Source organism: Notechis scutatus, chromosome 1 (genome assembly GCF_049901735.1).
Source record: "Notechis scutatus isolate UNSWTSFEM ecotype Mainland chromosome 1, rNotScu1.2, whole genome shotgun sequence".
NCBI classification, from domain to species: Eukaryota; Metazoa; Chordata; class Lepidosauria; order Squamata; family Elapidae; genus Notechis; species Notechis scutatus.
Genome location: NC_142009.1, coordinates 101,317,468 through 101,389,556, shown reverse-complemented (window position 1 = coordinate 101,389,556; position 72,089 = coordinate 101,317,468). Strand labels below are relative to the sequence as shown.

Sequence of the window (72,089 nt, the reverse complement as noted above, 5' to 3'; positions counted from 1 at the left end):
TACAATCAGATCAATTGGGGGAGCAGTGAAAGGTTGAGATCCTTCCTTCCTTCCTTCCTTCCTTCCTTCCTTCCTTCCTTCCTTCCTTCCTTCCTTCCTTCCTTCCTTCCTTCTTCCTTCCTTCTTCCCTCCCTCACTTCCTCCCTCCCTTTTCTCCAGTGAATGCAACAGATGGGAGGCAGTCAGGTATGAGGGTCATACAAAAGGTCTATCTGTAAAAAACATATGTCCCCAGACTCCCATTTGGTGCTACTTTCCTAGCACAGGTGGAAGGAATAAAAAAGCAGGGACTCTTAGTTGTTGTTTTTTTGTTTGTTTTTTTTTGGGGGGGGAGGTGTCCCTTCAAAAAGTTCCATAACCACAGCAAGGATATCTTCAAACAGATTCTAAATGATATATTTAGAATGTTCGTGTAATACAGCTGTTGTATGAACATGTGCATGTAATGTAATGCAAATGCTCATGTAATAGAGCTGTTAATTAATATTCACATAGGGATTCATAAAATCTTGCGCAGCCTGCCTGTGCAAATAGCAATAAGCAGTTGAGCAAAATCTTTTTGGACATCAGATTTTATCATTGGTGGTGGCAAAAACAGGGACAAGAGTCCAAGCAGGGAAATCCACCAATAAAGTGATATGCTCAAAATGGTATGGAAAGAAAACCTGACCATTATCATGGTCAAAGTGGAAGAAAAAGTTAAAATCACTTTGTTTCCAGACATTTGATGCTCAGAAGCTAAGCAGATGTAGGGTAAAATGCAAAAAAATCTGAAATCTACAAAATCTGAACTGATATTCTTGTTTTTTTAAATGTGATGCCCACCAGTTATGACCAGGGAAAATAAACCCTATCCTTCACCCCATTCACATTCAGGCATCTTGTGATTTGAGAAACAGTTTGGTGTCAATCATAGTTATGGCTTCATTGATTGGCTAGTTTAATAGAAGGAACTTCTCTTCCAAAGGCACTGCTTCTTTGACCCGCCTTTCACTACTAATGTAATTGCGGTAGGGTGGAATTTTATAGACTGTTGAACTTCCAGGAGCTCTTTCAATGTTATCCTCATAACAACCTTTCAATTTTATCTCATAACAACGTTGTGACACAAATGGGTCAGAGAAATATTAGCATCACAGTCCCAAAATTGATATGTTATTGGGCATCCTCTAGGAAACAGTACTCCCCTGCCACCACATACAATATATAAAAACCCTCCAATTCCCAACTTTCATTTAAATACAGTAGCTCTTTCTGGATCATGTGACTAGGATAAAGTGGGACCTAAGAAGAAAGTAATTGATGATCTCTCCCATAGAAATGCATTTAAAAGTCTATTTGTTTTGTTTTTGGAAGTTTGTTTAAAAAATCCACATCTGATCCATTAAGGCAGTGATCCCCAACCTTTTTTATGCCGCGGCCCGGTACTGGCATCAGCTGGGTGCCGCGGCCCGGTACCAGCACCAGGTGGGCGCTGCCATCTTTTTGATGAAAAAGTGCTTCCGGTGACCTCACCGAAGCACTTTTTCATCAAAAGATGGCGGCGCCAGCGCTCTGGTGAGCTTTTCCGGGTAGAAATGGCCTTCTACCCGGAAAAGCTCACCGAGCGCTGGCGCCGCCATCTTTTTTCATGAAAAAGTGCTTCCAGTGAGCTTTGTACCGGAAAAGCTCACCGGAAGCACTTTTCAAAAATGGCGGCGGCCAGCAACCAGCGGCCCGGTAGGAGTTGTTCCGCGGACCGGTACCGGTCCCCGGACCGGTGGTTGGGGACCCCTGCATTAAGGCACCAGGCTAAAAAAAAAGAGACGGTCATCTCTAGTCCTTTCTTAGGCATGAAAGCTAGCTGTGTGACCTAAATCCAGCCACTTTCTCTCAGTTCAACTCACCTCACAAGATTGTCATTGTGAGGAAAAGAAGAGGAGGAAAATGTGTTTGATATGTTCACCAACTTGAGCTATTTGTAAAAATAATAAAGGTGTGACACAAATAAACAAATACATAGATAAAAAATCGGGTTCATTTGATCCCTCTCTTGTCCAGATCTGCTCTATTTTTAAAACGAACCTTTCTTTTTCTAGATTTTAAAAATTTCATCTTTATTATAGTCCTTTATAATACTTCTATGGCCTTATATTCCTTCCTCTTCCTATTTTCTCCATAACAACAATCCTGTGAGGTAGATTGCACTGAGAGTCAGTGACTAATCCAAAATCACCCAACTGGCTTTCATGCCTAAAACAGGACTAGAACTCACAGTCTACTAGTTTCTCTCTCATACTAAATTTACTAAATTTGGTCTTCAGGTGATTATCTTACTGACAGATAAACAGACAGAGGCAAACAGGCCCTTCACATCATTTCTTTCCAACACGCTATTGAATTGGAAAGAAGCAACTCAGACATGTCAAACAAATATATGCTACCAGGAAAATTGCTGTGATCATCTCAGAAGGACAGTGATGCTATAGTTCTCCTCCCATTCCTACCTCCTCAGGAATATTAGAAATCGGTGTAAATTTCATCATGCTATTTTTTTGCTTGTTTGTTTCCTGGATTTTAGCCAAAAGTGGAAAGGAAGTGCCTAGATTTACTCACTGAAAATTGGAAAATAGACTTATTATACATTTTTTTTCCAAAATCAATTCTACAGTATCTATTTTGGCAGACGTGCCATCAAAGATACTAGAAATGATACATTTTACTATCAAATTGGTTTTAAATTGCATCCAGATGCAAAATTTGCAACCCCAGGACAAACATATAATCTCAATAACCTTGATGTAGGCTAACATTTTAGTAAAAAATGTTACTATGTTAGCTACAACACAGAAGTAAACCGAGGAATCTAAGTGGTTGCCCAAGTATGCTCATTTCTTTGCTTTCCTTGCAAAATACAAACTCCAGAGACTCTATCACCACTCTCTTTGGCATGCTTACAATGTGGACTGTTTCTAACCTGAAGCAAGAGATGCAATTCACCAAAAAAAGTTTTGTTTTGTATATGTAGAAAGGCCAATTTTAATTCCCTAGACTAGAAAAGATTCTGTCTGAAATCTCAAGAGTTTCTGCAAGTCAACATAGGCAATAGTTGTGCAACAAACACGGATCTAATCTTTTACCCAGCAGCATCCCAATATTAAGATTCAGAACTATTCAACAGCATTGAATACTACTTTGGAATTAGAAGAAGAGAATTATAGAGCTGGGTTTTGCCAGGGGAGGGGAAATAATGAAAGAAGCTTTATTCTGTCACAATGAAACCTCCACCTCCTTCGTGTATGTATTATTGTCTCAAACATATCTATGAAAGGAGTGGACCTTGAACAAATAGCCCCCAACTTATGACAATTGAGCCCCAAATCTCTGTTGCTAAGTGAGACAGATGTTAAGTGAATTTTGCCCCACTTTACGATCTTTCTTGCCACAGTTATTAAGTGAATCACTGAAGCCGTTAAGTTGGTAACCCAGTTGTTAAGTGAATCTGGTTTCCCCATTGACTGTGCTTGTCAGCAGGTCACAAAAGGTGATCGCATGACCCCCGGGACACTGCAACTGTCATAAATATGAGCCAGTTGCCAGGGGTCTGAGTTTTGATCACAGGATCATACATGGGGATGCTGCCATGGTCATAAGTGTGAAAAACAGCCATAAGTCACTTTTTTACAGTGTTGTTGTAACTCTGAACGGTCACTAAATGAGCTGTTGGAAGTAGAGGACTACCCGTATTGTAATGGTGTGGTGTTGCTTTTGGCGATTTTGAGAAAAGGATCCTTTTGGAACCTACTCTACAATTTAAATTCCAACCTCTTATAGTGGTTTCACGTAGACATTAAACACAATAAGAATTATAGTAGAATCCTGTGGAATTCCATCAGGATTTGCTTGCTTTGACACTGGGTATTGGATGCTTTCATTAAATTATTTCAGTGTTAGATTTTTTTAATAAACTGTGTTTTTTTTTATTTACTTGTATTAGCAGTTTTGTTACTGTTGTAACCATACACTACTTAGAGCTAGGAGACTGATGTAGTATCTGAATCTTATAAATAAATGTAAATAAGCAAATTAAACAATAACCTTGCTGTCACTCAGTATCACTTTCTAATCCTTCTGCAAAACGATGTTTCCAAGACTTACCCATGCGAGATACCCAAGAAGGAGGATAAAAAGCCACCAAGAGAATGAACACGGCAACAAATTCCCTATGTGCATTCAGAAAACTATCTGGATCCATCAGGGACTAGTTTTGGACCATATTAACTAGTCCTCCACTCCTCCAGAAGTTTCAAAGAGATGCCAAGTTAAAACTGACCGAAGAGTGGTCCATTCCTTATAATGGAGCTAGAAAACACTTTTTAAAAAAGTTCTTTTCACAGGCTAGTTGAAGAAGAATGACTGTTGTACAATGGCTTGAATAGTACACTAATAATATCTTCAATTACCCCAGAAGTAGCAGCAAACACCCAGAACTGGCAGACAATGAGATAGAACATCAGGGAGTTGACATGGGTTCCTATGGGTCCAGCTATACCACCTCACTATCTTCTATTCTAAGCTGATCACAGAGTATCTCAGTAGATAGAGCTAGGAGAGGTTGACTTCCTGTCCTCTATCAGACAAGTCTATAATACCCGCCAGATCAATATTTTCAACTAAACAAAAAAGCAAGTAGAACCATTTAATCTCTCACAAACCAATTACTGTCATCTAATTGGCAAAGAATTCAAGGAAATTTAAAGGACGGATTTCATAATATCATTAACTTATATAATTCGCTGTCACAACATGGCCAATGGCAATAGCTTTAATAGTTATAATTCAGCATCTTTTAATATAGGGACTAGTCATATTTATGGAATTCAAGTTAGAAATTGCTAATTGCTAATTTGATAATGTAAGCTGGCAATTTATGACACATCAACTAAATTGTATGGATTTTGGAGAAAATTTTATAAATATAATTAAGATAATACATTATAAGCAAACAACTAAAGTAATTATAAATGGGAACTACACAGAAAATTTCAATATAAAGAAAGGAACAAGACAAGTCCGCTATTGCCCTTACTATTTATATTTATTTTGGAAGTCTAGAAACAGGAATATTAAACAAGATCCAGAAATTAAAGGAATGGAGATAAAAGAGGAAATATACAACTTACAAGCATTTGCAGATGATTTTGTATTTATTGTCGAAGAACCATTGGAGACAATCCCTAAGCTGTTAAAAAAAGATAGAGGAGTTTGGAGAGGTAGCAGAATTAAAAATAAATAGAGATAAAAATAAAGTTATAGTCAAAAACCTTACACAAAAAGAAAAAGAACAATTGGCAGAAAAAGTGGACTTGCAAATAGTTAAGAAAGTTAAATATTTGGGAATATATCTAACAGCAAGATGTGCAATGATAAAAGAAGACAACTATATAAAATTATTCAAGCAAATAAAATTACATTTGGAAAAATGGAAAAATCTCCAGCTATCAACTTTGGGAAGGATTGCTACTGTAAAAGTGAATATCCTACCAAAATTGATTTTCCTGTTCCAAACAGCACCTATAAAAATTGAAAAGAAATTCTTTGATGACTTGAATAAACTGATCTTAAAATTTATCTGGCAAGGAAAAAAAGTGAGAATTAAACTGAAAATGCTACAAGAATCTAAAGAGAATGGAGGATTTGTATTATCAGATTGGCTTTTATATTACCAACATGTATGATAACATGTCTAAAAGAATGGATAACCCTCAGGCATAAGAGACTATTATATTTAGAAGGACATGGACTTACAACTGGGATGGTATGCGAAGAATCAAATTCACAGATACTTTCAAAATCGCTATATAAGAAACTCACTATTATCTGTATGGGGGAAAAATAAGAACTAAGATTTATTCGAAAATCCCAAAATGGCTCTCAATGATGAAAGCCTTTACATACCCAAATCTGGTGAAATTTGAAGAAATTGTGACATATAAAGATATTTTGGACACTGAAGGGAAATTAAAATCTAAGCAAGAGCTTGAAGACCAAGGCATTATATTATCATGGTGGCCTCAATTGCAAATACAATCTAGATACAATAAAATAAAAAACATGAAAAAGTATGGCTTTTATAAAGGACAAATAATCTTTGATCATATATTGTTAAACTCTGATGAAAAATTAATTAATTAAGAAAATATATAATTTTTTTTACTAAAATGGAAAATGGAAGACAAGCAAGTAAAAGAAACAATGACACACTGGGTAAAAAAAACTTTGGTTATAATATAGAATTAGAGAAATGGCAAAACTTATGGGAAAGGAACTATAAATTGACAATGGCAACTTCTTATAAAGAAAATCTATATAAAATGTTTTATAGATCGCATTTATCACCTGCTAGATTAGCTAAAATGTTTAAAAATATGTCTAACTAATGTTGGAAATGTAACCAGAAAGGGGCACATGTGGTGGACTTGTGTTAAAGCAAAAAAAAAAAATGGGCAAAAATACATAAGTTGTTAGAAAAGATGATAGGAAAACATGTAGATCTTAAATCTGAACTGTTTTTATCAAGTAGAATATCAGAAAAATTTGATAAACAAAGTATATATTTAATATTGCATGTCTTAACAGCAGTGAGGATTATATTTGCATAACATTGGAAAAATGAAGAAACACCGCGAGACAACGAGATAATTAGAAAGATACTAGTCTGTGCAGAAATGGATAGACTTACGCTGGAGATTAAACAAAAAGAAGACACAGAATATTATCAAACATGGACTTTATTTTACCAGTGGTTAGAAAAAAAGAGGTGGAGATTAAGACTGTAACCTGTAGTTTAAGCAATTAAACAACATGATGTTTATTAAGCACTAACAAAATGTAAACCATAGAAAATCAATACAATCCTTAAAAGGTTAGAAATTGCTACTAATTATGGTTAGGAATAGGATTATATACTCTCTGAATTTGACTTGGAATCGCTGAGTTTTGGCTCCTTATAGTTAAGCTCTGCTTTAATGGTGTGATCTCTGGGACAAACAGTCATAAAAAAGGCAAAGATAAAGGCAGTTTCTGGGGGGGGGGGGGTTCCTCTTTTTTCTCACCATAATGGAGTGGAAGGAAGGATACAGCTAGCTAGAGCATACAGCTTAAAAACAAAGATTACCTTTCTTTACTTTCCCTGGGATCCATCATATGAATCCTTGTCATTTTTCTTTTTTCTCCATCGAACTATTTCTTCTTCAAATGTATCATGTTCTTCTTCCTTAAGCCACTTCTGATTGGATGAAATCTCCCAATTTTCTCACTGTCCCTTCTCGGATTCCTGATTCCTCATCAGAAAGGACAGTCAAATTAGAAACAGGTTTAGTTATTTATTTGATTTGTCAATCGCTTACAAGATAATAGGTATAAGTATACCTATATGAGTAAGAATACAGGAAATAGGTAGGAATAAATGGGGGCAATAGGATAGGGACGGGAGGCACGATTGTGCACTTATGTATGTCTCTTAGGAATGGGGTGAGGTCAATAGTGGATAGTTTGAGGTTAAAGGAGTGGGGGTTAGAGGATGTAACAACGGATGCATTCCAGGCATTGACCATTCTGTTACTGAAATTGTACTTTCTGCAATCAAGTTTGGAGCGATTTACATTGAGTTTGTATCTGTTGTGTGCTTTTGTATTGTTGCAGTTGAAGCTGAAGTAGTCACTGACTGGTAGGACATTGTAGCAGATAATTTTGTGTAATACGGTTAAGTCCAACCATAGGCAGCATAGTTCAAGGTTGTCCAAGCCCAAAATTTCAAGCCTGGTGATATAGGGTATTCTGTTACAAGCAGAGGAGTGTAGTACCCTTCTCGTGAAATACTTCTGGACTCTCTCAATTGTATTAATGTCTGATATACAGTGCGGATTCCAGACTGATGAGCTGTATTCGAGTATTGGACTAGCAAAGGTTTTGTATGCCCTAGTTAGCAATTCAATATTTCTGGAGGAGAAGCTTCGTAACATTAGATTTACAATTCTTAATGCCTTTTTGGCAATGATGTTACAGTGAGTTCTGAAGCTTAGGTCATTTGATATGAGTATTCTAAGGTCCTTGACAGAGTGAGGATCGTCAACGAGGTCACTTCTGCCTAGCTTGTATTTGGTGTACTGACTTTTGTTTTTACCAATGTGTAGGACAGAGCAGGTTGCACCCATCCAAAAGACTATGCCATTTGGGATGGGAAGCCTATGAGCTAAATGGGGAGAAAAAGATTCTGAAAGCATGTGCGTCTCCAAAGACCCCAGAGGATGCACCAGGGGTGATTGTGAGGTGTTTTTTCATTCCCCCATTTCTCAGAGCATTTTAACAAATGCATTCATTAGCACCACAAATAATCAAAGTTGGACTGGAGAAGTTGGCCAGCTCAGGGGTGTAGGAATTGGTTAATTGTATCAGTTTATTGGAATAAACACCATTAATTAATAATGTAAACCAGGGGTCTCCAACCTTGGGCCCTTGAAGCCTGGCGGACTTCGACTCCCAGAATTCCCCAGCCAGCAAAGCTGGCTGGGGAATTCTGGGAGTCAAAGTCCGCCAGGCTTCAAGGGCCCAAGGTTGGAGACCCCTGATGTAAACCTTCCATTTACATCCTCCAGATAGGCAGAATGTGGGTGCTTTACCTGCCTGTGTCCTATTCCACCACAACTAGTGAAAAAAATGATAGGGGTTGAATTTTAACATACTTTTATTTTTTTTAATTAAAAAAATACTTTATTAAAGTTCAAGATATTAAAACGTTTACACAAAGCAAAATGTTAAAAAGATTTACAAAAGTTTCGGTAATTGAAATTATATCAACATCTTTCAATATCATTTTCTTGGCAGTACACTAAATACCATATGGATGCATAGAATTTGACAGTTTTTTTAGCATATTAACTCTATTAATTTACAGTTCTTAATTAATATTAATAAACAAAGATATATCATCTTTATAGGTCACTAATTCAGGTAAAAAGGGGAAAAAAGAATATCATATTGACACTTAATATATGTATATATATCTAAAACAAACATCAGGGGCATTTATAGACTATGTGCTGTAGTTTAATATTCTGTAGGTATGGGGGGAGGAAGGGTACACATTTTTATCATTCATTATTGCGTATTTCTATATATTTCTACAGTATATCTAGGTCCTAATCTGGATGTCTTTCTAAATCTCGCTTTTTTCCCTTAGCAGTTCCTCAATTTCTACAACTTCTCCCTCATGAACTTTAATATACTTTTAATGGCCTGGGGCTGTCTATTCAAAAGACAACAACCCTGGGATCTGTGTGCGTATGTATACTGTATGTGTATGTATACATGTATAAAGTACCAAAAAGCAACTTTCCGTTGATTCTATATGCCAGTGGAGATGTACCTGTTATATGCTTGTAGAAAGACATTGTCTATCAATGAGTTTTTATACTATGGGATAAATTACATAGTTGTACAGACACGAGTGAACTGTAAAATGTTACTTGAAACAAAGCAGTGCTTTCTGCATTGCCAGCCAAGTGTAGATAATAATCCTAGTTGCGAAGAGAAGTGGTAGACTGAAATGATATGGTCCAAGACAAGACTATAAAATATGGTCATTTCTTCCCCTTCCCCCACCACAGGGGGAAAAAATGGATATTAGGCTGTCAGCAAGTCAGAAAATGTCAGCCTGAGGTAATAAAAGATGGTTCCAAAAATCTCTTCCGCATGACCCAGGTCAGAGATGCTTCAGCAAACACAGCTCAAAGACATGACTGGATGATGTCATGTTCAACTTACTCAAGTCATGTTCAACTTACTTGACTTACTGTCAAGAGGACAGCCTGAACCGCCTTTCCTGCTATAATTGTTGAGAGGGGTTTTCCAGCTTTTTCCATTCAGTCCTGAAGCACATCATCATAAGGATAAGGGTGGGGCCAGCAAAGCTTCCACTTGGGGCCCGTGTGGTCACCCATTTCCTTTTTCCTGGCCACTCATTGCAGGGACCCTTTCCTTTTGCCAGTAGGAGGGTGAGGGCTTCCCACTGTGCCAGAAAGAAGGAAAGAAAGAAAGAAAGAAAGAAAGAAAGAAAGAAAGAAAGAAAGAAAGAAAGAAAGAAAGGAAGGAAGGAAGGAAGGAAGGAAGGAAGGAGGAAGGAAGGAAGGAAGGAAGGAAGGAAGGAAAGAAAGAAGGAAGGAAGGAAGGAAGGAAGGAAGGAAGGAAGGAGGAGGAAGGAAGGAAGGAAGAAGGAAGGAAGAAAGAAAGAAAGAAAGAAAGAAAGAAAGAAAGAAAGAAAGAAAGAAAGAAAGAAAGAAAGAAAGAAAGAAAGAAAGAAAGAAAGAAAGGAAAGGAAAGGAAAGGAAAGGAAAGGAAAGGAAAGGAAAGAAAAGAAAGAATTTCTCTCCTCACTTCATGGGTAGAAGTAAAAGCAGGGAGAGATGGAGAGGAAGTAGGGTTTGTTTTTTTTTGGTGCCAGCTGTTCTAAAGAGACACATTTGTCCCATGCTGTGATAGCTGAATCCCTGCTTTCCCCACTTCTCTTCTTATGGGGTCACTTTCCCTGTCGAGATTTGCCTCTCCTCCACCTCATACATCTTCTTCCTGTGGTTTTGGCATTGCAGCACATACGCTGCATAGGCATTGACACGTATCTGGCGGCCTTTCTTTTTAGGTGCCTCTCCTCAGTAAATGGTCAAGACCCTCTTCCCTTCCTCTCCTTTGCCCCAAAGCAAGTGCACAAGGGGAGAGAAGGGTTCCTCCCGTGCCAGTTCACTGATCCTATTGGAAATGAGGAAGGTCAAGAGGAGGGAGAATGGGGTCTCTTTCCTCTGCCCTACTCCTGCCACAGGTGGCAAGCAGCACGGTAAGAAGCGGGGAATGGCCAGGACCACAAAGAACGGTCCCTTTGGGGCCCGTTTTCCCAATGCAAGAAGTGATCATTCCCTGGGTTCAGAGATCCAATAACAAAATACCCTGAAGAGCTATTGCTGCCAGTGATGGCACAAAAAGCAGCGTCTTCTCCATCCCATTCCCCCATCCCCTCTTATGCGCACAGTTGGCTTTGTTCCTGGAGCAGATTGGGGTTGAAAGTGCTTGTTTTAAGCCCGAGACATATTTTTCTTCCCTCTCTGACCTTTGGAGGCAAGCAGGCTCAAAAGAAGCCTCAGACACACCTTTGGCTTGAAAGCCATCCACCACATTCGCCAGATAGATGGGAAACTACCTCACACACCCCACCCCCAACCGCTGAGATTCTGTACGTGTTCAGAAGCACTCTTGTCAGGGTTTGTCCTGCCGTCCTCCACTCTTCTACGGTTCCGGTTACAGTCCCAAGGGGACCTGAAAGAAGACCTCCAGAGAGTGTGGTGTGTGTGTAGGGGGGGACGGGACTGGGAGTTTACTCTAACAAACTTGAGGCGGAGCAGTCCAGGCTGAGCTCTTGACAATCAGTGGGCAGGGCTTGTTGTTGTGCCCGGCCCGACTGAGGCTTGTGGCGCAGTGATCTCGACCCGCGGTTGACTCTCTAGCCACCAACCTGCTCCTCCTCCTCCTCCTCCTTCTCCTCGTCACCTAGGACTGGAGCCCGAGCGCGTTTTAAAAACTGCCCGTCTCCGTCCGTCGAGGCAACTCTCCAGCCACCTGTCCGTCCATCATCGCGCACCTTTGCCCCGGACCTTTCCCAGCGCTTCCCTCTGCTTGGCTCCCGAGCGATCCTCCCCATCACCCGATCCCAACTCTTCTGCAAACCTCCCTCCCCCGCGACCCGGTCCCTTTCTCCGACGCCCCATGGACAGGGAAGGCTCCGAGTCCTGAAGAGGCGATGGCCAAGGACCCGACCAGGGTCGATGGCGCCTTTGCGCACAGCCAATCCTTGGAGGACTCCTATGACGAGCTGCTCTCCAGAGGTTTGCTTCAGGTTTCGCCCTCTGGAGAACCGCTGTCCGAGGTCGATTCGCTGCGCGGCAGACTGCAACGCCCCCACGGGGAGCTGGGGTTCCGAGCGGGGATCAAGGCAGGTGAGGGCCACTTTCGAACAGGCTCGGAGTTGGGCGGAGAAGCAACTGGGCTCCTCGGTTGCTTTCAACCTGGTTAATGTCTGTGCTACCTTCGGTCAGAGGGGAACCTGCTTCACCTGGCTAGAGCTAGAGATGTCTGTGTTCAGCCGCGTCTTCTGATAGAAGTTGGGATATATTTGGGCACTTTCCCTCTTTCCCTTCCCTGATTCCTGTAAATAGGAAATTGCCATCTTGGTGGGCCTTTTCTTCATCCATCTTCGTGGGGGCAGAAAATTCTATGGTGTAAATGCAGTCTTGCTTCCAAGGTATTGAGGGACAAAAAATTTTTATCTACCAGGATGCTGCCTTTGGACAGTATAGTAATAAAAGGTGACACTTGTACAATTAAAGTGAATTAAGCCTGCCTCATTCATTGGCTGGGGAGGAGAGGAACATCATAGGGACCAAGTAGAAAAAGGATACTTCCAGGGCATGTTTCTGCTATGGTCAGATGCAAGATGGGAAAAGCTTGTTATAGATTATCAGTCAAATCTTGAAGGAGGATGCCAGGTTGAGCCCTGGACAGCCATAGGGAGGGGAAGGGGCTCCAGTAGAAACACATTATTGGCTTCCCCTGTCATTTATTTATTGGAAAGGTGACCTGGAAACAATTTCAGTGGAAAGAGACACAACGTGGCCTTAGTGAAAACACCCATTTTCACTGAGATGAAGAGGGATTGGAACAGATTCAAAGATGGAAATGTCATTATTCTGTACCCAGTGGATATATGTTTATGGAATATTTGAAGCAAAAGTTCTGCCTTCAGTTATTCGGAATTCTTCATTTTCCTCAAAACAAGTTATATCACTCTGCCTCTCATCGCTGATCCTAAGAAGCAGGGACTTATTTCCATATTTATATCTATATATCATCTACATCTCTGTCTCTCTGTCTCTCTGTCTCTGTCTCTCTCTGTCTCTCTCTCTCTCTCTCTCTCTCTCTCTCTGTCTCTCTCTCCCTGTCTCTCTCTCCCTGTCTCTCTCTCTCTATCTATCTATCTATCTATCTATCTATCTATCTATCTATCTATCTATCTATCTATCTATCTATCTATCTATCTATCTATCTATCTATCTATCTATCTATCTATCATCTTCTGTGTATCCATATATCTTTCCATATATCTCCAAGTGTGGAAATATCTAAGTCTCTTTGATCTTCCAGAGGCCTCTTGTATTTATCTACCTGTTGCTTTACCTACCTGCAGACATATGGTGCCATGTTTTCTGATGCTGGAGTTTGTAATTTTCCAAGTGACACAGAATTCTTCATTCATCTAAATATCTAAAGTCTCAAAGCCAACAGGCAACAAACTGTTGGATTTGGGTTTTGGTGTATGGAATTCTGTTGATGAGGGAGCAGCATATGAACTCATTTTACAATGGGTTCATATAGTCAAAATGTTAGTGTTCCTTGAAGGGACTTCACTGCTTATACATGTCATTTTTGTTTACTTTCCTTCTCAATCTGCATATCCCTTACACTGTACTGGCAAAAGAGTCCTGTACTAAATCAGATTTGCTCAGTAAAATATTTTTAATAGTGTAAAAGCCATAGCATTTTTCCTGAGTTTTACGTTTGGATGACAAAAACAGAGTTAAAAATACCCCCAAATTATCAGACATATGGAGTCTGCAAATTATGATATTATTATTGTACAGTAGGCAAATGGACAAAAAAGTATTTTTCCTACCTCCTTCATTTTCATTTGCATCATCAGAGAAATTTACAAATAAATTAAACATTTTCAGTGATTAATCTTGCAGCTGTTGCCCAGATATATAATCCAATACTCAACAATTCATTTGAATATATTTAATTTTATCTACATGGCATTACTTAAACTAATCTACAACACAGAGAGATAGATAAATACATACATTCTCTTTTTAAATGTTTTGGCGCACAGAAATTCATTTCAGAAGTGAACCTATTTCTTCAGAAGATGAGGATGGAGAGACTCAAGAAAACAAGATAAAATCTCTGAGCAAATATTTGCCTCCAAAGAAAACAATCACTCAGATTATGAAGGACAAAAAGAAGCAGACACAACTCACTTTGCAATGGTAGGTTAAATAACCAAGGAAGCTTTAATGTATGGGCAATTATTTTCTATTACACAGTATGTGCTAGTTAGCTTTTTCTGTATTGTCATGGGAAAAAGGAAATCTTGTCTTCTGATAAACGTTATAATGATCTCAAAATGAGGTTGCATGCAAATGTCATGCAATGTCATTGGCCCCCGTCCCCTGTGGGTGATCAAGGATGAAAGTCAACCGCCAATAATTCTAGACAAGTGAAACTCTATCAATGTAACATTTATAAAAACAAATATAAGAAAATACATTGTTCGTATTGTAACTCAACCATCTAATGTAAATACCTGTTTTTGTAAATATTTTGCTACAGTTTCACTTAACTGGATTGTATATTTTACGGAAAATGGTTATAAATGTATTGATTTACCTGAGTTTTTCTGTTCATCTGTTTGGTTTAAACAATATTCCTTTTGGGCCTTAAATGGGATGGGATGGGATAGAATTGAATCAAATAGAATAGAATAGAATAGAATAGAATAGAATAGAATAGAATAGAATAGAATAGAATAGAATAGAATAGATGAAAATAAAAATTGCAAAATTCTGTAAGAGTGGTCCAAAAAGTTATATGTAATGTTTTGTCTACAATTGCTTATGGCCTTTAATAAAATCCTAGGCAATTATATTGTAATCATCCATTTTTAACATTGTACCTTGGCTAAGTTCAAAAAAGGCTAAATAGAATCAGGTTTAGCTGGTTGACATTTGGATGGAAGGCTGCCACAAAACCCTAGGGCTGTAGACTTGATTGGGAAGTGGGAAAAATATTGCAGAAAGCAATGATAAACCTCTTTCATTATAGGATTGGGGAAAGTACCTTGTACCAGCCATTGAATCATCAGGATTGCCTTTTTTTTCTGCCAGTGAACACTTGTGACTAAAGTATAAGATTGGAATAGAAGATATCCAGGTTCAAGTTATCACTCAATCCTGTAGGTCACTTGGTGACTCCAGGTCTGTCCTATTGCTGTTGTCATGATGGGAAGGGAGCTCCCAGTTTACTTGGGCTTACAGAAGAAAGGCAGGATATAAATATAACATAACAGTAGTAATCCCTGATAATGAAGTACTTAACAAGGATATATATTTAGGAAATATATACAAACATTCTGTAAAAGTTGATCTAATAGATAGTATATATAACATAGTAAACCAAACTGAGCCCAATTCTAATCTTTCTACCTGCCTCTTTCTAGTTGCCGCCCATTTGCAGGAATTAGCAATTAAGATGTTGACTCATAAATTCTTAGCACTTATCAAAGCCAATTGGAAAAATTAATTGCCAGCCACAGCTGAATGCTAATATGGTTGTTCTAATGCTAATATATCTATTTAGTTACATGATTGTAGCTTTAATTCATCTGAAGCTCATGTTTAATAACAATAAAAAACTACCGTATATCAAGTATCCACTTTATGTCCACCAAATAATTACTTTTATAGATGTACTGAAATTCCAGTCTATTTTTTTCTCCAAGTTTTAACTCTGATCCTGATATTCAGCCCAAAACAATATCCTGTGGATTTATTACATCATTTTCCTACTGCCATCCTGGGAACAGCAAGTGACAATGTCAAAGAAACATTTCTGTATGCATGTATAATGTTACCAATCCCAATCAAAGTAAAGGATGAATTATTTCACGCAACATGACCAAGCAACAGCTTTTCTTTATTTCAATTAATTATATATATATTAGTAAGTCAACATTACCATTTGCAATGGGACCTGCAAAGAATTTCAAAAGACCACATCTTTACTTACTAGAGAATAGGTTTTTGGGGGCTTTTTATGGTTTTAATTGTGATATTGTTCACTGCTCAGTCAATTAGAATGAGATAGGTAGCTATAGAAATTTAAAGAATGAATGGAATGGAATGGACAAATGGGTACTGGGGGAAAATTAAAATATTTTATACTTTGAAGGCAAAAAGCTCTCTAAAATATTATAAGCTTGGTAGTAACAGTGAAAAAATATGGCAAAACTATAGGAATCATTTTTAAAATCCTTGGCTTGCTTCTCATCTATAGGTTAGAAGAAAATTACATTGTCTGTGAAGGAGTTTGTTTGCCCCGATGTATCCTTTATACACACTATCTGGACTTCTGTAGAAAGGAGAAACTTGAGCCTGCTTGTGCTGCAACATTTGGGAAGGTAATTAACCCACTTGATCTTCTTGCGTTATTTAATATTATATTAGAAGAACATTTCCACTACCTTCCCTTAATTTATATAATCAACATCTCTGACTTGTTCTGCAAAACCAGGAGGGTTGAGAAAACCTGCAACTGATGCATCTTAAGAGTAGTTTAAATCCTGCTGCTGGGGGGGATATTTGTGGCTCTTTTTATTTTCTAATCTGGAAGTAAGAGATTTGCAGGTCACTCTAAGGCAGTGTTTCTCAACCTTAGCAACTTGAAAATGACTTCAGCTCCCAGATTTCTCCAGGCACATCTTCAAATCGCTACCCTTGAGAAACACTGCTTTACGGAATGTAGGATATTGGAAAGAAAACCATTAGCTTGGCAAAGTTGAAAGTAATGCAACTTTTGTGAGGAAAGAGTGCTGACTGTAGATATTCTCCTCCCACACCCCCCAACACCTACTCTGCCTAAAAGCCGAAATCATTTAATCAACATGAGAGGTGGCCTTTCCAAATTAAATCCAAATTACTAGGAGCTGGTGAAACTAAATACCAAGACAGCTTCAGAGATCAGTCTTTTTAAAACATCCACAATCGCTTCCAATTGCCTTAAAAAACCGAAACACATTAGTTTAATGAAATTTGGGGTTCACATCCCTCTATGATATTAAATGACTCAGAACCAAGAGAATACAGTTGATTATAAACATTAAAAAAAAAAACCTCTCTTCTAGCTTTGAAAATAGCAGGATTATCTTTTTTCTCTTCGTTGCCTGTCTCTGTATTTGCTTTACTGTTGATTGCTGGGTTATGATATCTGTTGAGGTGGAGACTATTGTTTCATCTTCAAATGCTCCCTGTGCAAGTACATTTCAAAGCCAGGCTTTACACTGTATCAGGTTAGATAAACCAAGGTGGGAGGCTTGATCATAATCGCATTTCCATTTAATGTCAGAGTTGCTTCTCTCAATTAGCTATTAAATTGATTTGCCAAATGAACAGTCCCACCCACAAAGTTACTAATTGAAATGCAATTGTTTTATAGATGGGGTATGAATGTGTATATGAAAATGTGTGAAGGGCTTGTCTTCAGAAGTTGCGGGTGCTCCATCATTTCAGGCTTTTAAGAAGAGACTTGACAGCCACTTGTCTGGAATGGTATAGGGTCTCCTTTAAGGTCCCTTCCAACTCTGGTAGTTTCATCAATTATACTAAAAGAGCTATAAGCCTCACTTGTATCAGTTGGGCAAACTTATTTAACCCCTTGTTCTTCGTGTAATAGAAAAAAAAAGAGAGCATTTGGAAAACTGAGCGGTACATTTTTAGGTGTGTAGATTTTGCATTCGAATGACATAATAGCGACAATTGCTAGTTCAGGCAAGAAATATCTATAGGGGGGAAAAAATCCCTGAAATCTCACTGAAAATCTCTGTGATAACAATAGCACATGTTTCATGTAGACTGATAGTCATTCCTTTTGCAGTTTTATCAAAGGACATTTCCACCCAAATCAAACTGTATTCCAAGATTCTTTGGGTGGAGCTACAGAGCTTGTATATGAAACTATAATATAGATGTGTTCTCTTATTAAATTTTTCATCAATTGAATTCTGATCCACATGACTGGTCACTATCCTTCACCTCTACAATAGCATTGTACTGTAGAATGAAAGGAGTATAATTCAAAAAGCTATTTATGTCTATCCGTCTGTCCACCCACCCTTTGGTGCAAAAAACAAAACAAAACAAAACAACCCCATATCTCTACAGGCATGTTGCTTGAATTCTAATATTAAGCAAGTTTCTAAGCACCATTCTATTTTCATCCATTCCATCATTTACTTCTTTTCAAGACCCCAGTCTTCCAATAGAAGTTTACAACACAATAATTCAATGTGAATACATCTTAATAAAGCCAAATTTCAATAAAATTGAATTTTAAAAGAATTTTGTGGGAAATTAAAAATTGACTCAGTAGGAACAATGATTTTTTAGGAAGGGAATTGCAGAGAAGGCTTTCTGTTTAATACCATGATAAGCTTTGATGGTATCATGTACTATTAATATTACAGAGCAAATGGAATAAAATCTCCTTGGAATAGTTTATCTAGTTGGGTTATATTATTCCAAGGGGATGCTATTCCATTTGCTCTATAATATTGGGTGTCATACCTTTGATGGGAGCATGATCATATTTTGTTGCAATTTCTACTTCATAAGTTTATTACTCTTTTGCCACTGATCATTAAAATGAATTTAACATAATTAATTACTTATAGAAGGGCCAATTAGAACATATATTGTAAGAAAACAAAAATAAAATCATTTTGAATTTACCAGTTTCAATTTGACTTTTTCTATAGACAATTCGCCAGAAATTTCCTCTCCTCACCACTAGGCGGCTGGGTACAAGAGGCCATTCCAAGTAAGTTCTTAAGAGCTACACTTTTTAAATTCATGCTTATCCAGATAAAGTCATGCATTCTTGAGAGATAGATGGAACCCAAAATGTATTATTAGCTGAAAAACACTTTTTAGAGGAACTTACCCCAAACCGATGGTAGTCCATATTTTGTTGAATTTCAATTTCTAAAATTGTCCAAGAGACACAATGCTAACTAATAGATTACAGGAACTGAAGGTCTACATATCTGAAAGAAATCCAGATGTGTGGAAGTTTGCTATAAAGGTTATAGTATGATGTAGCAATTTGCATGTTTCTTGTCAAGTTGCATTGACTTGCTTACTGAAAACCATCAATTCCCATTTTCCACATGCTCCAGATCCTTATAATCCCCGAAAACCCCTTTATATGTGAGTTACAATGGAAGGGATCATGAGGTGATGGATATATCACCCCAAATGGCATAGTTCTGCAGAGAAGTTCACATTATATGTTTGTTGGTTTGTTTATTGTGCACCTTCCAATCAGTGTTGACTTTAGCAAGAGTCTGGACAAGTCCTTGCGGTTTTCTTGGCAAGATTTCAGAAGAGATTTGCCATTACTTCCTAGGGCAGAGAGAGAGTGACTGGCTCAAGGTTGCCAGCTGGCGTTTTGCCTAAAGCACAAGATCTCATAATCTGTCCATTTCTAACCTAGTGCCTTAACCACTGTACAAAACTGGCTGTATATTTTTATTTAAAATATTGCCAATGCAGTCTCCCCCACTCCTACCCTCTTTTCTTATGAGAGAAAAAAAAAGGACAAGATTTTAACTATTAAAATTTTTATGTGAATTTCCTGGTCATGAAGTTGTTTGAATTGAATGGATATGGAAAGAAGTTCATTTCCCAGCAAATGGGTAGTTAAAAATGAAGGAAAAAAAAGAGCTTCAGGGTATAGTGTATGAATATTTTTCTGGGGAGGAGGGAATGTGTAATTTTTGCTCTGTTTCTTACCTCCCTATCATGCTCTATTATCCATAATTTTTTTTATTGAATATTAGTGATTCTGATTGTAATAAGGCAATTTCACCAATTAAGAAACTGGCACCTTAGATTCTGAGTGAGTGCAAGAATCTCAGTCTCTCACTATCTAGCACAATGGGTTTGGAAAGACTAGTTGGATGAGGCCGAATAGTGTACATACACTTTGACTGATAGGGATTGGAGTCAAACAATACCTGCAGGAACTGAAGGTGCTCATTTCCTACCCACAATAGAAGCCTTATAATGATAGAGGAATTTATTACATTGGTAGTGTGTTTAATGATTGCTAACTTGGAGGAATTATATTTTGAGATAAAGGAAGAAGATGTGAGACTTGAGTTAAAACAGAATGAATGCCTGGCATTTCCTGTATCTTTGAGAAGACAGGGCACTTCCCAAATGTTTCATTTGTGTCTGTAGCTAGCTATCTTTTCTGCACAAGCGACAGCCAATTTTTTTTTCCAAAAAAATATCTTGGTTTTTTTTTTCCCCTGTTCAATCGTGTCTGATTCTCAGAGACTGCCTTGATTAGTCCCTGCAGTTTTCTGGAAAGGTTTTTCAGAAGTGGCTTGCCATTGTCTGCTTCCTAGGGTTGAGAGAAAGTGACTGGCCCAAGGTCACCCAGTTGGCTTGGTACCTAAATTGAGACTAAAATACATGGTTTCCCAGTTTCTAGCCTGATGCCTTAACTATCACACTAAACCAGCTTACATATTTGCTCTTGGGGCAGCTAAAATTTAGGACTAATTTCATAGCGCTTTCAACAACTTGTGTTAATTTTATTTTCTACGTTTCATAAAGTTAATATTTAAAGTAACCACACAAAATAATCATATCATGGATTCCTGGTTTCTTGCCTGGTGCTTTAACTACTGTAAGAAACTGGCTCTCATCTAACTTACAATTGTTGCAAATTATTGTCAGGTGTTTTCTGGAATCTCAGAGGAAATTCCTTCATAGAGAGGACAAGTGACATTCAGTAGAGTATACCACTGCTATTATCAAATCCATTGCCTTTAGTTGCTAGTTCTTACTATCATGGCAGCAAACAAGGTGTGGTATGAGAAGAAAAACAAGGGATTCGGGCAAGAGAAGAGTGGAGAAAATTAAGAGTTCTAATGAGTAGAGCAGCAATGCACAAGCATTATAGATCAGCAGTAGAGAACAGCAAATAATGTTTCAGTCAAGTGTGCCATTAAAATGGAACTGAAATGAAGGACATCCATGGAAGAGGAGTCAGCAAGGATCATATACAATGATTATGCCAATCCAGGAGACTTGGATGCATATAAACTTAGTGGGAATTAATGAGAGAAATAAATTCAGCCTAGATTTAGTCTGAGTGAGAGCTAACATCAGCAGTATTGCAGGGTCTTCCTTTGAAGGCAATATGTGTATGGGGCCACAGAATGCAGGAAGTCCTCGACTTATGATCATAATTAATTGAGCCCAAAATTTATGTTGCTAAGTGAGAAATTTGTTAAATGAGTTTTGCCCCATGTTACGATTTTTCTTGCCACATTGGTTAAGTGAATCACAGCAGTTGTTATAATAAGATGGTTGTTAAGTTAATCTGTCCTCTCTGTTGACTTTTCTTGTCAGAAGGTAAATCATGGTGATGCTGCAACAGTTATAAGTGTGAAAAAATGGTCATGTCACTTTTTTTCAATGATGTTGTAATTTTGAATGGTCACTGAACAAACTGCTATAAGTCAAGGACTTCCTGTACACCAGTGGTGGGATTCATTTTTTTTTTTTTTACTACCGGTTCTGTGGGCATGGCTTGGTGCATGGGAAGGATACTGTAAAATCTCCAGTCAGAGGTGGTATTTGCCAGTTCTCCAAACTACTCAAAATTTCTGCTACCGGTTCTCCAGAACTGGTCAGAACCTGCTGAATACCACCTCTGCTGTACAACCCTTGGGACTGTGAGCTCCTGTTGCGGTTTAATTTGGGGGTGGGGTGTCTACACTTTGATCAATGTTAAATCTTAACTTCCTTCCACCTTTTCTGAAAGGCATTATCTTATTTATTAAAAGTGATTTAGTGGGTTAATAAAACTGATATGGCAGCTGGCCTTGCGATAACGAGTTATTGCAAGTCCCTGAGCAGCTTAATCATATCATTGCCTTATCAGCTATCATTTGTGTTGGCATATGCTCTAGTCAGGTTTGCTTGCAGCACAGGGACAGATGTTCGTGCACATGGAAAAGGAGGGTGAGAAAAATCAGCCTGGCTGGTTTCTTCCTGGAAGTTTTAATGAGAAAGCTAACAATGAGCATCACCGCTCTTATTTCTTTCCAAGCTAATACAAATTAAACAGATCCAGCCTACCTTTCTCTGCCTGTAGCTCTGTTGTTTTTTCCAAACTCATCATAAATCTGAATGCATGTGCAGCTGAATACCATACATGTAAGTACCCGCAAAAACTTAAGAAAACATATATATATGGTGTGTGTGTATATATATATATATATATATATATACATATACATATACATATACATATATATATATATATATATATATATATATATATATATATATATATACACACACACACACACACACACACACACACACACACACACACACACATACACCATATACATATATATATGGTATTCAGCTTTGTTCGGGTATTTTCCCACGTCATTATATTTGTGCTTTTAAAGTTGTAAAGTTGTAACAACATTTCGGCAAAATCTCATCTGCCATCATCAGGCTCCTGTATTGTGTTCGTCTGTGAGTCAGACTTTCACAGCCGTTTCTGTTTTAAATTTGGTGCTGGCCTACGCTGTGCCAGAATGGTTTTTTCCTTCATCCTGATTGGTTGGGAGTCTTGGTCTGTGTTTATTGGTCTTGGAGTTTGCTGTGTTCTGCTTGATTGGTGTTTCTAATATCTTCTGCCTGTTTTGTAGCTTTTTTTGTCTTGATTGGCTGGCAACATTGTGTTTCCTGTATTGGAGGCTTTTAGTGCGGCTTGGCTCCGAGGAAACGGACGGCTCCGAGTAAACGGACGGAGCCAAGCCGCACTAAAAGCCTCCAATACAGGAAACACAATGTTGCCAGCCAATCAAGACAAAAAAAGCTACAAAACAGAAGATATTAAAAACACCGATCAAGAAGAACACAGCAAACTCCAAGACCAAGAAACACAGACCAAGACTCCCAAACAATCAGGATGAAGAAAAAAACCATTCTGGCACAGTGTAGGCTAGCATCCAATTTAAAACAGAAACGGCTGTGAAAGTCTGACTCACAGACGAACACTATACAGAAGCCTGATGATGGCAGATGAAATTCTGCCAAAACGTTGCTACAACTTTAAAAGCACAGCTATAATGCCCATGCCCGGTTTAGCAAAAGGGGGAAAAGTCCTGATATGTCATGTGACACTGCCATGATGACCCCCTAGTCTAATCTTTAGAAATCTTTGCTTGTGCAGGGAGCAGGAAAGAATGATATTTCTTCTTTCTCTGTGATGCTCCAGACACACAGCAGTGGTGGGATTCAATTTTTTTTTAAACAAATTTTATTAATTTTAAAGACAAACAAATCACCATTAACCATTACATACTTAAACCTTTTTCCATTATAAATTTTACAAGTCAAATAAAACCTTATTTTATACAATATAATTCTATTTTAAACCATTTCCATATGAGCATACAAATACCTCTTATCCAATTTCTCTTTACTTCTCTTTACTCTTATTCAATTTCACTATTATTATTTCATCTATTTCTTTCTGACTTGGTTACCATTATTCTCATTCTATATTTCTGCAAGGTTTTATTAGTTCTCCCAGAAACATAAACACACAACACACAAACATATAAAAAATCTTTTAGGAAAGTAACTTGGCCCCAGGTACCTCTCTCTACATGGACTTCAATTATATTCATGCTCATCTTACATATCATTACCTATTTTATTTACCATTCTATATCTTCTATATTAGCTTCTCCACACATTTCACTCTTCTTAATTCTATCTTATTTAATCCATCTTAATTTGCGTCATTATATTTGTATCTTTTGTCCATTCTTATTATCCCTCTGTCTCATTCCTTATAATAATAATAAAAAAAAGAATTTCTCCTGAAATCACTAATCAGAGTATGATGCCTTTCTATCTTCCCCCTAAATTAATTAGATTAACATTTAAAATAACACCTAATACCCAATCTGATTCTGCTTGGTACATTCTATCTACTATTTTTTTTTTTAATAAAAGAAAAATAATAAATCCAAAATGATTAAATACATAGTTAAATAATAGATCTAAATATTGAATCTTATAACATTCCCATTGCCTTTTCCAAAAACAAATGCTACTATAATAATTTTATAATAACATCAATACCATAGTCATATTAAACTCTTTAATTAAAACTCAATATTCTAAACATTCCCTTTAATATTTTATTAAATTTTAAAATCAATCATTACTAAACATTTCAACATTTTAATCTCTTATTAACTCTTAAACCATTCTAATTTTCTATTTTTAATACAAATGCTACAATACCATCTTATGTACCTTGCAAAATCTTTTTTAAAGAAATTGTACTTTACCCTTTGTCCCTAAAAAAGATTCCTCTTTTCCCATCTGATTTCAAAACTTTGTGGCTTTTCTCCACCTTTTCCCTTTCTTTCTTCCCCCACCAGACCTTCCTACCCCCCTTCTCCTAGCCTCTGCCTTGCTGGCTTCCCTTCTCTGTTGTGTTCCTTTTTTCTTTTGTTTACTATCATTATATTGATTTTGCACCTTATTTTTCTCTTTCTTGAGTGTTTTTTTAAATCTTAAGTCCTTCATTTTCCTTCCTTTCTTCCTTCCTTCTTTCTTAGTTAAATTTTGAAATTCATTAAAGATGGCTTCTTCTTCTGCTGCTGCTGCTGCTGCCTCCATCTGTTGTAGTGTTTGTTGATAGTTAACAAGCGCCATTTCTAAAAAAAGGAAGGCTTCTTTCACACCATCTTTGCCATCTGTTTTTGTTTGCTCATATTCTTTTCTCAGTTCCTCAGCAAAAAAAGCCATTATAAATCTTTTCTTTTCTTTTTTTTCCCCCTCTTTCTTCTTGCACCAACCAAGATATTTCAAAAAATAGAACAATCCCAAAGTCCTCAATCAATCCAAGCCAAGACAAAGTTCTCACTTTCTCTTCCTGGGGTAGTATCAATCAAAAAAAAGAAAATCCAAATCTGTATCTTAAAGCCTTATTGGAATTATATTTCAGTCTTCAAATCCTTAAGGCATCTCCTCCAACAAAATCTTAACATATGAATATATTTTTTGTCCTCTCCCTTCCCACTTATCACATAAAGCTAGTTTTTACCTGAAAAAGGCAGGTTTCTCAATATCCACTTATTGATTCCGTAGGGAAGGAGAGTAAACTTTCCTTTCAGCACCTCAAAATTGCCGCTTATTTTCTCTTGTGGAAAGAATCATTCAAAAAGCCATAATTTCCAGGAATTGTGTTAAATGTGTCTTAGAGTCCTGGGTCAACCAAGAAAACTTTCACTCTCAAAGGCTTTCTCCTCTTCCTCCTGCACATTCTTACCCAGCTGCCGGCTTCTTTGTGGCAGCCATTACAGACCGCCGCTGCACCGTCTTGGGAAAAGGGGGTTCTGCCGGCTGGGGAGGGGGTCTGCAACACCCCCAAACCCCTCTCCGGATCCCCCTATCTTCAGCTACCCCTGCAGGGTAGCCTTAGCTCCGAACCCGTCCGGATCGGAGCACCAAAAACGGCTAGCGTAGCAGGGATCGCGCAGTGTCGCGAATCCCTGCCGCTCGCGAAGCCGACAAACCGGAAGTGCCAAAACGTGCCAAAACGTTGCTACAACTTTAAAAGCACAGCTATAATGCCCATGCCCGGTTTAGCAAAAGGGGGAAAAGTCCTGATATGTCATGTGACACTGCCATGATGACCCCCCTAGTCTAATCTTTAGAAATCTTTGCTTGTGCAGGGAACAGGAAAGAATGATATTTCTTCTTTCTCTGTGATGCTCCAGACACACAGCAGTGGTGGGATTCAATTTTTTTTACTACTGGTTCTGTGGGCGTGGCTTGGTGGGCATGGCAGGGGAAGGATACTGTAAAATCTCCAGTCAGAGGTGGCGTTTGCCGGTTCTCCGAACCACTCATAATTTCTGCTACTGGTTCTCCAGAACTGGTCAGAACCTGCTGAATACCACCACTGACACACAGCCCAATATAAAGTGCTATCAAAGTCAGAGGGAAGGGATTGGGATAGAGAGAATACCCTTCAGATCATTCCCCAATTGCAACAGAAGTATTTATGTTGGATGGAATAAAGTGGAGATGGTGGGCCAAACAGTCTCTCCTGCATTAGCAAAACACTATTTCAGATGCCATTCACACATTGGGGCAAGCAGGGTGTGAGGATCAGTCCTGACAAAAAAATTGAAATGTGCAAAGCAAGCTACACAAAATCCTTGCACATAAGAAGTAGGATTTTTGTTGTTGCTGTTGTTATGCTGTCACAGAATCAACCTTCTGAAAGTCTATCAGGTTCTGATACTCTCCATTTTCCAATATAAGGTGAAGAGTTAGTAGGTTAAAATATTATTTTGAAACTTTTAACTTTCTGGGGAAATGTTTTCAGTGTATATATTGGTAATGTTTTAATGATTGATATTAGCTGCATTGATAAGTTGGGATAAACATTTTTAATTAAACAGATAAAATAGTTCAAAGTAAGTTTAGTAACAGAAGTTTCAGGGGTACAACATATACAAGATGCATACATTTCCGTTCTACAGGAATGGTTATTTTATCTTTTTTTTCTTATAACCCAAAGATCTGTGCAAAATGTAGCTTTTCAATTAAAGAAGTCTGGGCTGAAATTTTTGAATACCAGGTGTAAACTAAGTTCCCACTCCTTTTCCACAAATGTACTTTGGGTTGGATTTCCATCCCCTTTTCTCCCTAGCTGAATTCATATAATCATTGATCATTAATGTAAATGTAATTGCTTTGCAACATTAATGGGTGATTTGGGAATAGGATAAAAGAATACAGAAAAAATGATTGAGCCATTTGAAGAGCTAAGAATGTAATAGAAGAAAAAAGAAAGAAATAGAATCAAGAATGAAATTCAGTGAGCATTCAAAATGAATGACTAGCAAGAAAGAAGACTGTTGAGGAGTTTCCTGGTATAAAAGTAAATATATGAAGGAAAATATATGAGTTGAACAAAAGCAGAAGACTGAGAAGTTTCTGGTCGATTGAGTCAATGTGATATTTAAAGACAACAAATGAGAAGTTTAATGAACAAGTGTAAGAAATGTTGTTTGGATGAAATAGAAGAAAGGAAAATTTTCAAAAATAGACAGAAGTAGAATGTCTGTATTAACGTAAAAGAAAAGTCATTTTATTTCTCTTTTCTTTTCTGCCTTTTCTTTTTTTGCTCACCACTTATTTTTTTCTGCCTTTTATGTAAAATTGCTTACTCTGAAAAGGCTTAGAGAGCACATGTATCTATGTATAGGATGAAATCTGCATTTCCAAAGTGTTGTGTCATATTTTAGCTTCCACTCATAGGACATGTATAAAACTCAGTTAGAGAAATGAATGGAGAAAACTAAACTCATAAGGAAGTTGTTCATAAAAAAATGTATACAACCATGTTACTAACTCAACAACTGCAGGGATTCGCTGAATGACTGTGGCAAGAAAGGTTATAAAATGGGGCAAAATTCACTTAACAACTTTTTGCTTGACATCATAAATTTTGGGCTCAATTATGGTCATAAGTCTAGGACTATCTGTACGTGTGTTTGAGGAAAGACAGCAAGACACACACACAAATATAAACAGAAATAAAATGAGCTCTTGGGACCATCCATCATGATTTATGTATCTCTCTTAATACCTCTTTTCCCTCTCTGCAGATATCACTATTATGGAATTGGCATCAAAGAAAGCAGTGCATATTATCATTCTGTGTATTCTGGCAAAGGTTTAACAAGGTATGTTTTTTTAAAAAAAAAGTTTTCAAAAATGTAATAAATAAAATGTTAGATGATGAATAAAGATGAATCAGTTATGAACAGGCTACACATTAATGTTTATCATTTCAATTTTCATCACATGAACTGCCTGTTACTTGGTGATGTCTAAATGGTTCTGCTTTTTTGAAATAGCATATAATGATATAAAATGTTCTATGCGAAACAGCGTATTTCAGGCAAGAAACCAACACATGAAGCAATTTCAAAAAATTGAATTGCTTATTTGTTTTGTGAACAAACCATTTGTGCGCAGATTCTCAAATCTTTGTAAGATTATGTTGTAGCAATGCTTTGCTTATTAAAGAGTTGATGCTTACCAGTGTGTACATCCTATATATAGACATTTCCATACATCTGATTAAAATAGTTTTATTTCTCATCACTTAACAACCAAATATCCTTGATAAAAAAGCAGATCCTTGGTATATATATGTATCTATTTTAAAAAATAAATATCATATCAATGCTTTGTAGTTGCAAGTACTGTAATAAAACTACAACATATTACAAGGTTTTTAGTCAGCATGACCATTCTTGTTTATCACATTTCCAATATAGATTTGAAGTGCCTTTACAGATTCTAGATTAACTAGAAAAAATAACTATTCCTATAGATATTTGCAGAGATACTGCCAATCTAGCAGTTCAAAAGCATGCAAATGCAAATAGCATTCCATGTATTTTTGGCATATAGTCATGCTGGCAACATGACCCTGAAATTGTTTTTGGATAATGCTGGCTTCCTCAGCCAAGATAGGCACCATGCCCTGGAGTTGAAAACTACTGACAGGTAAACCTTTACCATTTACTTTTATTATAGTTTTTTATAATGTGGTATTTGATGCTGTTCTATCATCATCATAAACTTTAATCTAGCATTCTTTTCTGAAATCTAAGTAAAACATTTTGGTTTTCCAAGGTTTTCTGGAAGCAAGTTGAAGAATGAGGTGAGTACCCTCAACTTTCTTATTTGATCTTTTAAATGTGAAATGATGAGGAAAAACTTGACAAACACAACCCTCTGGTTATTCAGCTATAAAAGTTCCACATACTTTGAAATAGAATAATTGAGGAAGCTGCCTGAGAGAAACCACTGGCTTATTTAGACTTTTTTTTTTCTCGCCCTGATTTATGATGTATGGGATTGAATCAGTGTCTTTCCCCTTGCCAAACAGTGCTTTGCTGTTGTGTTTAGTTTTTTTTCTAACTTGTACAGTCCATACATCCAGACCACTTCTTTATATAGATGGAAAGTTTTTAAGTTCAAATAGAAATTCATGCTGACTAGGGATACTGGTAGGAATGGTTAACTGCAACCTTCTCCACCCAGCTACTTTCTGACTGGATTGGATTTCAACTCCCATAATCCAGCCAGTATGTGTGAAAATTTAGAGTTTGAAAATTCTAAAAGCAATGAAAGGGTGAGAGAATACAAAGGAAAAGTATAGGATCAAGATTTTTCTTCCGTTTTTCACTTTTGTGTGAAATATGGTTATGATTCATAGAGTATCCAGTATAGCTACTGTTCATGTTGGGTGGTGCATGCAATAGAAATAATGGTTTGCTGTCTGAACAAGAGTTATGTTTGTTTGCCAAAGAATTAAGGATTGTTCCCCATTTTCTGCCCTCTGTACTGCTCACAAAATGGCTCTGCAGTCTACCTATGACTTGGGGAACAAAATATTTTAATCTAAGATCAAGATACTTTAATCTATACCAATGACGCTAGCTTTAATTAAATGTTTGAGCTTCTTTTAGAGAAATATTTAATCAACAGACTAAGGATTAAAAGATCTAGCACAACAATTCCCCTGATTTTGAAAAATCCTATGCTGACAGACTCCATCAAAAGAATGATGTCCTTGGTACAATGTGAATGAGGGGGGCTGAGTATTATCACCGCTTAGTTTCACATTGTCATGTTTTCAAAGTAAAAGTTATTTGTAAAAAGAATCAAACATGTAACTGAGACACAAGCTTCCGTATAAGTGAATGTATTAATTGTAGCTTTGCTGTCACAGTGCTCCTGCCCTTTCATTTTATTTTCCATCTCCTTAATGTCCCAAAGTGTATTTTATCATATACTTGGAAAATAATTTCAGATTAGTCTTATCTTTTTTTAAAAAAAATCACCACATACTAATAGGTAATTGTTCAACTGAAGCCATATTGACTCATGACAGCTTTTAAATGATCTAATGTTTATGTCAACATACAATGGGAACTACACACCACTTCTTTCATTAGTTTCTTATCTGTGTTTGAGTAGCCTGATGTTCTGGCTAGTTATAGCTTGGATAATCTTGGTTTCTTTACTATAAAAAAGAAGTGTACCTAAACTGTTAATTGAAACATTTTCTGGATTTTGAGACTGGCCACAATCCAAAGAAAGAGTGCCAATCTTAAATGGACATTGGGTGTGAGATTGCCTTTATGTAATAATGTTCAACTGAAATAAACCCAGAAGCTATACATACAAGATATTGTATTACTAGTAAAGAATAATTTTATGAAATAAATTATGACTTTGTCTTACATTATTCATATTTTTATCTTCTTGGTTTAGTGGTATAAATTATGAGATCTAAAATATGAGATCTGAAATAGGAAACACCCTAATAAAATTGTTCAGAAGAGATTTACTCGGTTTTTTGACTTTTACCAAGGTCCATCAGTAATTTCCATTCCATTTGTTTGCTGTTGTTTTTAAAGAAAAATCTGATAATATCCACAGTTTTAGCTACATGTATATATTTTTTTAAAAAAACCCAGCTGTTTCCATTGTTTGGTTCAGCTGGAAAGCGGATCCCCTACCATGTGGCTTCAAAGTACTTCTTAAGAATTTCAGGAACTAAGGTCATGTTATCACTTATTATCTGGGTCTCCATCTTTGTTGGGGACAGGGAAGGATGCCTCCATATGTTAAAAACAAGAAAGCCAGAACTGAGTCAATCTTTAAAATAAATTTGATGGACTTCTCAAACTTGGCAATTCCCAAGCATGTACAGGAATATCTGCTATGGGCCCAAAAACTAAATGGAGATTTTAATGGGATTCCTTTTTTGGGGAATGTAGGTAGGAATTTTGTTTTATTGTTTGTTTGTTTGATGTCTAGATTTTGCATTTCTGCACTCACCCATATACCTATTCTTTTTCTTGCTCTTCTCTTCTGTCCTCTCTTCTTTTTTAAATGATATCTTGAAAGCTGAATCCATTATGCAACTCTTACTGATATTGCAAGGCATATAAACATTAAAATTTCTTTTGATGGGAACATTTATTCAAATAGTTTCAAGTTATGTATTAATACAGCAATTAAAATATTATACATAAATGTTAAAGGCTTAGATCTGCAGACTCAGTGATATGGTGGGAATAATGCAGAGAATAAGAAAATTTTGAAGGCTGGATTATGAGTTTTTAAAAGAACACTTAAAGGAGACAAAATAGCACGTATGAAAATGTTTAAAAATATACAGTATTTCAGATTTTGTATGTTTTCTTTCACTCTCATTTTGTCTTCCTGACTTTTGTTGCTGATAGAAAAAAGTAGGGCAGAAAAGTTTTATGGATAGGACCTGTTTATTCTTGGAAGCATTTCTAATTAGCTGCATTTCAATTATGAAGGAGAAAAGAAAGCAGTCGGGTTATCCAGCAAAAATGCGTAAATGGTCAATCTGAATTAACTTCTCCAAGATCTCTGCAAACCTAGCAGTGCCAGTGTATATAGGTGGCATGTCTGCTGAAATTCCTGATGCATTCTTGTTTTGATGAACATCTTTGGATGAATGCAGAAGACCTGATATTCTTACAGAGGAAATAATAATAACAGGGAGTTCAACCACATGAACAGAAGTCTATGCGCATGTGACACTGAGAAATTTGATTACTTGCATACAGTTCAATAAGATGATCATCATAGCATATTATGATCATGCATTTGTAAAGTTATTTCATATATTTTAGGGTGGTTTTACACGGAAGTATTCTTTAAGCTCCAAAACTGGGACTCTTCTTCCAGAATTCCCCAGTGCTCAGCACCTTGTGTTGGACCAATGCATCTCTAAAGACAAGGTAAAATGTGAAGTGTTTGCATACTAAACTGACTTCTAAATTTGCACTTTTTATTTCACCCCTGTTCTCAAATGATTCACTGTAGTGATATGAAACAGCTACAAATGTTTGTAATCAAACAGACTTGACTGATTTATAGAGGGAACAAAACTTTACTATCGCCCTTTAAAGGGTTTTCCATTGGAACAGTGGATAAATTATTTACATATTAACTTGCCTAATATTTTACAAATAGAGGGATTCGTACTGACAAAGGCAAAACAAAGAATAGTTAAGGGCCCCATCAATTCGAAATACCAATGGACTTATTTAACACTGATAAGGCAGAAGGAAATTATTTGAGGCAAATTACAAAGTGGATTTTTCTACTTTTTTTTCTTTTGGTCAATGAACACAAGTTAGCACTTTTGTATTTTATTTCTTTATCATTTGAAAATGAAGTACATGTCACTGTGACTCTTAACTAGTCCTCTTAATGTGGCTGATTCCTTGTATTTCTTTGTGGGGGGAAATGTAGATGACTGTTAAATCAATTTTAAATAATAATATGCTATAATTATTGAACCAAATAAGAGTCAAAATGTCTATGATCCTATGATTATGAACATACAGGGAGGCATATACACGGAGGCATACACACAGACCCATACAACTATATATATTTGGATATTGTGTTAAATCAATATTATTTCAGTCTTGACCAATATAAAATATACAAGAATACAAAAGTCAGTACATTAAGTGTATACATAAAATATATTTACTATAAAATATTCATTTTATTGTATTACATAAAAATAAATAAGTCTATTATTCAAAAGTAATATGTATGCATATATGTATGTATATGTATGTGCAATCATGTTATATACACCCACAAGCAAGACATATGAACACACTTATAAAAGGATGAAATTTGTATTGAAGGTCTAATATTTACAAAACACTAAAAAATAAAACTTCTACACAGACCTATCTTAAAACAATCTGGCCTAACCTTAACCATAAAATAATACATAACCAGCTATATTATTAATAAAATATTTTATTTAAAAAGTTAATAAAATCATAATATAGTTTTTAAATAGGAAATCCAAATATCTGTGAAGTATGCTGAAAATAGTAATATTGAATAAGCTGAATCAGTGCTTACTGGCAATCTCATCCTGCCTTATTTTATGCGTCACCACACACAACTTGTAAATAATGAAAGAATTAATGTTTAGAAATAATAGGTGGGTAGTAGAACAGTCTGGTGTCCCTTTGAGGAATGGCGTGAGGAATAAGAGCACTTGAATCATCTCTATAATACATACTATGGAGGAAAATATGTTCATTAGTAAACTTGGTCACCGGGACATAGAGTACAGGAGCCATTAAAGGCATCTTCCAGTATCTTCCATCTGAAGGAAGGTCCTTAAAATGCAGCACTTTTCTGTTTAAGAAAATCTGTGTCATATTGGAAACAGATACTAGCATGCATCTATGACTTTTATTCATAGGAAGAACTGGGATCTTAGGTATAGCTTTTTAAGAACTATATTCTGCTCATATCCCACTGAAAGTAACTCGGAGTGTTTTCTTCTTGTTTTACAAATATAATTCTCTAGGTGATATGCATGATAAGTTTAAGTAACAGAAATACATACACTGATTAGATTTAATTTCCAACTACAGTATAATACCCATGTTAGGGCAGTCTGAGTATACAACTAATGTAAAGTACAGACTTAATTGTTAAATTAGATCTAATCTGCATAGACAAATTTAGCATGAAAGAAATGCTGTTAACCATAACCATCAAGATTTTATCTATGTATCTTGTAATTAATGTTAATCGAGGCATGGATCAGTAATAGGTTCTTGATTTGATAATACATTTCAATAATTACTGGATTATATTAAAGAATGGGATTCTAGTGTCAGTTATCAAAATGTCTTGCTGATTTAAAATATGGGATTTTATTTTCAAATAAAATTTCGGTTGCTCACATTCAGTTATGCATATCCTTCCCTTTTGCAATAGGGTTGGAAATTCTATTCTGTCATTGATGTCAAGGCTCTGTGTCTCTCTGTGTGTTTGCAATATTTAAAAGAAATTTAAATAATGTTTAATCCATTAATTTTTTATAATTTAATTAAAGAAGCAGTTTAAAGAAACTTGACTGCCCAGACAAAACCACATAAATAACATCCAAGAAAAAAAAAATCAACAGGGCCTCCTCCTAACTAAAAGAGAATAGAATTCCAGAAGCAGAGCTTGGCCTTAATATATTTCCAGAACATGTGAAGAGAGGGAGTCATTCATGTCTTCCAGGAGTGGAGGAACGTGGTCTCAGAGGGCAAGGGCTGTGACATTTTGGGCTGATTAACGGTAAAGCAATGTTTCTTTATAGGTATGCGCTGTAATGTCACTACATAGTGTGAGAAAGCTAGAAAGCTAGTGCTGATGAACACCTATGCATATGTAGTGTCCAACCAACTCACATTTTCTGAGCGACCATTCTTCCTGACTCTAAAACGTTGATATATCCTCCAAACTTTCCTAAGGAAACTATATACACATTGGAGTTTACATAGTAAAAGTTACTTGACCTTTCACTGCTTGTTAAGCCATTTATTCTGAAATTGTCCTCTGCTAATATAAAAGCTAAGCCAAATCTCCCCAAACCTCTGTCTAAATCTTTCAGCAGTATGTGATCAGGTCTACTGGCATTGTGCTGTGACTACTGTAGCACTTGTGCCTTTGATCTATAGTAGCTTAGTAGCAATTCTAAATGGGTCTCCAGCCTCACAGACCATATCAGCATTAGGATGATATGAGTATATCCTCCAGTTTGATACTATTAAGATGATAACATCAGCAAGTTTATGAGCACTGAATCTATGGCCATGCATGTTAGGTATTTGCTAATGAGTTAATTACAGGAGATGGATATCAACAAGGTAAATGAATATTTTTAGGGAGACCAATTAATTAAGTAGCTTCAAAATATAGAGATAAACCTATTTGGTGTTACAGCTTGAAATACAACTTATTTATTTATTTACCCAATTTCTATATTGCCCATCTCACCTATGCGACTCTGACCAGTTTAGAAATAAATGTATGCAGGGGCATGAGAGTATCCTACACATTTTGCTTAGGGCTCCCTCTGTCTACATCAAAAGTCCTTACTATATACTTACCCCCAAAAAGAGATTTGATTGGTCATAATCCTGGGAAAGAATCTGAATGTCAACAAATGGCAACATTTGTAGCCCTCTGTTTTATGAGGACCGAATTCCATAAGCACAAAGTGGTACAGTAGTTATTTGGCAACAGCGAGAGAACAATGGAAAGTGTCTTGGTTAATCTCAAACTCCTATGAGAAAGGATGTTGCAGTGTGGATAAGCAAGATTGGGATAGTGAATTCCATTGTTTAAAGTCCTATCCTATCAAAGTGGCAAAGTAGCAAAGTATCATAGCTAGAAATAGATTAATGGTCTTTCTATGACTAAGTTAATTATTATTCTTTTAATTTGCAATCATCTGCAATCTATCTTCCTTTCCAAATGCAAGATGTTACAGAAAAAAATCCTGAAGGAGATATAAAGATTTTGTTTAATGTTACTTTATTTTAATTTCTAATTCCTAAAATAGGTGGACACCCTTATCATGATGTACAAAACTCACTGTCAATGTGTCCTTGACAATGCCATTAATGGAAACTTTGAAGAGGTAAGACCTAGAAAACTATTTTAATCTGTTCCTAATATGAGGAGTGTGGCCAAAAATCTCACTCATATTTGCTCTCTTACGTCTCCTTCCTAGATCCAACATTTCCTACTACATTTCTGGCAAGGAATGCCAGACCATCTTCTTCCCCTGCTTGAAAATGCAATTATCCTTGACATCTTCTGTGTTTGCGACTCAATACTCTATAAGGTCTGTTGCCTTCAGTCACAATGGCAGATTTTTATTTTTATTTTTTTTGCAAAACAGGTTCTTACTGGCATGGAAAAATTAGGTCAGCTGCTTTAATAGGTTAGGCAAGGAGGGCAGGCAGCAAAATATGCAATGGTATTTAATTGTGCAATCATGGTTTGCTGCAGACACCACTAATTGCTTCAGACAGCAAAAGTGGTTGACCAAACAGAATGAAACAAATAAAGAAACAGACCAGATCCTATATATAGGAAACAGGCACATTGTTAGGGATGTTTATGGTAGATACCTTTACACATTATATAAGTCCATAAAATGTCCTATGCTTGTTTTTCAAAAGCAAAAAAGAAGTATATTTGTTTTTATAGAACACATCTTTTATTTCATGTCAATTTTCCTGACAGAAGGAGCCTCATGCAATCGATAACTGAAGCCGTTTTTAAACTTTGGCCTAGTAGATTGCCTCTTAATAGGTTGCAACATACCTTACTATTTCCAGCAGTTCAAGACCACTTTGCAACTTACATCTGATAGTTTGCTGTTCTATCCCATCCATGCACATATATGCACTTCTACCACGGACCTCATGTTATTTAGGGAACACCATGCAGTCTACCAATGTGAGCCAATATGAATTGGAAAGTGAAGAATTCAGCTAAACACTGTATCTTTGCCAGATCCTGTATTGTCATGTGTATGATTACACAAGAAGAGTCATCAATTAATTCCTTCTTATCTGTAATGCAGTGATTTTTTTATTTGCAACAAAATACCACAGAGCCTGTTAGCCTGATTCCATGCACTTGATAGCATTATTGAGGTATTAATTTTCCTCCTTCTGTATTCAAGGTCCTTATAGATGTACTCATCCCTGCAACTATGCAAGAAATGCCAGAAGGGTAGGTAGCACTGTAGGTGAACTTATTGAAAACATAAGATCAGTGTTGCAATCAGAATAATATTTTTGTTTCTTTAAACACAGAAAATATCAGTTCTTCGGTATAAATGGTATAAGCCTAACTAGCTCAAAAACTGCCACCTGAACCTGGCCAGTTATTGAGATATATGGGAGAATTCCTTTTAAGAATGCCATTCAATGGCATGGTTTTCTTTTATAAAATATGGATCTTTTTTTCTTATATAGCTAAGATTGGTTTTTGATTTCTTGGCCTTTAGAAAAGAAATTAAGGTACATCTTTTAGTCTCACACCTATGGTGATACTTAATTTGATAATGAAATGTCTGCAAGAACAGGTTCATGATTTAACGTGACAATAACATTTTGACCATTATGTGCAGTAGAGAAATATTTTTTGATAAGTTTGTGTGAGAGGGGCACTTATTTGATGACAATTCAAAATCATCAAAGTTCAAAGTGGACTACAAAAGAATTAATAGTTGTACTTAACAAGACCCTTATTTTCATTTAGATTTCAGTTCCGCAGAAGTTCATATTAATTTATGAAGCTTGAGTCCTTTTTTCATTATTAAAAACTATTCTAAATAGACATCTATAAAGGCTTTCTGTTGTTGAAAGCCCACCATCTGCATGTCAGAGTGTCTTCAAAATTTCACTTGCTTCCCTGCACAGTTTGTATGTAGCAGCAGATAGATAAGCAATAGTTCTGTTGTGTAGGGAGTGCCAATCTACTTTTCATCATGAACCAGCTACAGTGGTCCAATTGTTTACCTCATTTGAATCCTATTTTATTAGGAAGATGCTACTTTCTGCCTCTATTAAGTTCTGTTGTAGAATTTAAGTATTATAAAATACTTCAAAAGTTTAGATTGGAAGGGATTGAAGTGGCAATAGCCTATTTATCCAGTCAAAATCTGTTGTTGTAATTCTGGAATAAATCAGACAGTGGAAATTAAAGCTGGTACAATGGCATTGGCACAGCTTGTTATAATGATGTTTGCCATAAGTGGAAATTCTTGTTCCCAGTCTTATACATCTAGTTTTCTGGTTCTGGCCATGTAGTTTTCCTATTAAATTCAGACTGTAAAGTCTGATTTGGGTTGAGCGATCACTTTTCTGGATGAAGCTGTTAATATTTTTTTAATCATAGAATATGAACATTTTATATGGATCGATTCCAAACTCTTTATTTTTGTTTCAGAATATTGGCTGATATAAGAATTTTTGCTAAAAACTGGGAACACTGGATTATTTCTGCCCTAGAAAATCTACCAGAAGAACTTGCAGCAAAGAAATTACCGATTGCACGGAGATTTGTATCTTCCCTGAAGCGTCAGACCTCTTTTTTGCACTTAGCCCAGGTAGAGCTAAAGTAATGAGTGATTACAGCATTTATTTTGTAAATTCAGAATGCACTGTATGTACTCAAGGATGTGCAGGAATTCCTAGTAGAAATGCAGTGAAATTATGCTGCATATGTACTGCAAAGTAACATAAGAAAAAGAGGAGACGGGTACATGTCCCTGAATCAGAATCAGAATAAAGTAAACTTGGAGGTCTTCTAGTCCAATCTTCTGCTCAAGCAGGAGACCCTAAACCAGAGGTGTCAAATTTGATTTCATCAGGGTTGTGTTTTATCTTGGGGGGGCAGAGGGCCGTGGCTGGTGGGCCGTGGTCAGCTTGATGTCACTCATGTTGGGGGCACCTGTAGAGGCCCGAGAGCTCTGCCAGGAAAATAAGCTCCCAAGCTCCGTTTTCGACTGTGATGGCCTTCTGCAACCCTCTGCCAGTGAAAACACAGTTCACTGCGAGCCCTCCCGAGCTCCGTTTTCGCTGGCAGAGATGCTGACTGGCTGGTCCTTTGTTGTTTCCTGGGCAGCCCCATGGGCCAGATCTCAGCACCCCATGAGCCGGACATCCGACCCCATGGGCCGGATCAAACCCCCAGGCCTTGAGTTTAAGACACCTGCCCTAAACAATTTCAGACAGGTGGCTGTCCAGTCTCTTCTTAAAAATCTCCAGTGATGAAGCACCCAAAACTTCTGAAGGCAAGCTGTTCCACTGGTTAATTGTCCTCACTGTTAGGAAGTTTCTACTTAATTCCCTTGCCTTCTTCCTAAAGCAGAGAGGGAGTGACTGGCTCAAAATCATCCAGATAGCTTCTTACCTAAGGCAGAGTAGAATACACATTTGCCTGGTTTCCAGCCTGGAGCCTTAACAATAGCAATAGCTTATAGACTTATAGACTTATATACAAGGGTGGATTCAACCGGTGTTACTACCAGTTCGGTGACTACATTTTTCATGCACATGCGTGTTTTGCGTGCACGTGCATGTAAAAAACCTTAAGCTGTGCTGCCCGGACAGCTGAAAAGCGCTGTGCGCAGGTACGCAGCATTTGAAAAGCCTCTTTTTTTCTGCTTTTTCAAACTCAGCGGTGCCGCGCAAAGCAGCTGAGGTTGAAAAAGCAGGAAATAAAGGACAGGTAAGAGCCTGGGCAGGCGGGTGGGCCAAACAGCAGCAAACACAGAACTGGTTTGGTGTCTGCTGCTCTTCAGAGCTACCGGTTCTATAGAGCTGGGCAGAACCATAGCATCCCACCCCTGCTTATATATCGCTTCACAGTGCTTTTATAGCCTTCTCTAAGTGGTTTACAGAGTCAGCCTATTGCCCCCAACAATCCGAGTCCTCCTTTTTTGCCGACCTCAGAAGGATGGAAAACTGTGTCAACCTTGAGCCTGGTGAGATTCAAACTGCCAAATTGCAGGCAGCCAGCAGTCAGCAGAAATAGCCTGCAGTACTGCATTTTAACTACTGCGCCATTGCAGCCTTAACTATTACACCAAACTGTTTCCCATAATGATAGTCCTCGACTTACAACAGTTCATTTAGTGACCATTTAAAATTGCAATGGCACTGAAAAAAGTGACTTATGACCATTTTCCCACACTTATGACCATTGTAGTATCCCCATAGTCATGTGATCAAAATCCAGATGCTTGGCAACTGATTTATATTTATGACAATCACAGTATCCTGGGATCATGTGATTTACCTTTTGCAAACCTTCCGATGAGTGAAATCAATGGAGAAGTTAGATCCGCTTAACAACTGGGTCACTAACTTAACAACTGCAGTGATTCACATAACAACCATGGCAAGGAAGGTTGCAAAATGGGGCAAAATTCACTTAACTCACTTAGCAACAGAAATTTTGGGCCCAGCTATGGTCGTAAGTCAAGGACTACCTGTATTTGCTCTTGAGGCAGCTAAAATTTAGTTACCAATCTGATAGCACGTTTAGCAAGGTATTAATTTCATTAAATTACATTACATAATATTAATATTTAAGCAGCAAAATAATCATATTCGACCATGGATCATTTTGAAAACATAGCTGTGCTGTGCCACTGCTATGCTATCAACAAAAATTCAGGATTTTTCCTCTGTTTTGTCTTCACAGATTGCACGACCCGCTCTCTTTGATCAACATATAGTGAATGCCATGGTTACTGATATTGAAAAGGTCGATCTGTATGGCATCGGATCTCAGGCACTTCTCACAATTTCAGGGAGCCTGAACTCTGAGGTGGAGGCCTACACTGAATGTAAGCTTCTGCTTACATATGAAAGGATTGTGTTTCTCATCCTGTCCTAGGGCCTTCATTCTAATTCTGTAAAACTGAAATGCATGCTTGAACTTACCTTATGCTTTCTATATGCGATATGATTTTGTTTTGCATTAGAAGCCAATTTAAAACACAGCTGGCTTCACACATACATCAATGGGCTTCTCTATAGAAATATCCAATTGACTACAGAAATTCCCTGATTACAGGAGATTCCCAATTCAATTCAATGGCATAAAGGAGCTTTCAGTCAACTTTCCCACTGCCTGCAGGGAACTCTCTTTGCCCCTAAAATTTCCCCTAATTTAACACATGGATTAAAAAGTAGCCTGAAAGTGTTGAAATATCAAAATCCATTAAACAAGACATATCCTTTGGAAAGTATATACAGGTAGTCCACAACTTATGACCACAATTGAGCCCCAAAATTGCCGTTGATGAGACATTTGTTAAGTGAATTTTGCCCCATTTTATGAATTTTCTTGCCACAGTTGTTAAGTGAATCATTGCTGGTGTTAAATTATTAACTTAGTTGTTAGGTGAATCTGACTTCCCCACTGACTGCTTGTCAGAAGGTCACAAAACGGGATCACAGGACCTCCAAGACACTGCAAAATGTCATAAATATGAGTCAGTTGCCAAGCGTCTGAATTTTGATCACATGACCATGGGGATGCTAAGATGGTTGTAAGTCTTAAAAACAGTCATAAGTCACTTTTTTTCAGTGCCGTTGTAGCTTTGAACGGTCACTAAACAGACTTGTAAGTCGAGGACTGCCTATAATCATTTGTTGTGTATGTTATTTGAAATGTTAGTCTTTTCTTCTTTCCCTTCTCTTCTGCATAGCTGCTTCACACACATATAATTTATCAACGTGTATATTTCTCTAGTGATTGTTCCTTTATATTTTGATTAATATCTTTGTGTCTGGCAGTACTCTTTCATTTTGTGTGTGATATGAAAATCATTCATCACATAAGGAAGATTCTAAATGTTTTTGTTGGATTCCTTTTTCTGTTTACTTATTTAGTTGATCCAAATTACTTTTTTTGTTCTCCCTTTAAAAAAAAATCTGATTAAATAAATTTCTCACTGCTGTGAGATAGGCAAAGTTAATTAATACATAGAGGTTCAAACATTGCTTGATCCCACTACGTCAAGACAGATATAATTATATTTTTACTGGTTTGCATGAACTGAAGAACAGCAAATGTAAGCTTATTTATAAATAAATCATAGTTCTCTTTCTCTACCAAAAACTCTGATGGGATGAGTAAGCATAACATTGGATGGGTAAAAGAAAGCTTGATTTTCTTCTACTCTACTATCTCTCTACTATAATTTCCCCCAGTCATTGGCTTTTTGGTTTGGTTAACATACATCTGTGTGCAATAGGCAGCTAGGATCTGAATTCTCGTATGTGCAATAGAGACAATATAATCCCATTAACTGAGAACTCAGCCTTTAATGCATGAGTTCTTCAAAGAAGAATACTATGAATACGTACAGTGGGACAAAACGTTTTTGAAAAAGGAAATGCATATAGTAACCCAAACAAGTTCTATGATACAAAATTTGAATACAGAACAGAACTGAGTAGCTTGATTGATTGATAGAACTGTCAATTTTGAATAAATGCAAAATCTTCCTAATCACATAAAATTTCACTGGGAAATAAGTCCAGCAGTTAGCTTGATGAACTCAAGAAATCTCCCATATTTTCTCTCTTCTTGTTTTTCCTTCACTGCTCTAATTCTCCCTTTTTCTTTTCTTTACATGCTTCAAAACTAATAATGACGGGTGAGTGGCTTCCTCTCCTGTTCAGAGTAGAGCACAACCACATATTTTCCTTTTTACATGGTAGATGACTCTATTACAGTGTTCCAAGAACTGAAGGACCTCTTAAAGAAGAATGCTACTGTGGAATCGTTTATTGAATGGCTGGATACTGTCATTGAGCAAAGAGTTATTAAGGTAAAACAAAAACTGAAAATAAATGGTTTCCAGTGGTGCTTGTTTATAATCTGATTTTCTGGGTCTTGCCTTTTTGATCATCCTTTCTTCTTATGAAATATTTTTTATCTAATTCTGAATAGTTGTAATTTCAGGCCTCCATAAAATCTTCTGAAGCCTGATTTCAGAACATCTTCCAAAATTTCCACCACACTGTAATTTTTACAGAATGGTGGAAAAAATTAAGTAAATTATATTAGCAGTATTTGGATTAATTTCATATTAATTTTACATTTAACATCATTTAAATCAAGCCTAGGATTTTTGGACTGGGCCTCATGTATTCTTTTTTTCTTGTTCTATCCTGGTGCCACTCACTATATATAGAGTAGCCCTAAGTATGCTACCTAAAGGTGAAAAGCCTCCTTGGTCCCCAAATTAAACATGAATGTGTGTATACACACACACACACACACACACACACACACACACACACGTATATACACACGTACGTGTGTGTGTGTGTGTATGCATGTATATTTTTCAAACTATTTATTCATAATATAATACTTTTGAGTTGGAGAAAAAAGAGAAGAAATGTAAATTAATCTTACATTTATATTACTTACAAAGGAACTACAGATGCCCACACTTTCTCCTTTAGCAACCTGTAGCCTATCTCATTTCCCATGTATCAATGGGATGAATATTTAATTCTTCTCATGGAACTTTTTCTTATAAACCATATAGAGAGGCTAAAGGATGATGGACAGAGATGTAACAGCATGTGAAGAAGAGGCACTGTCTATCATATGCCACTCATAAAATAATTGCTACTTTCACACTTCTATCATTCTACCAAAACAATAATAATCAGATAATAAAATGACACTCCCAGGTTTGCTTAGTTAATATTTAGATATTCATTATTTTAAAAAGCAGTGGAGGAAAATTGCCCATCAATTAATATCTGTTATGGAACATTGTTCTAGAATAAACATGTACAATATCCAGTGTTTTCCAGCCACATCTGGAAAAAAGTACTGAACAATTTACTATATGAATCAAGATTAGAGAGTAAGTGGTAATGATTTACAGAGCACATAATCCTTCCATTGCCCTCAGCCTTCTGTTTGGTGAAAAAGAATAGGGCCTCTCCATCATACCAAATGGCTTCTTTTGTTTGCTGTTTGCGAAAGTGGCACTTTATAACTTCACCACAAACAGCTGAAGTCTGATGTCTTACTCGGTGCTAGAGGATTATCCAAAATGAGCATGCGAACACTGTTTGATCCTATTTAACCTCGTGAAATGGGCATATACCACTTTTCAGGGTAAAACCCGGTCATAAATGGCTTATAAACTATTTTTACAAAGGGTTTTGGGTTACACACAAAACATATTTACAAGTTCAAAAACGTTTTTTATAAGCCAGTAGTTTGAAACTCAGCACAACACTTTAATCAAATAAAGATTTAAGGTCCATTTATTTATTTTATTTATTTATTTGATTTGTCAATTGCTTACAAAATAATAGATATAAATATAAACATGAGTAAGAATACAGAAAATAGGTACGATTAAATGGGGACAATAGGACAGGGACGGGAGGCACGATGGTGCACTTATGCATGCCCCTTACAGACCTCTTAGGAATGGGGTGAGGTCAATAGTGGATAGTTTGAGGTTAAAGGAGTGGGGGTTTGAGGATGTAACTACAGAGTCAGGTAGTGCATTCCAGGCACTGACCACTCTGTTGCTGAAGTCGTACTTTCCGCAATCAAGTTTGGAGCAGTTAACATTGAGTTTGTATCTGTTGTGTGCTCTTGTATTGTTGCAGTTGAAGCTGAAGTAGTCATTGATTGGTAGGACATTGTAGCAGATAATTTTGTGTACTACATAGTTCAAGATTGTCCAAGCCCCAAATTTCAAGTCTGGTGATATAGGGTATTCTGTTGCAAGCAGAGGAGTGTAGTACTCTACTCATGAAATACTTCTGGACTCGCTCAATTGTATTAATGTCTGATATACAGTGTGGATTCCAGACAAATGAGCTGTAGTCAAGTATTGGTCTAGCAAAGGTTTTGTATGCCATAGTTAGCAATTCAATATTTCTAGAGAAGAAGCTTCATAAGATTAGATTTACAACTCTTAATGCCTTTTTGGTGATGCTGTTACAGTGAGCTCTGGCGCTTAGGTCATTAGATATGAGTACTCCTAGGTCCTTGACAGAGTGAGGGTCATCAGTGAGGTCATTTATGTCCTTTGAGATGGGTAGGACATTGCATACCAATTTTGGGGTAGAAAAGATGAGCCTACAATTGGAGGGGTTTGTCTTTAGTCCTACCAGATTGATTGGAGATTTAAAAGAGAATTTCTAGTACATGTACTCTGTCAGATAAACCAACGGAAGCCTTATTATGATCACTGCTATCTTTTTAATATATCTTCAATCAGACCATTCACTGATTTGATCTTCAGCTGTTTGATACTTGATTAACTGTATATATTTAGTACCAAGTCATACTGAATAACTTAAACCTATTGGCTCTCTTATCTAATTCTGAGTTTCCATTTAATGTTAAATCAAGGAAGATAATAGAGGAGGTAGAAGAGTAAAATTTAACAAGTAGATATAGCATATTCACAATGCGATTATTCTAAGAACTAAAGTATATGCTTCTCTGGATACCAATTCAGTCTTTCATCCTTTGTTAATAGCTATAATTGGTGGGTAATTTTTAAAGGATTAAAGTATACAGAGCAATCATTTGAAAAATTTCACACCCACGTATGTCCTGAATCTGATCCAGATCAGGCCTTTCTCTAATGGTTGATATTGAAATAATCAATATGTGCATGTTATATAGTGAGGTGTACTGGGTTGCAATGCAAACTGAGGTGCAGGATCATACAACTGGCAGATGCATCTGTTGAGACAGAAGCTTGGCTTCAGAAGGGAAATACCCAGCCTCTCCTTTCGACCACCTTGTCAACTGGCTGATTCCAAGTCAGGATTTTAAACTATGAACTCAGAACATCCTTCCCCAACCTGGTATTTTCCAGATGGGCTGACTTAGAATGTGACTGAGATTTTTGGGAACTTTTCTCTCATACAGCTAAAGGGCATCAGGTTGGAAAAGTTAGTCTAGAGGATGTGTGAGGTTTAAAATGAGGAAAAAGGGGAGAGAGTTTGGCCTGATGGAAGTCTACAATCACAAGAGGGAAACTAAAAATGTACTGGGTAAGGATACGTACAAATGTTGCTTTCTTGCATTTATGGCATTCAGACCTTGTGAGATTTTTCAGGAGATACAGAGTTAAAGCACATTTTGTTCCCAGTACATCGTGGTAAAGCCTTGCCTTCCTGTAGACTAAAAAATCTACTTTTTGACCTGCAAACTTAGTATTATTTTATTGTGACTCTGTCCTAGATTCTTTGCTTGTTTTCTTCCTATAAGGAAGCTTTAACCTCTCTCCTTCTCACAGTAGTATTCACTGCAAGGGCTTACTTAGTCTTTGTATATTATTCCCACAAAAGATTTTGAACTTCCATTGTTTAATTAAATATCATCTCCCTATTCTTTCCCCAAGGTATAGTTCATAGTTGAGAATGCAGTTTCTGACTCCTGAGCTTATATCCCTGAATGCCATGCCAGTAATTCCATGTTTTTTTTACTCCTTGTCAGAGTGTATGAAAGATCATCATAGAAATTTTCTAGTCAGAGAAGGTAGATTCTACACATATTAAATAAATAAAAAAATCAAATGTAAAGCCCCATTTATAAGAGAGAAACATGAGTTTGCTTACTTTTGGATAATTCCTGATATCTCATTTCATTTTGAGGCAACCATTCTCATTTCTTGTTCCACATTTTTTTATCAGCATTGCTTTTTATAACAGCAACTGCAGACAGCAGACTGCCAACCATTATCAGTATTTCTTGTGGTCATTTTAAGCTCCACCCCTCCCCCTTACCATTCATTGCAAAGGTTTGAAATGCAAAACACCTGATTAAAATATTGAATTTCTTGAGCACATATAGACATTCCAAATATTATAAATATGCTATCAAGTACCCTATGACAGGGGAATGTACCCTATGACAGTCATGTCCCCTATGCTGGGGACACACAAATATTTACAAGAGGTATTAAACAAAGTTATATAACATACATAATAACCCCATTGTTTTTGATTCATAAAGTGGTTGTTCCACTGTAACAAAAGGAAGCAGGCAGAAAGCTAATCCATTTATTTAACATTACTCAAAATGTCACAGCTCTATTATTATGCTTGAGGCAAAGTGTTTTAAAAGCAGCTCCTCTAAATTGCTTGTGTGCTCTCAACAAGATCCCAACCCATATTTTGAAAACACCTTTGAGGTAGAAAATTTAGTTTCAAACTCCTGATTGCTTAATACATTCTATAGGTATCCATTGGATTGAAGTCTCAGGGCTTCTCTGTACTGCCTAGTTGTCACTACTATTTTTTCTTTCCCTGAGCTATTTACTTTTCTCAGAGCTTTTAGTTTTTTAAATAAATCCAGTGGTGAACTGTTTTAGCATCATTGAGGTAAAAGTGTTTCACTCCCACTCCTGAATAGCCCAGTGGCTATTCATGAAGGGAGATGGCTATGAATGTGGTGTGAATCAGTGGTGGGATTCAAAAATTTTACTACCGGTTCTGTGGGCATGGCTTGGTGGGCGTAGCAGGGGAAGGATACTGTAAAATCTCCAGTCAGAGGTGGCATTTGCCGGTTCTCCGAACTACTCAAAATTTCTGCTACCGGTTCTCCAGAACTGGTCAGAACCTGCTGAATACCACCTCTGTTGTGAATATCTCTTTATGCAAGTTCACTATTCTTTATTAGTTAATATGCAGTTTTCTAGGGGGGCCATCATAGGAAAAAGACAAGTAAACTGATCTCAGGAAATGTTAATGCAATGACAGGAATGTGAGATCTGCTCTGTTCTAAAATATAAAAGATTCAAAAACAGTTTTTTTTTCTCTTTTAGGCAAGCAAGCAGAATGGTCGGTCTCTAAAGAAGAGAGCCCAAGATTTCCTTCTCAAGTGGAGCTTTTTTGGAGCTCGAGTAATGCATAATCTCACTTTGAACAATGCATCCAGTTTTGGTATTTGATTCTTCTCCAATTCTTTTGTTTGTTTAAGGAATATTCCAGATGATGATTTTATTCTTATTAAATCAGAGGACAGGTTCTTTTCTGATAAGTTAGTAGTATCACCTTTCAGCTTCAACAAAATTCTAGTAAGCCTCTTTTTTTTTCTTCCAGGAAAAACAAAAAATCAGAAACAGTTTTAAAGCAGTGCATGCCACCTCCAGAACAGTAAAGTAAACCTGTCTTTCATTCAATAAGTGCATTGAAAGTAAATCATTTCACACCATGTCTCAATTCCTGTGTTTCTGATACAGTGGCATAATTAGATAAAATATCATCAAATGCCAAATGGCCTTCATGCTAGCATCAGTAGTTTAATTAGAGATGGGGCACGGTGTTAAGTACAGAGACTGCTAGAAGTTATTCTTTTTATTCTTTCCAAATAGAATGTTGGAAAGAAATCCTATAAACAGGATCAGGACAGTGTGAGCAATAAACTGTCAAGAAGCTGGCAAAAAGAAGAAGAAGGAGAAAAAGGATTAAGTTAAAATGGACTGGGTCTAATGGGGTCTGTAGAGAAAACATTCTGGAAAGTCTTCTCCCTGCATCCAAATGGGGGAGGAAGTTGAGCAGCCCTCAAATTATTTGGAATACTTCCATTCTAATCTCCTTTCCTCCCTCCCTTTGTGGCATATGACCTTATAGGCCAGTGTATCTCAATCTTAGCAATTTTAAGATTATCTAGATTTCAATGGAATCTGGGAACTGAAGTCAAATCATCTTAAAGTTGCTAAGGCTGAGAAACACTCCTATAGATCAGTGGTCGCCAACCAGTGGGCCAGGGACCATTGGTGGTCTGCGAGAAAATTTCAGTGGTCCGTAGAGAAATGTCACCCCCCAAAGCACCCCCCCCCAAAATACCCCCCCAAAGCAATTAATCCAGGCTGTGTGGGAACACAAGGCTGCACTGCCCACATGGCCCACGGGAACACAAGGCTTGCATCGCTTGCATTGTGAACAACATGAGGTAGTGAGGGGAGGGGGGAAAGGGCGGAGGGGAGAACTTGCCTCACTCACCCCATGCACTTCGCCTGGCCACCAGGCTGCTTCTTTCTTCTTCTGCTTTTGGCTGCATGCAAGTAAAGCAGCAAAGGTCTTTCTCTCCCCCAAATTCCTCCAGAAATGAGTCTTTGGGACCCTGCAAGACATCCTGCTCCAAGAGGCTGTGCTGGCGTGACAAGTCTCACAAAGTCTCATTTCTAGCGGAGTTTGCGGGAGAGAAAGAAAGACTTCTGCTGCTACTGCTGCTTTCTTTGTGTGAAGCCAAAAATCTCTCTCTCTCTCGCTCTCTCTCCCCCTGAGAATGGAGCTGGAGATGATATCCTGTGATCCCAAATAAAGAATGATTGATCGATAGGAAAACGGGGTGGGGAATTTTCCTGCAGACTTTTTTTGGAATTTTCCCAGGGTCTCTGGTCTGCGGGATTTAAAATTATGAGTTTGGTGGTCCTTGAGGTCCAAAAGGTTGGCAACCCCTGCTATAGATCATATGCAACTTATCCTTTGCTTGCACATACCTACACAAAAATATACTGGTGCACAAGAAGAGAGGGCTGAAAAACAAAACATTGGTTTGTTAACCAGAAAAAAGAATACAGCCTTTTCTATAATTGCTGATGGTAAAGGAGTTGGAAGCCACATTGCTTGCTTCCCCTACTTTTTAAAATCTTTATTCTTTAAAATAGGAGTATAAACTTATTTGAAGTCTTAAGACACCTTTTCCCTCTAAATCCCTTCCTCAAGCCCTACAAAATTAAAAAGTGTAGTGACACCAACAACTATGCAACATAATAATAATAATAATAATAATAATAATAATAATAATAATAATAATAATAATAATTTTTCAAGTTGAGAATCAACAAGAAACAATTTGAAAAAGTCACCAGATATCAGGACTTGAGAATCGAACTGCAGAGACTCTGGCATTAACCAATACAGGTGGTTCCAGTGGTACTCAGCACACTGGGTGCTGTGCCTAAAGACCTAGGCAAGGACTTAAAAACCATTGGCGCTGAAAAGATCACCATTGGTTAGCTGCAGAAGGCCACCTTACTGGGATCTGCTCGCATAATCCTTCGATACATCACACAGTCCTAAACACTTGGGAAGTGTTCGACTAGTGATTTGTGATACAAAACCCAGCATGGTTATCTCGTTTGCTGTCTATATTTTCATTTTTGTGTACAATAATAGAATAATAATAATTGTGCAGCCCCTGTAAAAATAGCTGTTGATCGCCATGCATATTTATTTATTTTTCTTCCTTTGAATCATATACTTTCTTATCATGTGCAAGTTACATCTTCACTCACAGAACTGGTTTATCATGTGACAAGGATAAGTATGACTTCTCTGTCATAAAGTAGAACATGAATTCATCCTTATACCATCCAAATCATCATATATATATATATTTGTGAAAAGATGAGAGACCTGGTTCTCACAATAGATATGATGGGTGGGTGGGAGAGTTATGCAAGCACTAGATGTTTAATAGAGATGATATTCTGCCATATGTATAACAACATTATTCTTTTAGAGTTCGTTATACATACAAATTTACAAATAGGCTGTCAAAATTCTGTCAGCTTCTTTTTAGTTGTTTAACATTCGAAAAATGCAGCAAATCCATATTCCTGCATGGATTCAATGTTATCATGTTCTACTGTAGGTCTGTTCAAGTATAAAGCCTGTCTCACTTTCATCAGTGTTGTACTTTGATGTCATCGGTGGTCAAATAACTTGCAGGACAGTAAACATATTGAGTGAGGTGGGCCAGCATCAAGCAAGATTAGGGTAAGGAGTTAAGCACCATGCTTTGTTGGTCTTAGTAGGTCACTGAAAGTCCAGCAGTTATTTGTTTGTTTCACTTGCTCCTTGTGCAGTGTAGAGAGATGGTCAGCAAGATAAGGTTATGCACCATCTCTTCACTTTTCTTCCTGTGGCAGGTTCATTTCATCTCATCCGCATGCTTTTAGATGAATACATCCTGCTTGCGATGGAGACCCAATTCCAGAATGATAAAGAACAAGAACTTCAGAATTTATTGGACAAATATATGAAGAATCTAGGTAACTGGGATTGGCAGTTTGCAATCTTTAGAGCTCTGGAGCCCAATGGGGTGTGCCTCTTTGTTTAATGTTAGGTGGGCAGATGCCAAAATTGAGTGAATATTTGTGTGCTGTTCAGCCAGTTATAGTTAATGGGAATTGGTATAGTTAGTTAGTAATTGGGAGCTGTTCCCTTAAGGGAATGCATCATGGTAAATGTAGTTAAGGTATCCTGGGAAATGTAGTCCATGTCATGTGGTCACATCTATAATCCTGATTGGTCACTGAATTGACCCTTGGTGGGTTGGGGGAGGTTTCTTCACTCTTGCTCGGACCCTAGCATCATGCTAGCATCTCTCCTTTGGCTCTACTACTATGGGATATAATATGGGTCGAAAAGATTACTATCATTTTACACTATGATTTCAACTATGCAAAGAATTGGACATTAGATGCATCTCGACATAACTGTGAGTTACCTTGAGGATACCTAACATAATCCAATAAAAGAAACTTTGTATGGAAGAATTTGTAGAGTTATCTATCTGTCTTTATATTCAACAATTGAGTCAAAGGACAGAATAATTTGGATACACTTACATGTTGGTCTAATAGAGGAATAATTGTCTCATACGTAACGCTGTTATGCTTGTTTCTTTAAATATCTAGATAATTCATTGTAAAGCATGTGAACGTTTAATAATATTCGAAATATTTGTTACAAAGCAAATTTTACTAAATTCAATGGCAGGCCCTGTTGAATCAATAGTCTTGGATTATACTATTATTATTTAGTTATAATTAAAATGTTAAAATCCAAATTATCTATACTCCAATGTATTTATCCTCTTCAATAAATCACTACAAAAGTTTTTATTATTCCTTCAAATGAAGTTTTGACTTTGCTTCATGCAAGGGAAGAAAATGTATTTTTCATATAATAAGAAAATGCTTTCAAATTCTGTATGTTTTAGTATTCAGCTCAAGCTATTACATATTTAATAGGCCAGAATCATTAATGTGATTGAAACTAATAAATGTCCAATGCAGATGGTAGAAGAAAAATACTTAAAAAGTACAGAACAGAACAGAAAAACAGAGTTGGAAGGAGTTTTGGAAGTCTTCTAGTTCCCCATGTCAGACAAATGGTTGTCCAACCTCTTTTTAAAACCTTTAGAAATAAAAGTAGTTTATTCTTTTATGTTTCAAAGGATTTTTAAAAACTTTCTTAAAAAGAAATCGTATTTTCTAATAGCTAGAAGTTCAATCTGCAATACATTCTGTCCTTTATATCTGTGCTAAAAGGTAAAGATAAAGGTTCCCCTCATACATATGTGCTAGTCGTTTCCAGCTCATCTCCATTACAAGGCTGAAGAGCCAGCACTGTCTGAAGATGTCTCGTGGTGGTCATGTGGCCAGCATGACTAAATGCTGAAGGTGCATGGAACGCTCTTACCTTCCCACCAAAGTGGTCCCTATTTTTCTACTTGCATTTTTACAGGGTTTCGAACTGCTAGAACTGCTTTGGCAGAAATTGGGACAAGTAATGGGAGCTCACTCTATTATGCAGTGCTAGGGATTCAAACTGCCGAATTGCCGACCTTTCTGATCGACAAGCTTAGTATCTTAGCCACTGAGCCACCGTGTCCCTCACATCTGTGCTAATCATCTATTAAATGGCATCTTCATTACAACCTTTGTTATTGCAATGTTTAATCATGTACGGCACCTTAATAATTTACACTGTTTAACAGATCTGTTGTCATGGTAATTACTAGGTCTCATTCCTAAGCTGACCTGAATGAATTTCTATTCTATATGGTTTATGCATATTTCTTTAGGTGAAAGTCACTGTCACTACTTTCTAAATTACAACAGAAGTAGTATGGTACAGTCTCCTAAAACAGCCTTCACTAAATTAATGATGCCCAGGATACCAGATATCAACTTCCATCCTTTGCAACCCAAGATATCTGGAGGGCTTTAGGGCTAAGGAAGACTGCTCAATCCATCCAGGGATGATGCCAAATATCTTATCTGCCTGTGTGGGTGTCCATTATTTAGGCAAGGGAAAGTAAAAGATGAAACCTGTGTGACAACGTCACCATGCAAATTGCTGCAACTTACATCCTTTGTGTAATATGTCAAGATGCAAGAATGCAACGGCAGCGTTTGTACTGTGATCACCATGCACAAACCATCCTTTGGGCATGGTATGCAGCAGATGTAGAAGATGGGTTTCTGCCTTGTTTCCTGGTCTATGTTTCATACTACCAAACCTTTTGTCATTTTCTCCAGATGCCAGTAAAGCCACCTTTACAGCATCCCCCAGTTCTTGTTTCCTAGCAAACCGCAACAAGGCTGCTCCAATTGCTAGTGATGCCTCAGTGAAAAACGAATGCCTGATGGAGAAAACCTATTTCTCTTTATCATCCGGTCATCATAGTAGCGTATCGTCCGGTGCAAATCCCTGTCCTGCAGGAGACAGTGAGAATGTGCAACCCACAGGTAGGAAACACAAGGAGATGCTTGCTTTTGATCAGTTCTTTTTAAGTTGCCAAAAGATGTCACAGAAGAAGCACACTTGAACACCCATAACTATTGCTTATTGCAGAGGTGGTATTCAGCAGGTTCTGACCAGTTCTGGAGAACCGGTAGCAGAAATTTTGAGTAGTTCGGAGAACTGGCAAATACCACCTCTGACTGGCCCTGCTCCCATCTATTCTCTGCCTCCCAAGTCCCAGCTGATCAGCTGGGTTTTATTTTGTTGCCCTGCACAGGAGAACAGAGCTGGAAAGCAGGTTAGTGGGATGGGGAGGGAATTTTGCAGTTACCTTCCTCCAGGAGTGGGGTGGGAATGGAGATTTTATAGTATCCTTCCCCTGCCACACCCACCAAGCCCAGAAAACCACACCCACAGAACTGGTAGTAAAAAAAAATTGAATCCCACCATTGGCTTGTTGCCTGGTTGTAGAAAAAAAAAATCTTGTTTGTTTTCCCAGGTCAGACCGACCTCTCTCAGAGCACTGCCCACCTTATCACTCCACCCATTTCTCCTGCCATGGTCAGCCGAGGAAGTGTCATCAACCAGGGACCGATGGCTGCCAGGCCATCCAGTGTAGGTTCGTCATTATCTGCACACTCGCACTGCTCTTCTTATTCTGAATACCTCTACCCGACGGTGCCACAAATGAACCAGAACATGTATGGAGCCAGTGCCACTTATCCAGCCATGTTCAGGGCCCAGACTCATCCACCTTCGGGATCCTGTCCCCAGAGGGCAGAATCTAACTTTTGTCCAGCAGCCAATGAGCAGCAACGTTTCTCCCGGGACTACTTCAATAGCAGTTGTGCTGTGTCTTCATATAGTACCCATTCTCTTCCTCTCTATGGATCCTCTTCAGCTGCACAGGACACACATTGTATGCAATTTGTGAACAATGGGAGTTGCAGTTTTATGAACAACACCACCACAAGTTCTTGTCAAGGATCATCATATTCCACAGCTGCTTCTAACGGTATTAATCCTTATCAAGAATTTCACTTTATTGTCTTTGATCTATAGTTTAGTCTAGTTTCCTTGAAGTCCTTGGAGTAGTTCACATGTGGATTTTAACCTTGTGTGAGCATGTGCAGATATATTTAAAGTCACTCATTTAGCGAACAGTTAATGCAGAGATATGATAAAAGTTGAGAAAAGAATAAGAGTTAATGGATCGATTTCATGGGTGTATGTGAAAATCTAGCCAACAGATACATTTTCAGGTAATTTTGCAGGAGGCTGCAACAGCCACAACTATGAAAATAAGTCTCCATCAGTCAGCACCATGACAATGTCAAAATGTTGCTGAATGAGTAGATATTAAACAAGGATTACCTGTACTAGAATAGGGCTGTCAAACTCCTGGCCCACGGGCCAGATGTGTCCATGCACTGGCCACGACCAGGCCCGGTTTAGCAAAAGTGGGGAAAGTCCTGTGGATTAAAAACTGGATTTTGTTAGCCATGACTTTAATATTTTAAATGGTTTAAATGGTTGCCAAATATCTCCTCACTGATACAATGAATGCTGTAATTAAAATCTTTCCAAAAGGATACATCATGGCAATTCCTTTCTGCTAGAAAGTGTATTTATCTATATTCTGTAAAAATTCTTTTCTTCTAATATCAAAATATAAGAATATTATATATTTAATATATATTATATTTATATAATATACCTTATCTATAAATTAAGAAATGTAAGTATTATATAAATATAAGAATGATTACATCTTTATCTGAAGAGCATCTTTGTCCCATATTTATAACAATACAAGGGCACATACACTGCAACATGAAAGTTTAACTTTATTTTTTAAAATTATTACACTAATTCATTAGCTTTATTTAAAAAAACCTAAGATTTACAGTGTATGTGCTTATACAATATTGTCTGTTGTTCTAGATGTTTACTCACTGATTGTCAACCTCCTGTTAACAGGGTTCTATGGAAATAATGCAAACTATTCAGATTCCCACAGATTTGAGTCATTGGTAGATCAGCACGTTTCTGTCATCAGCAGCGTAAGCAGCATTCGCCCATTGCCTCCATACAGTGACATTCATGATTCACTCTGCATCCTAGAGGATACAGGAAGGAAACAGGCAGCATCTTATTATCCAGATGCCTCAGTCGCTGGTCAGAACTCTATAAGTAAGTAAAACTAAAAAAGTGTTGGTGTGGCACAGATGACCTTTTCTTTTGAATTCATGCCTAGAATAAATGTGAAAGGGAGGAATGGTGCAGTGGCCTAGAGGTGGAACTCTCACTTCACAATCAGGAGGTGTGAGTTCGATCCCAGGTAGAGGCAGATATTTCTCTCTCTGGGCACACTGAGAATATATCTGCTGAAAAAAACTCTGCATTGGTGACAGGAAGGGCATCCAGACAGTAAACACTCAGCTCCATTCAGTTGCCCAGCAAGGGATTATGAGGTCGTTAAAAGAGGACGATGACTATGAAAGGGAGAAGAACTGTGTTGGTTAACCAAGCTCACAATCTCCATACGGTAGTCAAAGTTACCTAATAATTCCTTAACTATTAAACTGAAGAATAAAAATGCTAAGGATATCCAGATTTAATTAGTATTAAAACAGAAGAATAAATTATGCTGCAGATTGGTATTGGTAGGATATACAATAAGGTAAAGATAAAAGTTCCCCTCACGCATAAGTGCTAGTCATTTCTGGCTCTAGGGGGTGGGGCTCATCTTCATTACAAAGCGGAAGAGCCAGGGCTCTCCTTCCCACCAAAGTGGTCCCTATTTTTCTACTTGCATTTTTACATGCTTTCGAACTGCTAGGTTGACAGGATATTATAATAAAAGTATGCAAATCTGCTTAAAAGCCCCCTTAAAAATAATATTCAATAAGATATATTTGTTCTGTTTTAATCAAGTCCCTTTGCTATGTTAAATCTTCTCTATGCTTCACCCAATAGAAGACTTTAGCAACCTAAAGAATTTCTAAAGCCAAAACAAAGTTTAGTGGTGGCTGCAGAACAAAGAAACGATATTTTAATACACAGACTCACACCAGCAAAGTTAGTGACATATAAGGATGACCCTTTTGCTTATGTGTCCTCCCTGAGATCATTACATAAACACATTTTCCTGTTTCAAAAACGACTTGGGAATTATTAAAACTGTTACAGGTAGTCCTCAACTTACAGCAGTTCATTTAGTGACCATTCAAAGTTACAACGGCATTGGAAAAAAGGGACTTTTTCACAGTTACAACCTTTGTAGCATCCCCATGATCATGTGTATCAAAATTCAGACGCTTGGCAATTGACTCAGACTTATGACCATTGCATTGTGTCCCAAGGTCAAGTGAACACCTTTTGCAAAGCTTTTGAGAAGCAAGGTCAACGGGGAAACCAGATTCACTTAACTGTGGCTAGCAAAGATTGTAAAATGGGGCAAAACTCACTTAACCAATGTCTCGCTTAACAGAAATTTTTCGGCTCAGTAATGGTGGTAAGTTGTGGACTCTCTGTAGTAGATTACCTTCCCCAATTCAGTGCATAATTAATGTAAATCTTGACATACCAGGCTTTAAGAAACAAAATCCAGATTGGAGGATGATCTTGCTAGACATATTTAAAGCTCTGGAATCTTTTCCTTTTTATTTCTTTTTTAGAAGCACCCCAAAGAATAACTCTTGTCATTTTCTTTGTAGCTTCAGAAATGCTGCCTGCTCTGCCTACAAGTTCCTCTCAATGCATGTATGGCCATTCTCGACAGTGCCCTTCTCAGGAACCAATGGACTCTTCTGGACAAGCTAACAATGAGATGGTGTCATCCTTACCACCGATTAATATTGTCTTCATGGGAACTGCTGCTGGAGGCACCTGATTTTTTAGTTCTCGCTGACTTCCTCCACTTCACAACTTTTTCCATCAGTTGTTTTTCATCCAAATTTCATCCAATTTTACAAATTTGCTTTTGAAGAGCATCCAGAAAGATTTTACAGTTAAATAATATTGAACTACTTCTGAATCCGAGTGCAAATTGTTTCTTGTATGTAAATGAGAATATACTTGCAAAGTGGTTTTGGGGAGTCTCTTCTTCTTTCTGACTGGGTTTAAATGCACATCTAGAGAATGTTCATATTTGCTCTTTCCTCTCATTGCAATTTAAAACAATCATTAAACAGTGTTTTATCCTTCCAGCGAAATCAATAATTCCTCTTTCTCTCGTCACCATTTTGCTGTCTTTTCTCTTTGATACACAATATATATTCTGGAAACTCTTTGGATGGCACAGGTGCACCTGATGGTGGTATCTACTTCAGACTTAGAAACATAAGATGCACTTTCATGGTACATTTGATGAACTTTCCCCAGTCCAGCACCCTCTTGATGGACAGGAATATAAAATCAATTTTAGATGGGACAGGAATATTAAACAACTTTAACCTGCCTGGCAAGGATTTAGGAAGTTGTTTGGCATATTTTAAAGCCACCAAATTAAGACATCCTATTTTAAATCATTTCAAAATACTAAGACAAAGCATATTTTATTATTTTTGTTCCCAAGCAACAACCGTTGCCTTTCTTCCCATGCAGTGGTGGGATTCAAAAGTTTTTACTACTGGTTCTGTGGGTGTGGCTTGGTGGGCATGACGGGAAGGATACTGCAAAATCTCCATTTCCACCACACTCCTGGGGGAAAGTTACTGCAAAATCCCATTCCCTCCCCACCCCACTAACCTGCTTTCCAGCTCTGTTTTCCTGGGCAGAACAACAAAAGAAGACCCAGCCGATCAGCTGGGACTTGGGAGGCAGAGAATAGATGGGGGCGGGGCCAGTCAGAGGTTGTATTTGCCGGTTCTCCAAACTACTCAAAATTTCCCCTACCGGTTCTCCAGAACTGGTCAGAACCTGCTGAATACCCCCTCTTTTCCCATCCTATCAGTTAGGCCTGAATTACCTTGTTTCATCAGTTCTCCCCATGTCATGCCTTAAGGAAAGGGCAGTGGTGAACCACTTCCAAAAAAATATTGCTAAGAAAACTATCGTAACAATTAATTACAAATAGGCAAAATAGTAATAACCATGATGGTGATGTATGGTGATGATGTGATGATGTAAGGATCCTGGGTAACTACCTATGTGTACTTTATTTTATGTTACATGATTCTAATATTTTGTAATCTATGGTTGTTATGGACATGGCAACTGTAGTTCTCCCGATCTGCTGATTTTTAGAACTTTCCTTGTTAGACAGACCTTCTAATCAAAATATGTGTGGTTCACTGTGATTTCATGATTTCATTTTATTGTTATCCCACATTTTGCCCCTTTTCACTTCCTCTCTTAGTCAGGATGATTCACTTCCTCTCTTGGCCAGGATACCTTAGTCAAAAAGATTCAAAACAGATTGAATTTCTCTCTGGATACTTCATCAGGCATTGCTTTGAATGGACTTAGCAGTAGAAGATATGGTTTTGATATCAATAGCTCTCCACTATTATTTACCCAACACTCTTATTGTTGTAAAGACACAGAATATTTTTAAAAGTGTCAACATATTGGTGTAGGAGCTTCATTAATTTGACAGTAGCAGTACAAGTTACTCTTACCTAACAGTAGAACCTAAGTTTTTACAATAAAGTCATCTTATTATTACTTAACACACAACAAAATTATTGTTATGAATATTTACCTGAGTGAATTTGACAATCAAATTCAGTTTTCGATTTGAACTTTTGTTTCTGTCTATATAAAATAATTTTATGACAGAATTTAGGAGTTTCTCAGATTTCTATGGAGGGTTAGGATTTTTCTACTATTTCTAAGCATTCTTCAAGAAGATTGTATGCCAATAGACTTGCATTGCTGTCTATATATTGTTCTACAGAATATTCAATGGCAAGTTGTCTTTTTTTCTTTTTTCAAAATTTAAAACTTCATGAATCTTATTTGCTTTACCACTCAATCCATATTCCCCAACCTCTGAATAAGTAAAATGAATATACTTGTGCATTGTTTTTTAAAAGCCACTTCTCTCTATTTATTAAAAGCAGTACTCTTTTGTCTTGTATATACTTTCAATTTTGTAAAATCAAAGAAGCACTAGTTAATAGTTAATATTCGTTTTTATTTATTTGAGTTGTAGAATTTGCAATTCTGTTTGCCAGGTTGTCAAATCTATGTGTTCTACCTCCTACATAAATGTTTACAAGGCCAGTTTTTCAAACCCCCAAAACGAAATTTATATTGTCTAATCTTATGATTAAAAATCTCATTTCAAGTATTAATTGAGTCACAACCTCATTTGTCCTTTTGCCATTCTCTAATTGGTTCAGCCTCTTTTTCACGTGATAAAGAAAATACCAACTTTGCATACTGAGCTTGCTTGTAATTGTGGTACATTTACCACACCTTAGAAATTGCAAAATTGCAAAGATGCACAAAAGATATTAAGAACACGTTTATGCTCATTCTGAGCTGTATATTAATACATTTCAGTTTCCACAATGTTTCATTTCATGTTTTCCACAGCCATTTCAGTTTTCCACAGCCTGATATGAGATAAGATATTTACTAGTTATCAAATATACAAGTGACACAACAATGGTTAAATCTCAGAAGAAGCATAGAGCAGAATATAGTTATTTGGATTAAATATAGTATTTAATCTAAAATATAGACACTAGGATATATAACATTATTTCACAAACTGATATATATTAAGCATATAAAATGCCAGGTATTTCACAAATACAGTAGTATTTTAGAATAACCCTGCAAAAGACAACTGAATATAACAAAAAGATTTATTCTACTAAACTATTGGCACAAGGAGATCTGCTTCCTGTCCTCTCAACTTAGTTGATTATTACCCTTGATCAAATAAAAGGCCACATGTTCAGACTGCCCTGGTGCTCTGGTTGCTATAGAAAAGACAGATACATAGTTAGATTCTGCTTTTAAAAAGAGATTGATTTTGGGAGCTTTTTTGTATTCATTGTGTGCTGTATATCTTTGCACGAGAACCTCCTCATTGGATCAGAGGGTAAAAAAGAAAAAAAAAATAACACAAAACTCATATGTGCAGAACAGTGGCCAAGCAACGGTATAGAAATAAATACCTATTAAATTGAAATGCAGAACATGCATTGATTCTATTTTATGTTAATATCATTTTCACACCTTCCAACCCAACATAAATTTGGGGGCAAATATATATATATAAGAGCCCTTATAAGTAGAATAACTCTCTGAAAACTGAACTGAACCAAATTTCAGAGGGTTAAGTTGCACAAGATTGAATTTAAAATTAGTTGGTCTAGGTGGTGAATGTACTCTCCCAAAGAGAATCCAGAAAAGAATTCCTCAATGGATTTTTCTTTTTTAAAAAATATATTCATTTTATTTCTAAAGCCACCCAATCACTAAGCAATTCAAGACCATGTACAAAAGTGCACTACCCCATCCAGTAGTGGGATTCAATATTTTTTACTACTGGTTCTGTGGGAATGGCTTGGGGGTGTGTGGCATGGCTTAATGGGCATGGCGGGGGAAGGATATTGTAAAATCTCCATTCCCACCCCACTCCAGGGGAAGGTTACTGCAAAATCCCCATTCTCTCCCCGCCCCACTAACCTGCTTTCCAACTCCGTTCTCTTGTGCAGGGCAACAAAAGAAGACCCAGCTGGGACTCGGGAGGCAGAGAATAGATGGGGTAGGGCCAGTCAAAATTCCGCTACTGGTTCTCTGAACTACTCAAAAATTCCGCTACCAGTTCTCCAGAACTGGTCAGAACCTGCTGAATACAACCTCTGACCCCATCTCAATTTTGGGATGGCCTGACTGAACAATGTTTCCTATAGATAATTCTCACCCACTACAAAAGCAATGTCATGGTGCACATTCCTACAACAGTTTCAAAATAAATAAAAATTTTCCTCCTTCAAAAGTTGCTGTCCTATTCACTTGCAATGAATTATTTTGTTCTAGACCAACTCTATAGTTTGATTGGCTGCTTCACAGATTCAGGAATGCTCCCTCAACTGAATCAATGGGTTGTCATTCTATAACTTCTACAACTAATCTAAGCAACGGTGTTGCAAATTTATGTATGTTTTATATTTTTATTCTGCCTTTAGTACTTTATACATCAATCAAGGCAGTGGACATATCAATGCTCCTTCCTTCTCCTATTTTGCCCACAACAACAACCCTGTCAGATGAGTTGAGCTGAAAGAGAGTAATCAATCAGCTGTTTTTTCACATGCCTAAGGTAAAACTAGAACTCAGTCTCCTGGTTGCTAGGCCAGCATCTTAACCACTATACCAAACTGGTTCTTAATGTGTAGTGATTATAACTTTTGCTTAGCATGTAGAACCCAAAATTTGCTTCTTTCTCTTTTTTTAACTACTATATTCCTTTTCCTCAGCTATCCACTTTTCCAGAGGCTTTATAAAAATAAATAAATGGATGGATGCACTGTTTCTTCATTTCTCCAGTTGACTTTTTCTTTTTTAAAAAAAACAAAAACAAAAGCCAAGTCAAAAAATAAATAGTTCAGAGAAAGTAAAATAATAATTTTAAAAAGTTACATTCTATATGTAAGGCAAATGTTATAATCATTGTACTAATGCAGAATGTTTGTATATGGTTTATTAAGAATTGTGGCCTCTAAGAATATATTGAATATATCTGCCATTAGATATATTTACTTGTAATTAGATAAAGGAATGTTTATGTATGGATTTTAGAAGATCATTTAAAAATAGTCTAATGTCTCAGGCTCTGTTGGCATACAAGTATGATGCTTGCTAATAAGGCTGGAACATAGAAAGACAGGAAAAAAGACAGCAAAAGCATCATATCTGGGCAAATTTAGAAAAAACAATGGCCAAACTGCAAAAAGGTTATACAGAAAAACAACAGGGCATCCTTGTTTTCCTTTTTAAATGAAACTTACATAAAAGTTCCCTTAATTTCTGCCACCATACTATAAAGCAGGTTATACAGAAAAACAACAGGGCATCCTTGTTTTCCTTTTTAAATGAAACTTACATAAAAGTTCCCTTAATTTCTGCCACCATACTATAAAGCAATGATGAGACTAGAAACTGTATGAAGCAAATATACTACTGAGCAGTGGTGGCACAATGGTTAGAGTGCAGTACTGCAGACTACTTCTGCTGACTGCCAGCTGCCAGCAGTTCAGCTGTTCGAATCTCACAGGCTCAAGGTTGACTCAGCCTTCCATCATTCTAAGGTCGATAAAATGAGGACCCAGATTGTTGGGGGCCATATGCTGATTCTGTAACCGCTTAGAGAGGGCTGTAAAGCACTGTGAAGCAGTATATAAGTCTAGCTATTGCTATTGCTATAGAAATAGAGTAAAGAGAAACAGGAGGGGTAGCTACAACCAAGACAATAGTTAGAGTTTTAAAAAATTAAGGCCAAAGTAGAAATGTAATTTGAGAAAACACGTCATATTTGACCCTCCCTTGTTTTCATGAAGAAGAAGAGATGGAGGGGAAAAAGAATATTCAGATTTGCAAGATCCTGTTACTGTAATAGTATAATAAAAATAGCTTTAGTATTGGTTCCTTCAGTTTCTACTCTAGTCTACCTTGAAGGACTGACAGCTATGGATGAAGCCTTTCCTTTCCTCAGTGAGGAGCCTGCAACTATCACATGAGGTTCAGTGCAAATGTCATCACAGCTTTGCCCAGCTACACTTCTGCAGCTGAAGGCTTTGTAAGATTTTTCTTGATTCTTCCACTAACTCTCAGTAACTGAAAAAAAAGCTACCGGCCATTATCTTCATATCAAATGGAATTTCTCCTGATGTTGAAGAAGGACAGAAAGGCTTGAGCACAAAATAGATTTTTTTGTTCTGATAAAGAATAAACTGCCCAAGACTCTTTTATGAGACTAAGCTATTACAATATCTATGGAGATAATCAAGCCAAAGAGATATCTGCTGTGGACAAAACAGAAAGACTCCCCCATCCATTCTTTATTTCAATGTCGTCCATCTTAATTTATTAGTAATATTTATCATCCACTCATTCACAATGACTCCGGCTGGCCTCCAACTGCACAAAACCAAGTTCTAAAAGCTCCCATACAAATCTTGAGTTATACATAAGCAGCCACTAGAAATCCTCTTAAAATATACGCTTTGTGGGTTTTCTTTTTTATACAAACCAGAAATATGAATTTGCTAGCTATTCACCTCCCTTCTCCTTACCGAAATCCAAACCGGCAGCCCCATGGTGGCAAAGGATTTACCAGGAACTGTGGAATTCATTCAAGTGACAAATTGATGGTTAGAAACATCACTCCTCGCCTTTCCTCTAACTGAAAAGTATTGTCAGTTTATCTGCATTTCTGAAGTGACTAAGAGCATGAAGCAGCCAGGTTATAATCAATTCTGTGTGTCTCCCTGAACAAGCACAACCATCTAGAATGTCTGGTTAATACCCATGTTGTCTGCTCATGCAAATCCTGTCTGTCTTAAACCCCATGTTTTTATCTGATCTTCTCCAAAAGAACTCCTGGACCTCAAAAGCCAAACAAGTGGCAGGGGAGGAGATCAAAGCCAAAATCTCTGCATTGTGTATGGCTGCTTGGACATCAGTGGGAAGAACAATTGGGTTATCACCCATGTGCCAGCATCCTTAATCTTATCTGATTTGCCCGGTTTTATCTCTACTAAAGGAGCTGTTTTGGTGCCTGAGAGTGGAGCATGATAAAGAGAAAACTTTGCTAGCTGTGCAATCTATATCACCTTTGGAGATTCTCCGTCATGCAGGTAGGTCATGGTTGTCACAAAGGTGCTTTTTCCAGAAAGTCCAGTTGCTTTTGAAAAAGCACATTTGGGACAATCTGTATCAGGGTTGTCAAACCCGCAGCCCATAGTCCAGATGTGTCACACCCTGGCCACGCCCACGCCCAGTTTAGCGATAGTCCCAATACATCACGTGATGCCCCTGTGATGATGCAAGTTTGACACCCCTGACCTGTATCATCATTCCCTCAGGGTATTTTGGGGAGGGGAAAGTATTTAAGGAAAAAGGCAGATCTTTCCATAGCTTCAGTTACATCTGCAGGCAGGCCCTTGTATCTTTTTTCCTGAGGTTTAAAAAGAAAGCGATCTTGATGTTTAAAGATCATCTATTTGTACAGTTTTATTTTCTACCTGGCTGATGGCAACTTCCAAAGAGACTTGGATCAGAACAACAGACAGAAATGCAACACTAAAGCAGCTCACATCTATGCTCATGATTCTTCCATGAAAATTTGGATCTTTGACAACTGAATTCAGTGGGGGGGAAAAGGACTGGAGGAATCAAACAATTTAAGGCTGGGTTGCCAAAAACACTTCTGCCTTATTCTTCTTATTCTTTTTTAACTAACAGCTTCCATTCTCTTTGGTGGAAGAATATTTGCTTGTGAAAGTTTCTGAAGGAGAAGAGAATTGGAATGAAAAGTTCACAGGTGAGGGTTGATTTAGTTCTGAGACAGCCAATAGATGTAGATCAAAGTCTTCTCTTCGACTGTATCATTACTTTTCCAGTTGTCCTTGATCTCTTTTGCTACTCACACTTTCTGTAAAGCTGATAGAAAGAAAAATCAGGAGGAATTCTTTGTATTTCCCCCCCTGGTTGTGAAGAGTAGACAGCTGGGGGGGGGAGTTTGTTGTAGGGTTGTGGGAAACTGAGTAATTAAAAATAAAAAAGCAGAAGTGGTCACCCATGGCATTCCCAACCATAGAAAGTAAGTTTTAAAAAACTCATTAAGAGAAGTGTGGGAGAAGCTCTTGAGCAATCTGCAACCGAAGTAGAAAAATTAGACCCTCTTTTTCAGGGGAATAAAACTTTTCAGACATTACAATGGCTGCTTTTAAAAAAAAAAAAACACACACACACACACACACATACACACATACAAAGAGATATATGTATAAATAGGAAGTAATGAGATCAACGGAGAAAAATGCTATCTGAAAAGATAGTCTTTCTGTACAATAACTGAATACAGTCCTCGGAAGGTGTTAAAAATTAAAGTCAGATTCACAAGTTCCACTCTTCTCCCGTTATAAATAGGTTAAAAATAGGAAACCTGTGATATGGTCCACTTAAGCATGGAATCTAAAAGGTACTTTGGTTACTTCAATAGCATAACACCAAGAGCACACAAAGAACAAACTGAGCCCCAAACTTGAGGGAAATGCCACATTGAGGGGGGTCTCTTCAGAAAACCTTATCCTTGGACTAGCTAATGTAAAGTTCTGGTTAAAGATTCCCTGACCATTTGCACTAGCCCGTCTGTTGTTTTTATGCTAAAGGCTTAGGACTGTATTGACTTTGTAATTAAACTATTTTAACTTCAGGATTTTATAATCACCATATTTAAACCATCTGTTATATTCAAGGTGTGCCTTTCTCCTTTAAAAAAAATTAAAAAGAACTCTTGTAGGACATTTTAAACTGCAGTTTTGGATAATTGGATAATACAGAGTATTTCTTCTTAGGAATACAGAATAATGAGAAGTTATTCCTAATTAGGACAAGAAAGCAGCCCTCATGTAAAACAGACCTCCTTCAAATTATGATTGAAATGATCAGATGGACTGGCACATGCCATTCAGGTTAGAAAAAATAATCAAGAATATAATCTGAAGAATTATTTTGGGTTTGCCTGCATAATCCCTTTTAGAATACTTTAGCCCAACAAAGAACAGAATTAAACAAAAAAGTATATTTGCATTTTTTTAAAAAAATGCAAGGCTTGATTCAAACTCAAATTATAATTTTGTAGGATAAGTGAAACTTATTTATATGACCTTTATTGGAATTGGGCAGCTATAAATTAATATCTCCTAAATTAGATTGGTTCATGCAGTTGGCAGCTCATAAAACCTGGATTGGATCATATAGGACTCCCAGAAGGTCTTGGGAACAATCTTGAGAATCTGGTTCCATGATACTGATGTTTCTTTCTGACTTTGTCCAACTAAATTTCCTCTGCTAGGCGTTCCGCTTTGTATTTAACATTAAATACTTAATCAAAACTCTTTCAGACGCCCATATACTACCTTGAATACTTTAACATTTCCAGCAACGTACAATCTGATCACACTGAAGTGTAAGTCACACTGTAGAAGTAATGTATCAGTGCTGGAGACTGCAGTTCAAAAGCAGGGGGAGGCAACTGAAACTATTATTAATACAACAAAACTAGGTTTATTTTAGTTTTAAATCCATGGAAGTGTAATACTAGTATGATTACTCATTATTAATAGTTTTATCCTCCTGTCACATTAAAAACTATAATTCAGTGGCAACTTTTCAGTGGATTCTGGGAATCATACTGAAATCTTGGGAAGTGACAGGTGGAAAGACAAATTATGCTTATTTACATTTGATCATGGCTTCAGAAGATGTATCTTTGACCTAATTACATGCCCAAGGCAAAGGCTAATTTATTTTTTATCTTTTGGGGACAAAACAATTAGGACTGGAAAAATTGGGGGTTATTGAACTTCTGCATAAATTCTGGAAAATCAGTGAAGAAAATGGGTGATTTGCTGTCACATTTCAGTAGAGAGTTTGGGGAATGCAAAATGGGTTCTCAGGCTGAATGTGTTTTACGGTCCCAACCACGGATGGCAATTCCGTACAAGTACCGGGGTGAGCGCCGCCATTTATGAAAAGGGCTGTGGGTTACACTAGAGTACAATATGTCTTTATGAGGTGGATCACTGTTCTAGGGTTTTACATTTAGGATTCCTTAGTCAATTGCTGATGAGGATGTTTGTACATTTAGCCTTGACGGAGTTATTGGTCATTGTAAGCCAACAGATATTTACTTCAAAGTAAACCATGACCTGATTACATTTTTAAACTATTAAAATTGTCTAAATGCGGTGAGACATGACAGTAAAGAGTCCATAACTTTATTTTAAAAGCCTCAGCTTTGCAAAGTTTTCCACTAATGCTGGCAACAGAAATATTGAAGCCTGCAATAAAGCATTATTTTCACAAATGCCCTTTCTTATAGCCAATATGCAGGAGTATATCTGTTTTTAAATTAAACATGTTGGGCTCTTTAATGTTTCCTTTCCTCTCCAAATGTCTTTGTCGAGATGATTGAGAAGAGCTGCTGGGGGAAATGTACTAGCAACAGTAGGATGTGGAGAATTGCTTGGAGGACATTAAACAGATGTCAATTGGGCCATTATCACTCCCCCTCTTCTTTTTTCTTTTCTTTTTTTTTAAAAAGAGAGATATTGCCAGCTGTCCTGTGAACTTTTACATTAGTGCTTTAAATCATCACAGAGCAGAAGCATTAGTTTTCTGTTAAATCTTTATTATCACATTAGATAAAAATTCTTCACTGGTGAGAAAAAAGAGCCAGGTATAAAAATATTCTTTCCAAGACCAATAATATTGTTCTGAAACTAGTTTGTGATGAGATCTACTGTCTAAAGTTCCATAAAGGAATTAAAACAATACAGCTTATTCCAAATCGACTCCTTCTATTGCCCTTTCTGGAACAATTAATGTAATGAGGTGTCCTGTCTCCTGAAACCTAGCTCAAGAAGCCTCTCTCTTTTCTATTTCCTGGCTAGTCTTCTGAACAAAATTGTTTTTAGTTCCCAACTTTAGACTGCTGTCAATAACTAGTTGATGATTTCTCATATATGAAAGACAGCGAGTGTCAGTTCTGCCATCTTTGGCTTGGTGCCTTGCTGGCATCCTCCCATCAGCTTTAGGGGGGAGGGGGAGAGCTAGTGAGCAGTAAATATGTATGGGGCATGGGTGGGAAACAGGGAGGGGGGGTGACAGCTCGACAGATACATGAGACTTAAGAAACCAGCCTGTGACAGTCTTCAAGGCCATGAAGCCTGAGAATGACAGCTTGAGAAGCTTGAAAGTGGATTGCTGCAAACATCATACAGCTCACCATTTTCTGAAAACAAACTGGTCAAGGGGAGATGATACGAAGCTGGCAGGAATAGCTAACACCCAAGAAGATAGGCTCAAGATCCAGATGGATCTTGACAGACTATAACACTGGGCCATATCTAACAAAATGAAATTCAGTGTAGAGAAAAGTAAAGTCCTACACTTAGGCAAGAAAAACCAAAAGTACATATATAGACTGGGTGAAACCAGGCTCAATAGCAGTAACTGTGAGAGGGATCTTGGAGTCTTAGTGGACAACCAGCTAAATATGAGCCAGCAGTATGCAGCAGCAGCCAAAAAAAGCTAATGCAATCCTAAATTGTATTAACAGAGGGATACAATCAAGATCAAGGGAAATACTAATACCACTCTATAAAGCCTTAGTAAGACCATACCTAGAGTACTGCATCCAGTTTTGTTCACCACATTATAAAAAGATGTTGAGACTCTAGAAAAAGTACAGAGAAGAGCAACCAGGATGATTAGGGGACTGGAGGCTAAAACATACAATGAGCGGTTGCAGGAACTGGGCTTGGCTAGTCTAGTGAAGAGAAGGACCAGGGGACACATGATAGCAGTCTTCCAATATTTGAGGGGCTGCCACAGGGAGGAAGGAGTCAACCTATTTTCTAAAGTGCCTGTAGGCCAGACAAGGAATAATGGATGGAAACTGAACAAGGAGAGACTTAACCTGGAAATAAGGAGAAACTTTCTGACAATTAGAACAATCAACCAATGGAACAGCTTGCCCTCGGAAGTTGTGGGAGCGCCATCACTTGAGATTTTCAAGAAGAGATTGGACTGCCATCTGTCAGAAATGGCGTAGGGTCTCCCGGTTAGATGGGGGTTGGACTAGATGACCTACAAGGTCCCTTCCAACTCTGATTATCTGTTATCTGTTATCAGAGAGCTGGCACAAAGAGGGAAAGTTTGTAACCTTTTGCATGGGAACCTTAGTTCTACCCTGCCTTTACTGCAGCCAGAAAACTTTAGTAAAAGAACCTATCACTTCTACAAAATGGAGTCGAGGGTCTTTCTTCCTAGGGACCCTGCTGGGGCAGGTCTGACAGTCAGGCATCCAAGGGTTATTATTAATACAGACTATAGAATTGTGGAATGGAACGGATAGAAGAAATCGTGGAGATGATCTAACCTCATCCCTTACCTAGTACAGGAATCCACTCCAACAGCATCCATGACAGATGGCCATCCAGCCTCTATTTAATCACCAGCAGCAAAGTCTATTACCTCCCAAGGAAGCTATCCCATACTGATTATCTCTTCCTATTGGGAATCTTTTATCTCTTTATGTCCAACAGAAATCTGGATCCTTACTCACTGTTCCTTGTCTTGATTTCTGGAACAACTTTAAATAAATCTGTCTTATCTTCTACAAGCTAATTTGGTGTACTGTAGCTAAGGCATGAAGTTAGAAACTGGGAAACTATGAGTGCAGTCCCACCTTAGGCACAAAGCCAGCTGGGTGGTCTTGGATCAGGCCCTGAGAAGCAGGCAATGGAAAACCATTCCTGAAATCTTGCCAGGAAAATTGCAGGGACCAGGCACTTAAAATTCCAGGCACTTTCCAGGTGTCAAAAATGATATGAAGGCATTAAAAAAAAAAAATCTTCTGCATGATTTTATGTGGCTTTAGAAACTTGAAGAGAACTATTAAATCTGTTGGTCCAACTTAAGATTACTCTTTGCTTTTTTTTTTTTTTTTTTAAAAATGCAGTTGCAACACAATGCTGGCACATATTCAGTCTGTGATTTACCAAGACCTCCAGTATGCCCCCCCCCATGTTTTTTATGTTTATTTTTTTTCCTGTCCAGATGTGATGACAATGATGATGATCCATTCAGTCATGTCCAACTCTTGGAGATTTTATGGGCAGATTCTCCGCATCTTCTGATTTTGCACTAATTCTTAGGTTTGTCCGTGTTGTGGTTCATTTTTTTGGTTCCTGTCCATAGTTCCAGCTTATCTGCTATACATCCCTTTATTGTCACCTTTAAAAGTTTATTATCTTATAATTTAATAGAAGAGAATACATATAGTCCAGGGTTCAAATGTGTAGCCCTTGGTGCTCCTTAAACTTGCTTGCATGCATGCAGATGTTTCAACTTGGTAAGCCATGTACCACACGCACAGCATAAGGACTGTAACAGACATGCAGAAGACCAGCCGAGCATATCCATGAACACTAACGAGCAATCCAAAGGTATTATGAAAACTCGTACATTTCACAACACATGGACAGACTCAGCTATAGTTTCAACTGAGAAAAACTGTGAGCATTCTAGGCTAAATCCAAAAATCCTTGGGAATTCCTAGAAGTTCGGCATTTAGGCAAATCAGTCATCAGTAGACATCATGTTGAAATGATGGATAGAAATAAATCAGATTTACATATCATTCAAAAGAAACAATAAAAAAAAAGGATAAGGAATTTTTTTAAAAAAAACAGAACACACTTCTCTCCAATAGCCACCACCCATATTGATTGCTAATACCAGAAAAATAATCAAACAGAAAACATTACCCGAATCAAGGAACTAACAAAATCACACCCCTACCAAAACTGAAGGGGATTACATGACTAACAATATTGATATTACCTAGTTGGGTAATTAGATGTTTGCAAACAAGCAACAACAAATCTTAGAGAGCAGCAATGACTCCATGTTATCTTCCAATTATTGTGTCATCTGCATTTTTTTAAAAAAAAATTCTCATCCAAATTATTTGTAAATATAGCAATAGCAATACACTAAACCAAAGAGAAACATCTTCCAATCATCCTACAAAGCAGGTTTCTCCTTGCTCTCATGACATCCTAATGGAGTTATTGTACAATGCAATGATGGGAGCTTTTTCAAATACCTACACTAATCAACTTGTCCTAAGCTACCAAATTTGTACTAAAAAATATTTAGACAACCACTGGGTGGTAGCAAAGAGAAAATCATTGCTGCCATCTAGTGATCATCAAAATTCTTGCAACCCATCTTTGGCAATCTCTTGAGCCCTTATTACTGCAACTTATATTAATTGCTACAACTAATACTAATACCACTATTAATGTTAAAAATTCCAATAATTGAACAACATGAAACCCCATGAATAATTGGCTAATACTAATTGCTGCAACTAATACTAATACCAGCATTAATGTTAAAAATCCCAATAACTAAACAACATGAAACCCAATGAACAATCATTTATATGTTTTAATCCAACAAATAAAACATAGATGATGTAGCAGCAGAAAAGCAAAAGAAGGCTGAAATTGAATTATTAATTAAACCTTTGGAGAATAAATAAAGATTATCTTTAATATACTACAAAGTAAAATATGTTATCAACATCTTTAGATGATTATAAACTGCTAAAGTAATGATATTAGAATATATAACTATATTTGTTATAAAATATGTTTTCTGCTCACAGTAATTATCTTAAGTTTTAGTGAAAAAAATTGTTGTATAAAGAAAAGATGAATAGTTACATAAATATCTGGTAAACATTCAGGGAAATCTATGGAATGTTCGAAAGGAAACTTTTAGAGATCATTTTGAGTTGGTAGAAACTCATTTGTTTTTCCCTGTGTACCATTATAGTATTTCATGCCTGAATACATGGGCTATAAGATTATTCACTTGTCTGAGGAAAGAACATTTTTTTCTTAGTGCTTAATGAATCTATGGGTGAGTTTTACCTCAAGCAGCACTCTATCATTCTTTGAATTAGTAGATGATGTGATGCCATCCATTATTTTCTTTTCAAGTCCAAGTTAGTAATGAGGACAAAAGCCCATTACATTCACATTTTAATGATAATTGACGCAAGCCTCCAAATATAGCATTTACTGAAATTCAACTCTCCCTCGGCTTTCACATACCTTTCAATGTTGTACTATTTACCAATTGGTAAAATATTTATTAAGAGTTGAGGAAAAGTGGGCTGAGACTGATTGAGAGGAAACTATGTATGTATTTCAATGAAGAACTATAAATATTCTCCCAAACATCAAAAACTATTACTTTAACTCAGTGTTTCTCAGCCTCAGCAACTTAAAGATGTGTAGACTTA

General features: G+C 37.1%; 1 protein-coding gene across 1 annotated transcript; it reads left to right on the top strand.

Moving 5' to 3' along the window:
• Positions 1 to 11,824: 11,824 nt before the first annotated feature.
• On the top strand, positions 11,825 to 57,670 carry RFX6 (regulatory factor X6). Its single transcript, XM_087949670.1, has 19 exons — positions 11,825 to 12,020; positions 13,970 to 14,126; positions 16,192 to 16,315; positions 18,668 to 18,729; positions 27,653 to 27,730; positions 28,692 to 28,719; positions 31,739 to 31,846; positions 35,491 to 35,568; positions 35,662 to 35,775; positions 36,625 to 36,674; positions 37,896 to 38,055; positions 40,158 to 40,302; positions 42,188 to 42,297; positions 47,296 to 47,413; positions 50,410 to 50,532; positions 52,810 to 53,019; positions 53,514 to 54,029; positions 54,995 to 55,207; positions 56,734 to 57,670. Exons 1-19 carry the CDS (start codon positions 11,825 to 11,827, stop codon positions 56,907 to 56,909), a joined length of 2,766 nt encoding a protein of 921 aa, XP_087805796.1. The 3' UTR covers positions 56,910 to 57,670.
• Positions 57,671 to 72,089: the final 14,419 nt, after the last annotated feature.

What these genes read in the sequence shown, in the direction of transcription:
- RFX6 (XM_087949670.1), top strand. Translation starts at nt 11,825, where the DNA reads ATGGCCAAGGACCCGACCAGGGTCGATGGCGCCTTTGCGCACAGCCAA. An exon ending in CAAATATATGAAGAATCTAG is followed by an intron (nt 50,533 to 52,809) that starts GTAACTGGGATT and finishes CATTTTCTCCAG; the next exon opens with ATGCCAGTAAAGCCACCTTT. An exon ending in TGAGAATGTGCAACCCACAG is followed by an intron (nt 53,020 to 53,513) that starts GTAGGAAACACA and finishes TTGTTTTCCCAG; the next exon opens with GTCAGACCGACCTCTCTCAG.